At 42.7% G+C, this 72,089-nt stretch overlaps 2 protein-coding genes across 2 annotated transcripts; one reads left to right on the forward strand and one right to left on the reverse strand.

Moving 5' to 3' along the window:
• The first annotated feature begins 16,143 nt into the window (after positions 1-16,143).
• klf11a (Kruppel like factor 11a) lies at positions 16,144-21,090 on the forward strand. The gene is made up of 4 exons (XM_067984262.1): positions 16,144-16,334; positions 17,803-18,060; positions 18,324-19,323; positions 20,379-21,090. Exons 1-4 carry the CDS (start codon positions 16,284-16,286, stop codon positions 20,681-20,683), a joined length of 1,614 nt encoding a protein of 537 aa, XP_067840363.1. The 5' UTR covers positions 16,144-16,283; the 3' UTR covers positions 20,684-21,090.
• Positions 21,091-31,085: 9,995 nt separating this feature from the next.
• LOC137321703 (uncharacterized) lies at positions 31,086-53,529 on the reverse strand. Its single transcript, XM_067984263.1, has 3 exons — positions 52,810-53,529; positions 33,788-33,840; positions 31,086-31,360 (listed from the first exon to the last, which is right to left on the reverse strand). The coding sequence occupies exons 1-3, from the start codon at positions 53,425-53,427 to the stop codon at positions 31,258-31,260; spliced, it is 774 nt and encodes a 257-aa protein (XP_067840364.1). The 5' UTR covers positions 53,428-53,529; the 3' UTR covers positions 31,086-31,257.
• Positions 53,530-72,089: the final 18,560 nt, after the last annotated feature.

Consider the following 72,089-nt stretch of genomic DNA (forward strand, 5'->3'; position numbering starts at 1 on the left):
TAAAAGAAGTTAGGGAAGAGATAGCAGAGGCACTATTACATAGATATAAAAATTCATTAGAAAACGGAATAGCGCCAGAGGATTGGCAGACAGCTAATGTTATTCCTATTTTTAAAAAGGGAGATAGAACAAGTTAAAGGAACCATAGACCAATTAGCATAACATCGGTGGTAGGAAAGATAATGGAATCTTTACTCTAAGATGTAATAGAAAAACATCTAGAAAATGAAAATATAATAAAGAATAGTCAGCACGGATTATAGAAGGGAAAGTCATGCTTGACCAACCTTATTGAATTCTTTGAAGTAACTGAAAGAGTAACAAGGGTAATGCAGTAGATGTAATATATTTGGATTTTCAAAAGGCTTTTGATAAGGTATTGCATATGTGGACTCATGAATAGGTCAGAGCATGTGGAATTAGGGGACAGGTAGCAGAATGAATAGCAAGCTGGCTGCAAAACAGAAAACAGAGAGTAGGGGGTTAAAGGTAGCTTCTCAGACTGGCAAAAGGTGGGGAGCGATGTTCCACAGGGATCGGTGCTGGGACCACTGTTGTTCACAATTTAGATTAACGATTTGGACTCGGGAATCAGAAGTACAATTTCAAAATTTGCAGATGATACCAAATTGGGGGGTGTAGTTAATACAAAGGAAAAATGTGTCAAAATGCAAGAAGACATTAATAAACTTGCAGAATGGGTAATTGGCAAATGAACTTCAATATAGATAAATGTGAGGTGGTGCATTTTGGTAGGAAGAATAAGGAGGCCACATATTCCTTAGAGGCTAAGTGGGGTAGAGGAACAAAGGGATCTTGGGGTACAATCACTAAAAGTAGCGACACAGGTTAATAAGGCCATAAAAAGGCAAATCAAACACAGGTTCATTTCTAGAGGGATAGAATTGAAAAGCAGAGGAGTTATGTTAAACTTGTATAGAACCCTGGTTAGACCACACTTGGAGTACTGTGAACAGTTCTGGTCTCCATATTATAAAAAGGATATAGAGGCATTGGAGAAGGTGCAAAAAAGATTCACAAGGATGATACCAGAACTGAAAGGATATACTTATCAAGAAAGGCTGAACACGCTGGGGCTCTTTTCTCTAGAAAAGAGATGTCTGAGGGGTGACCTGATAGAGGTCTTTAAGATAATGAAAGGATTTGAAGGGTACACGTGGAGACAATGTTTCCACTTGTGGGGGAGACCAAAACTAGAGGTCATCAATATAAGATAGTCACTAATAAATCCAATAGGGAATTCAAGACAAACTTCTTTACCTAAAGAGTGATTAGAATGTGGAACATGCTATCACAAGGAGTAGTTCAGGTAAATAGCATAGATGCATTTAAGGGGAAGCTAGATAAGCACGTGGGAGAGAAAGGAATAGAAGGATATCCTGATAAGGGTAGATGAAGTAGGGAGGGAGGAGGCTCATGTGGAGTCGGCATAGACCAGTTGTCCAAATGGCTTGTTTCTATGCTGTAGACTCAATGTAACTCGATTTGAATACTGTAACGCAGCGCCTGCCTTAAACAGACATGTGCCTGGGCTGCCCTTGTGACGGTCCCAACAAAATGAAGGAGGACACATCAGGAGCGGGAATAAGGCGGTAAATTCAATGCTGCAATTTTCAAAGTGCCATGAACCCACTGCCACCCAACAGAAGCTGTAAAACTCGGCCCCATTCTGTTGGATATTGTATAAAATTGACAGAAAAGGGAGGACATAAAACATAGGTAAAGAATTCACAATAAGGCAAATTATAAATAAAACCAGGTAGCAATCAGTGAAATTAGATACTAGCCAATGTTAAGTGTTCTTAACATAAATTATTTGAACTTTGCCCTTGTAGTTTATGCTCCAATCTAAACCCTTCGATTAGATTCCAATCTTATGATTTACTAAGAGGTAACTTTTATTATTTCAATATATCCACTATCCTCTTTCTAAACACTATTGTACTGTAATGAAGGTCCTCTAAAGTCCATGGCCACCTCTTATCACGATCCTTCAGACAATTTTGACATCTGTAATGCTCCTGCCGGGGTGTGGAGAGGGAATATTGGAAATTCCAGCATGTGCTGCGTCGGAGTTTGCCAGAACGTGCTAAAATTTCCAATACATGGTCCTGGTAGCCAAGGTTTCCCACCGGGAACACAAAGTCGGAAAATTACACCCTTAATGGCAGGATCTGTAGCTTGGAATGGAATGTAGATGACAGTCAGGTTTTGGATATAGGAATTTATACTGGAAAAAGTTGATAGGGAGTGCCAGCAGATGTAAGAATTTTAATATATTATAGATAGACAGATACATTAGCAAGGTAAGGATGTCAATAGTGGGAAATGAAACATTACACCTGTTCTCCGGTGACTCTGCTTTCCTTTCTGTTGAGCTTTATACCACCTGCTTTTGGACTACAGATGAAGCCCATCCTTCCTGGAATGACATCTTTGTGATGTCTGATGGGTGATTGACCAAAAGTACTTTTTCCTATAGTTTCTAACATACAAAAAATATATGAACAGTCTAGCCAGTCCATTGAGGCTGTCCCATCCTGTCATGGTACAACTTCCACACACCATGACCCATCTCCCCCAACTCTACTCTTGTACAGCTGTAAAATCTCCCAGGGGAGGAAAAAAAGCAATTTTGGAAAGAAAGTCTGGATGATTCCTCTCTGATCCCCAAAAGCAATCAAGCAAGCTCCGGGAGACCATGGTGGCTGGGTGACACAAGCCCCAATGACCTACCCACTTTATATATGTAGATATGTTTGTCACTCTCAGGAATTCGCCCAGCTTCCTTTTGAATTCTTGCAGTGAATCCACACTCACTGCAATGCCGGCAACTTGTTCCAGATCAATGACTCTCTGCACAAAGAAGTGCCTCCTAGCATCTAATCTAGTTCTAGGCTTTCGTAACTTATACTGAACTCCTCTGGTCCTCCCAAATCTATCTTGCTCAAATAGCATATCCACTTCGACCAAGTGAAATCCTTTCATATAAAGACCTCAAACATATCTCCTCAAAGTCTACAATTTACCAAAGTTTAAAGGCCCAACTCTCTCAGCCTGTCCTGTTCTGGTAACTGAGGGCCCTTAAACTAGGTACAGAAAGAGAACAAGGGCCTAGAAATTTGTCTGTGCAGCGCCCATTTTTCGGGTGCTAAGGTTCCAATATGGCGGGCAGGAAGCACGTGTGCATTTTCGCCTGGAAGTGTGCTGCCCGCCATATTGGTGAAGGTGGTTGCGCTGGCGTCAGGAGTGTGCATTTAAAGGGGGAAATCATTTATTCAAATTAGGATCCTGCGCTTCTTGCAGGACCCATTCTCCATTTTCAAACGCTCCAGCACTTAACTCGCCACATGCTGAATACGCACAGCACAACGTGCCACTAACTGGCAGGAAGGCCCTCTCACCAGCGATATTTAAAGGGATTATGCAGTACTTACACTTCAGTTGCTGGTTTCACATTTCAGGCTGCTGGTTAACTTCTGGACTTTTTTGGTGTGTTTTATAACTCTGGAAACTTCACTTTGTCTAAAGAGAGCACGGTTTTGCTGGTGTTATACTATTGTTGTCTGCCTCAGAAACTGTTTGACTGCTGTCAAGGGTGGTCTCAAAGTGATGCCAATGGAGCTGGAGGACGAGGAGAAGCAGCAAGGAAGACAGAAAAGAGCAGAAACAGCTGCCAGGAGAAGGAAGAGGAGGAGGGCATTGCGCAGGAGGCCATATCCACAGCCCGTATTCAGGGAGCACTTCTCCTACATTAACATTACTCAGGAGCTGTTGATGAGAGGGTGGGAAATTGGCCAGCACCTACGCTGAACTGACTGGTAGGTCGGGCCTGGTGCGGAAACCAGCAGTAGGCCGGAGTTTATTTTGCTGTTTTCAGAGGGGCCTCCGGTGGCCTCCACCCATTTGTACCTGAAAATTACAATCGCCCATTTACAGGCCTGTATGATTATTGCATCAATGGAGTGGCCGAGTTGCCCCCTCCCCCACTATTTTCAACTGCTGGCTGCCATTTTTCTGGCGAGAAAAAGATTGTGAAAATCATCCCCATGATGTCGGCCAGTCACTCTAGTGAGAATTGAAGAATATCAGTGACCTGCTGCAGCTACGTTATCATTATTGGGACATTGCTTTCAACCATCTTTATGTTTTTGGTATATATCGATGGGTTGAGTACGCAGATGATGCCCGACTTTGAAAAATCACACACAAAGGATTTGCCCAATGTTGGCATCTCTACCCCATCCACCATCCAATTTTATGTGCATACATTTCTACTTACTACAATGTACTTATGTAGTTGATCTCCCAAGGCAGACTTTGGCAGGAATAGATGAAACTTTATCGCTCCCAGAGTTACATGCCTGGGTAACCAAGCTCTCAGTGCCAAAAGTAACAGGATGACGCAGCATTTGACAAGAAACATGGCCTGCAATTAGTCTCAAATATGAAACCAATTTAGAGGTGTTTCAGAGGCATTCAACATCAAATGCCTAACCATCAACTATTGATGCTCGGCATTCCTCTGACTTTTAAATCAAATTAATGTTAATGGTGGAGCTTATCTTTAGCGTGCATGTTTACAACACATTTTGAGCCATTTTTAAGTTTTGCTTAGATCTGCAGCAAATGTGCCATATGACCTGCATACTTTATGATCAGTGACAGAAACTTGAACTGACAATGTCTGGAGCTGTTTCTGTGCAAAATGACATTACCAGCTCCACATTCAGGTAAGTATTTTTTAACAAACTTACCTTTTCGGTGGCGGACTCCAATGGTCCTGGTTAGGCCGCATGTAGACCACGTTCAGGGCAGATTAATTTTGCAAAGGGGGCCTCAAACAGGTGTCAAACCCCTTAGTTGCATATGCAAATGTCCTAATACCTGTTTCATAAAAACATAAGAAATAGGAGCAGGAGTAGGCCATACGGCCCCTTGAGCCTGCTCCGCCATTCAATAAGATCCAACTCCACTTTCCCGCTCTATCCCCATATCCCTTGATTCCCTTCGTGTCCAAAAATTTATCGATCTCAGTCTTGAATATACTCAAATGACGAATCCACAGCCCTCTGGGGTAGAGAATTCCAAAGATTCACAACCCTCTGAATGAAGAAATTTTTCCTCACCTCAGTCCTAAATGGCCGACCCCTTATCCTGAGACTATGACCCCTAGATCTAGATTCTCCAGCCAGGGGAAACGGCCTCTCAGCATCCACCCTATCAAGCCTTCCAAGAATTTTATACGTTTCAATGAGATCACCTCTCATTCTTCTAAATTCCAGAGAATATAGGCCCATTCTACTCAATCTCTCCTTATAGGACAATCCTCTCATCCCAGAAATCAATCTAATGAACCTTCATCACACCCCCTCTAAGGCAAGTATATCCTTCCTTAGGTAAGGAGACCAAAACTGTACACAGTACTCCAGATGTGGTCTCACCTCCTGTATAATTGCAGCAAGACCTCCTTACTCTTATATTCCAATCCCCTTGCAATAAAGGCTAACATACCATTTGCCTTCCTAATTGCTTGCTGTACCTGCATGTTAACTTTCTGTGATTCGTGTACAAGGAGACCCAAATCCCTCTGACTACCAACATTTCTTACTCTCTCACCTTTTAAAAAATATTCTGCTTTTCTATTCTTCCTGCCAAAGTGGATAATTTCACATTTCCCCACATTACACTCCATCTGCCACCTTCTCACCCATTCACTTAGCCAGTCTATATCCCTTTGCAGCCTCTTTGCGTCCTCCTCACAGCGTACTGTCCCATCTAGCTTTGTAACATCAGTAAACTTGAATATGTTACACCCAGTCCCCTCATCCAAGTCATTGATATATATTGAAAACAGCTGAGGCCCAAGCACTGATCCTTGCGGTACCCCATCAGTTACAACTTGACAACCCGAAAATGACCCATTTATTCCTACTCTCTGTTTTCTGACCATTAACCAATCCTCAATTCATGCTAATATATTGCCCCTAATCCCATGAGCCTTAATCTTGTGTAACAACCTCTTGTGTGGAACCTGATCGAATGCCTTTTGAAAATCCAAATATGTTACATCCACTGGTCCCCCCTTATCTACTCTCCTAGTTATACCCTTAAAAAAACTCTAATGGATTTGTCAAACATGATTTCCCTGTCATAAAACTGTGTTGACTCTGCCTAATCATATTATGATTTTCTAATTGCCCTGTTGCTACGTCCTTAATAATAGATTCTGGCATTTTCCCTACTACTGATGTCAGGCTAACTGGTCTATAGTTCCCTGATTTCTCTCTCCCTCCTTTCTTGAAAAGCAGGATTACATTTGCTACCTTCCAATCCACGGGGACCGTTCTAGAATCTAGGGAATTCTGGAAGATCAAAACCAATGCATCCACTATCTCTGCAGCCACCTCTTTTAAAACCCTAGAATGCAGGCCATAAGGCTTTTAGTCCCATTAATTTCTCCAGTACTTTTTCTTTACTAATCTTAATTATTTTAAGTTCCTCACTGTCTTTAGACCTTTGGTTCCCCACTATTTCTGGTATGTTTTTGTGTCTTCTACTGTGAAGACAGATACAAAATATTTGTTTAACGTCTCTGCCATTTCCTTATTCCCCATTATAATTTCTCCTGTCTCTGCCTCTAAGGGACCCACGTTTACTTTCGCTAATCTCTTCCTTTTTTACTTGTAGAACCTCTTACAATCTGTTCTTATACTTCTTGCTAGTTTACTCACATATTCGATTTTCTCCCTGTTTATCAATTTCTTGGTAAACCTTTGCTGATTTCTAAAACCCCTCAGGCTTATTATTCTTTATAGCAACAGTTGCGGGCCCTGCATGCCTCTTTTTCTGCCTTTACCAATATTGCAGGTGGAGCACTTCTAGCATGGCACATGAGCACGCACGCCACCAGCCATATTGGATGCTTGGGCACTAATTTTACGCCTATAAAACAGGCACGACGTCAACTAATTTCTAGGCCTTTGTCACTTAGTGGTAAAATGTGCTGCAAAAATTCTAGAAAAATGGTTAAAAGGTAGGTAAAGTAGGAATTAATAGGCAGAGAAAGTGCAGTCACAGAACAGTGGCCTAAAATTATTTTAAGTTGCTATTAGTCTGAAATTGGACAGATTATCATTTCTGGCTTATTACTCTTTGGGTTGTTGACAGACCTACTGTGTATATCCACCATTTTGGTTTTATCATTTATGGGTGTGGTATGCTTAAAAAAATAATCTTTATTTCGCGATTTTTTGAGCCCTTTTTTATTAAAGCAGGGAAATAAAAATTGAACTGATTAATTTATCCAGACTGAAACTTAGTTTGGAATCACCTATGGATACATATAAACTATGGCCTAAATTTTAACAGAACCAGGAAGAAGGCGGGGGCGGGTGGTGGTGGTAGGATTCCTGACGGGAAACCCGGAAGTAGGATTTTGACGTAAGGGCGACTTTTATTTTTTTGTTGGTTTCCCGCCCGACAGGCTGGCCTGAGCGACAGGCTGGCTGCCAGTCGGACAGGAGAAAAGGAAGGAAGTGGATGCAAGAAGGTGAGTCTTAGATTGGGGGGGGGGGGGGGGGTCATGGGGGGTCAGGGTCAGGGTTGGAGTCACCGAGGGTCATCGGGGCTTGAGGTCAGGAGTCAACAGGACGTCGGGAGTCATTGGGGGGTTCGGGGGTCATCGGGGGGGTCGGGCGTCATCAGTGATGGGGGGGTCGGAGATCGTGGGGAGGTTCAGAGATCATGGGGTGGGGGTTGCTGCAGGTAGGCTTGTTGGGCCTGGGGGAAACACTCCTGCTCCTCCAGGCCCACAACCTGTGCTATAAAGGCACTCACCTGCTGTTTCGGGCCTTCTCGCCGCCACTCAGGTGGCGTGAATTGGAAGGCCCGGGAATCCCGGCCCCCAGGGGTTAAAAATAAAAGAGCTGTAAAAATGGAAGCCCGCAGCCTCCTTGAAAGCTTTCATTGACTGACCCACCTCCAAAGAGTGGGTTAGTCGCCTGCCCCTCGTCCTGCTTCCGTTAAAACCGCAAGTTGGTGGGTTGGGGCTGTGATTTAGATTTTTAAAATTTTTACTGCCCCCCTGTCCCCAACCCACCTGTTCCTCCGGGTTAAAATTTAGGCCTTTAAGTTTAGAAAAATCGAGGTGTTGCTGGACCGGGAGCCAATGTAGGTCAGCGAGCGCGGAAGTGATGGGTGAACAGGACTTAGTGCGAGTTAGGATACGGGCAGCAGAGTTTTGGATGTGCTCAAGTTTATAGAGGGTGGAAGATGGGAGGCCGGCCAGGAGAGCATTGGAATAATCAAGTCTAGAGGTAACAAAGGCATGGATGAGGGTTTCAGCAGCAGATGAACTGAGGCAGGGGCAGGGATGGGCGATGTTACGGAGGTGGAAGTAGGCGATCTTGGTGATGGAGCGAATATGTGGTCGGAAGCTCATCTCAGGGTAAAATAGGACGCTAAGGTTGCGAACGGTCTGGTTCAGCCTCAGACAGTGGATGGGGGAGGGACGGAGTCAGTGGCAAGGGAACGGAGTTTGTGGCAGGGACCAAAGACAATGGCTTCGGTCTTCCCAATATTTAATTGGTGGAAATTTCTATCAAGCAGTACTGGATGCTGGACAAGTAGCGTGACAAATCAGAGACAGTGAAGGGGGTCTAGAGAGGTGATGGTGAGGTAGAACTGGGTGTCGTCAGTGTAGATGTGGAACCTGACCTTGTGTTTTCGGATGATGTCGTTGAGGAGCAGTTTGTAGATGAGAAATAGGAGAGGTCCAAGGCTAGATCCTTGGGGGACTCCAGAGGTAACGGTGTGGGAGCAGGAAGAGAGGCCATTGCAGGTGATTCTCACAGTATAATTGCAACCTATAAAGTGTTTAGATTTAATTTATTTTCTTAAGAGAAAAGTAGTGCGAAAGATTTGCGGGTTTTTCTGACCTTACCCAGCATCGCAAGAACCATTATTATTTCTAATCAAAAATCCTATCAAGGAGACTTGTAACTCATTGCGATTAACCCATTTCACTTCTCCCTCTTAATGTGACAATAATTTTAACTGCGACTGGGCTACTGCAGATAACCAAGCTAGAAAATGATTACCTGCAGCAAACAAATCCTCTTAAGGATGGTAGTCAAGGGGGAAAAAAAAACATTTTACATCATTTGTCAAAGGAGCAGATTGCATGGTACACTATCTGTGCCTTACATTGAGCAAATCCACCAACATCACACAATGGGAAAGGAGACTTTTTGCCAATTTTCAGACAGATCGGATTGTAAAGGGGGGGGGGGGGGGGCGGCGAGGTTCAAAATCCAATCTTAAACCTGTGGTATGTAATGGTGCTACCTGAAATGTTCATTGGCTCGGGGCAACCTAACGTTCAAGGTCACACACAACTTTCAGTGAATTGAACACAGTCACAGCCACTTCTGCATTCCTGCTGATCTGGAGTAATGCCTTCAATCTGCATGGAAGGCAAGCCAATTAGTTGGGAGACATGAGAACAAATTAATACTTGGATCGTTGCCCATCTAAATGCAGGACACACAAACAATATATTTGCTGACATGAAACAAACGTGGAGTGTAGTGGACCGTGCCTGCTCCTCATGTCTACAACTCAGATCTGCAAGACTTCTTAAGTGACCTGCAATCAATCAGTTGGACTGTGTATTGTACTATTAATAATGCATTTAAAATTAATTGCTACAAACCCTCTAGTCAGGGAAGTTTTGGTTCATTTATCCCCATTCTTTCTTTTCATTCCTCCTGTTAATTTTTCATTCCACCAAAAGAATTCATGTAATCATAGTGATGAAGGGTGGAAACAGAGGCATCTTTATCATTTTTACATAATACTCAGTTTTTCCTTTTCTCTCCGAATGGTGCTGACTCCTAAAGTTGCTGCCTTTCACCAAGTACAAAGTTAGAAGGGGAATCGCAAGAGGGGGCTTACTTTGTTGATTATGAAAATTCATAGAACATCTTAGTAAAATTAATGGCCCTGCAGCATTAGACACAGAAATAAATGGAAAAAACTCAGCATGGGTCTTTACCAAGTTAGGCTGTTCGATTCCGCTCTTGGGGGAAGGGTAGTCAGGCGGATGAAAGAAAAAGGCAGGAAACCACAATAACAACTTGCATTTATATAGCGCCTTTACTGTAGTTAAAATGTCCCAAGGCACTTCACAGGAGTGTTAACAAACAAAATTTGACACATAAGGAGATATTAGGACAGGTGACCAAAAGCTTGGTCAAAGAGGTAGGTTTTAAGGACCATCTTAAAGGAGGAGAGAGAGACGGAGAGGTGGAGAGGTTTAGGGAGGGAATTCCAGATCTTAGGCAGCTGAAGGCACGGCCGCCAATGGTGGAACAGAGAAAATCGGGGATGCGCAAGGGGACAGAATTGGAGCAGCGCAGAGATCTCGGAGGGTTGCAAGGCTGGAGGAGGTTACGGGAGATAGGGAGGGGCAAGGCCATGGAGGGATTTGAAAACAAGGATGAGAATTTTAAAATTGAGGCTTTGCTGGACTGGGAGCCAATGTAGGTCAGAGAGCAGGGAGAGGAAGCTCTGCCCTGGGCTGATGATAATAATGGTTCTTGTGATGCTGGTGCTTCTTCCTACTCTTGCTCTTAATTTGACAATATAATTAATTATCTTTCCCATTTTCACTCATCCTCACCATTACGTGTTTCATCTCTTCCCTTCCCTTCCCTCCCTGGCCTTATCTCTCTCCATTTCTGGCAATGGGCTTTCCACAGACATCTATTATAAGCCCATTTTCTCCCACAACTATCTGGATTATGTTTCTTTCCAGGCTCCATTTACTGAAGACACCATCCTTTTCTTACAGTTTTTCCAACTCCGTCCTATTTGATCTGATGACCTGAGTTTGCACAACTTCCAGGATCGTCATTGCCTGCTGCATGCTGCACAACTTTGCCATCCAAAGGGGAAAACCCATCAAGCCAACTGCAGAGGAAGATGTGGAGGTGCATGCGCGACAGGAAGATACTGAGGACGTTGAGGAAAAGCGAGGCCCACCTATCTTGCCATCTGCAAGAGCTCTTCAACAGCAGCTCATCCAGGAGCACTTCAGCTGAAAACTTACTATTCCCCTGCACCCCGACAACCCCTCCCAACATCAGTCCCAATCCTTCCACTATCCTTAGGACTGCAGTGAATCCAAACACAAGCATAGGGCTTTCAGAGAAAACATATTGCATGGTCATCAAATACTCACCAAACTCTGCACAAGAATTTGGAAAAAGAAAGTAATTTAAAGTGATCTTTACACCTGCCATTAACTACTCTTCACCCTGGTGCAAACCCCTAGTACCTGTCTTAAATACTCTTCTATCTACTCTCGTGCTCCTATGAGTTGTTCGCTGAGTGTATCAGCTTGGTATATGGAAGGCTGCTGGGCTTCCAATGAAGGAACTTGAGATGGCTGCGACCAGCGACCCCAAGGAGCTCGGGCCTGAGGCAGCCCGGCTGCAGACGGTGGCATTTCAGCTGCTGCTGTAACAGTCTGGCCCAGCTGGCTTTACGGCACCAGGACTGGTACATGGGGTGACAGGGGAGCAGATACACTGTCATCCTGAGAGAGGGCAAGGTGCACCTCTCCCATAGTGCCACTGCCACTCACGTGGGGTGGCACCTTAGCACTCCCACTGATCTGCGGGTGGGCAGACTGTAAGAAGTGCTTTGGCAGGCCCTATCCATGATTTGTTTCAAGCTTAATAAGCTGGAGGAAATGGTGGAGCCCAGAGCCTGCCTGGCCTCAGTATGTGCATCCCTGAGAGCCGCCGTCACTGCTGCCAGAGACTCCTGGAAAGCGGGCCTAACTGCAGTCTGCATAGAGATCACTATATGTTCTATGGTTGACTGCAGTGACTCGATGCCATGCGTGACTGCAATGCACAAGTTGGAAGTGGACTCCTCCAACATGTTGCATAGCCCTACCCCCCCCCCCCCCCCCACCCATCCTGACAGGCAGTCCATTGCACCTGACAATTCCTAGTACGCAGCCAATACTCATCCTTTGAGAGCTGGGTCCTGGAAGTCATTGTCTCTGCCCTCTACAGCAGGGCTAGGATGCGAGCTCGCCCACTGGTGTCCTGATCTGTCCTCTCCCCCTGCCCTTGCTTCTGCTCACTTGTGCTCGGTGCATCACCCAGTGCTGACCCCTCTAAGTCACTATCTAAAGGGTGCCAATTTCTGAGCAGGTGCGTACAAGCTTAAGAGTGAGTGATAGTGCATTTTTAGTTGCAGATTCTTCCTCCTCCTATTCTTCTACTGCCAATGGGCCTGGGACTTCACCAGGGCCTGGAAAGAGGGAATGGAGAAAATGGTCAGTAACTAGAGGCAATGGCATATTGTTGCAAAACATTCTCAATGAAGCCCCAAGCTGTGATGTAGATTGAGTGAGGGGGATAGTTAACTGATAAAAGAAATGGATGGTTGTAGGGCCAAGCACCCTGTGGCACGCTTCCTCCTCCCTTGCCTTCTGCAACAGCTCGGGCTCTCTCCCCACCCAGTGCAAGGAGACATGGATGAAAAAGGATTAAAATGCAGAATGCTCACTCCAGTAAAATCAAGAAACAGAGGATTCCAGTCTCTCCAAATCCCACTTTTGGTGATTCTGTGAGGAACGGCAGATCCCACCTGGCGTTCATCCTGTCTGTTACTTGTTGAAACTTAATTGGAGAATAGTCTGGCGACTTCAAAAGATGGGGAACTTAGTTATTTTAGTCAAGTTAAGAAAACTGACAACAGGATAACTGAATGATGAGTCATTTTGATCCATGTCAATAGAATCATTGTAAATCAGAAACTGATTGTGTACGCTATAATTCAGAAATGTAAAGTTGCATGTGACCGAGGCGTGATCAGGTCATGCTGAACATACCATTTAAGGACATTTTGATCAGAAACTTTTAAGCAATTAGGGTATATAAAGTAGTGTATTGTAATGGGGATTCGGATTTGGAAGGTTAATCAACCTGGAGACTGATCTCAGAACTGCAACATGTTTGATTCCCCAATCATCTGGTGGGTTTAAAAATACTATAATCTTAATAAATCTGTAAACGCTTGACATTAATGTTTCAAGAACCTCATTAATTATGAGGAATATCCTCATCCAATTATTAATAAATACATCCTCTAACACCAGGATATCCACAGTAGCCTCTTCAGCAAATGAGAACTTGTGAAACGATAGAGTTCCTCCTCCTGTGCGGCTCCTCGACCCTGACGTTGTGCACTAGTTCGTTCTGCAAGAGGAAAGGGAGTGTTTTAGTGAGTGTCGTGCTGACTAATTCTGAACATCTATGTTCGAGGATGGTATAGTTTGTCTGGTGTTATGAAGAAGCATCAGGTGTGTGCAAGAGAGGGCATTAACAGTGAGAGCAGTGGCAGAGTTTGGAAGTGGTAGCAGGAGGAGAGCCACTGAAGGGTGTTGCAGCGATTGGATGAGAGGAAAGTAAAGCAGGGAGGTCAAGATTTTCATTGGTGCTATCACAGTAAAGTAGTGCACGGCTGTATTGACAATGACAAAACTGTGAATGGAGTCTTACCTTAGCAGCCTGGGTCAGGTCATTGAACTTCTTTCTACACTGCTTCCAGGTCTAAGGAGCTAAACTTCCAGCATTTACATGCTCAGCCATCTCGGACCATCCTTCCCGTGCAGTGTAGTGGGGTACCCTTCTTCCATTTGATGGAAATAGGATATTCTTCCTTCTCCTTTTTTCCTCCAATAAGGCCTCTAGGGCATTATCAGAGAACCTTGGTGTTCTCCTGGTTGACATTTTTTGATTTCCAGCATAAAAGTAGCCTTCAGTTCAGCTCCACAATGAGCACTGCACCTCCCCTGTAAGAGGTACAGCCACCAGGAAATGATAACTGGCCCGCTCATAATCTCTCTCCCCACCCCTCCAATGGGTGGGCTATCCAATTACCAGTGCGATTTGCGCTGACAGCTCATCCATCAAATTTCCACGAGGCACACTCCTGAAAAGGGTTCATGCCTCATGCTGACATCATGGGGCAAGCGATATAGTTGTCCCACCAACTTCGAGCCTGTTTTGGGCACAAGTTGAAAGCCTCCCATATCCTCAGCCATGGTTTCCTCTTGTCTTTTCCATCCTGGGGAGAATTTGTTATTTCTATTTTTTTTTATTCGTTTATGGGATGTGGGCATCGCTGGCGAGGCCAGCATTTATTGCCCATCCCTAATTGCCCTTGAGAAGGTGGTGGTGAGCCGCCTTCTTGAACCGCTGCAGTCCGTGTGGTGAAGGTTCTCCCACAGTGCTGTTGGGAAGTGAGCTACCATTTTAGAGTTTTCTACCATGTTTCTTGTTTTGTAATATTATGTTTTGATTGGGATTATCTAAAAATAAGCTATGATGTTAATTCTGTGTCAAGCTGCAGAAATGGAAGAATCGTGAAATTTAAGCATCATTCTTAACACAGGATGATTGACCGCATCCACCCCATTACCTTTGCCTCTGTTCTCACTCCTTCTCCCTCCTCTTACAACGGTGACAGGATCCCTCTTCTTCTCACATTCCACCCCACTAGCCTTCACATCCATCAGATCATCTTTTGCTACTAAAACATGATCACATTATGAAGTACACTTTCTCCCCCCCCCCCCCCCTTACCTCTCTCTATTCCCTGGACCATCGTCCCTTCGATGCCCTTGTTCATTCCTCCATCAGTCTCACTTCTCAGCGGCCCTTCGATGTCACCAAGCAACCATAGAAGATGAAACCTGTCGATTTGCTTCCTTCCACATCATTGTTCAAGATCCTAAACACTGCTTCCATGTCAGACAGCAACTTAAACATACCTCCTTCAATCCCAGTATACTATAGTCAGTGCTCACACTGCAGTCTCCTCCACAAAGGAGAGAAGAAATGCAAGTGGGCAACTGCTTTGCTGAACTTTTCTGTTCTCACTGCAAGTACAATTCTGACCCCTTTGTGGATCACCATTTCACTATTGATATTTACATCTTTGGCCTCCCACACTACTCAATGTAAACTTCAGGAACAATATTTCACCTTTCCTCTTGGCACTCTGTAGCCCTTTACTTTAACAATTTCAGGCCTTAACTACCTCCCCCATTTTTCTGTCAGTTTCTCCCACCTTCCACTTAATTTGTCTCAATTTTGGAGCTTTGTTTTAACATTAGATTTTGTTACAAAGTGACTTGTGTACCTATCAGTTCCAATGTTTACAAGCCTGCTGTGTACACAATATTATTTACTCTTACTTCAAATTGCCAGCATTTGCATTTTTTCTTTCTAAGATATTGTGCCATGGAATGAAAGGGTGCAGGTGGGCTTTCTGCTCTCACCTAGGTTGCAAGAGGGAGATATGTACTAGGTTGTAAGAGGGAGATATGTACTACACGGAGAAGGGGGCAGCGGTGAGGAGAAAGAAAATCTCAGGGAAAATAATCCTCGAACATTCACAGAGCAGCAACTGGCATTCATCCAAACTTGGAGGCATATGTGTAGTTTCCCAAAAGGAACATAATGCATCCGATGAGAATTTATTAAAACTAAAAACAGTTGAATTGGAAATTAAATATTTCTAGTTTCTTAAAACAAATGTACAGTCCAGCTCCTTTAAGCAACTGTGAGGAAGTGGCATTTTTTTAAAAAAAAAAGCCAATGCGAAACAAACTTGCTTACTTCAGCCTTTTAAAAAGAAAAACAGTTTCCAGATGGTCGGCATCTTCACTGCCCTCCCCTCCCAGCTCTCTTGGTGTTTACTCAGCCGCTGACACGGTTAAAGCCAGCAGCAATGGTTTAACCCAGCCCGACGCGACGTAACCTTTCCCCCAGTTTCCAGCGCCGAGTTCAGCAGGTTCTCACTGACACGAGTGACTCTGCGTGTGGGCGGACGTGGGTGAGGACAGGGTGAGGGCGGGGTGGGCGTGGCCACCCGCAGCGTTCCCGCCAATCACGCCGATGACGGAGCGGGGCCACGCCAGCGATCAGCCCCTGATCACGCGCTCACGGCGCTCCCATTGGCCGCCGCTTGCTACACCTTTGTCTACCATTGGTGGGAGCTGCCCAGCCGCCAGCTGTAATGTAATTTTTTTGTTGTTCTCTGTGTGTGTTGTAACTGAGTCGCTCGCATTTGTGAGGTCTCTTCCCTTCTTGCCCCCAGTGTTATATTGTTTCGATTGCAGATTTTTTTTTCCTTTTCTCTTTATTATTATTATTATTATTAATAAAATTAAAATGCGCTGTAATTCTCCATGCCAAGTTGCAGAAATGGAAGATCCACGTAACGTAAGTATACTGATGTTCAGCAATGTATAATTTATAAAATAATGACATTTAAATAAACAGTGCAGGCTGGTGGTTATAAGAATTGTGTTCCTTTCACCTAATGCTTACTGTACTCCTGAGACTGCGTTTTAAGAAAGCTGTTAAACTGGTAGGAAAAATTAGGAATGGCTTTGAATGCAACAATGGTAAAGGATCGCTGTTTTTTTTTGATGGGGGGGGGGGGGGGTATTAGATGTACATTGTGTAACGTAGAGTGGTAACGACAAATCCGTTAGTTGCAATCAGTCCTCCTCAAGTGTGGTGCAAATGTTATTCATCTTATTCCCTAAAATAAGACCTTTTGCAGATTTGAATATACAACGTATAATGAAGTAGTGATATGAATTCAAATAAATATAGTATCACGTAGCATTTTAACAGATAAAACACTTTCAGTCTTCCATTCAAACGAGAGTGTGGTGCAATGGCATCGACTGGAAGGAATGTGAACAAAGTTGAATTTCATACTAAGCTAGATCAATCTTTGAGTTTGTTTTCTTGGACAAAGAGATGTTGTAGGAGGGGACTTCCTGGTAGAAACTCAGTAGACATGCAGACTTCACATGGCTGCTTAATCAATGACGTGAGCATGATTCTATATTTGGAGTGGGAGGCTATCAGGGTCATTGAATCTAGACTGCACCCAATGCTCCTCATTGAATGTTGCCCATTCAGCCAGACCCCACTAACATAGCAATTAAACTTAGCGTGGAGTGGTACTTTAAATGTCTATTAGCTGAGAATTTGAAATAATCAATTAATGTGACCAAATGTTATGGTTTGTTTTTGGTTAGGTCTGAAAAGAAATCAAAACTTCTATTTTACTCTCTTCTAAAGTTGTGTACCTAATTTTCCTATATTGCAATTTGAGATTATACTGATATTTATAAATGCAATTTACATTTAAAATGATAAACCTTTTCTCATTTCTGCCAATTTTCTGGCAATTTAGGGGAAAAAACTAAATTACGTTTCTCTGAAGCACCTTGAGATGTTCTTCTACGTTAAAGGCCTTGTATAAATGCATGTTGTTGTTGTAATCGCACAACCGATGGCAACAGATGGAGACCATGATGTGGAGATGCCGGTGATGGACTGGGGTTGACAATTGTAAACAATTTTACAACACCAAGTTATAGTCCAACGATTTTATTTGAAATCTACAAGCTTTTGGTGGCTTCCTCCTTCCTCAGGTAAATGTCAGGAATTCCTCGAAGTCAGGCTTCGAGGAATTCCTGACATTTACCTGAGGAAGGAGGAAGCCTCCGAAAGCTTGTAGATTTCAAATAAAATCGTTGGACTATAACTTGGTGTGGAAACAGTGATACTTTATTCCCTCAATGTAAGGTGCATCAAAATAGACTGCAGGTTCAAGGACCTATATACAATTGATTTTTATTTTAAAACTGAGATGCTTTTTTGCCTCCAGGTTGAAATCATGGGCATTTATGAATCGATATTGGAAAGGAAACGTCATGACAGTGAAAGGTCCTCTGGCAGTACATTGGAACAGAATGATATTGAAGCTGTGGAGGCTCTTGTTTGTATGAGTTCGTGGGGTCAAAGGACACAAAAAGGGGATCTCTTAAAAATCCGACCACTTACACCTGCTTCTGACACTGATTCTGTGCACTGTGAATCTGTTCCCCCAATGTTGCAGAGGGATTACCACTCATTTTCTTTACTTGTAAGTATACAATTGTTCTAAATTATGCCTATTTGTAACCATGGAGTTAAAAGCAAACATATTAACCTTGGCAATTATTTAAATTTGAGCTTTTAAACCTGGTATGTAACAGTAATTGTAATTGTAGGTGTTGATCTAATATATTTAGAAGCTAAGGTAATAAAAGAATAAGAACAGATTTGTGTGCATTGTAGATGAGGAAGAAACATCATCGAGCTTGTTCCCACTTCAAATTAAGCTTAATGTTTCCTTTGTCTTTACAGTGTATGACACCACCACACAGTCCTGGTGTTGTTGAATCAGGTAATGCTGCCCCAGTACCACAACTTACTTACACAAAGCCAACAACAGTCACTGCAAACACTGGAGTCTACTCAGTCAGCAGCATGACTGCAAAGCCAGCTTTAGTGAACATTCAGGAGTTTTCATGTCAGAAGCCTCCTTCAGCTGAACAAACTGTTGCTCATCACTGCAGATCGGTGGCCACTAGTGTCATCCGTCACACTGCTGATAATTCTCCTTGCAACCGCATTCCTTCATCATCAGTGATTGAAAGACTAGACTCAAGTAACCAAGATCTTAGGACAGAGGTGAAAGGAAAAGTATTGAACCAATGTAAGCACACTAAGGACACATGCACCTCCAGAGATTTTGAGAGTAAATGCCGTTTGAAGCCGAATTTCACCAGTCCAGTTACCAAGGACCAACAGCGAGCAGTGCCCTCCTTAGCACTGCCTTGTGCACCAAACAAAGTTGAAACTGAAAATCAGAACCTAGTCAAGTCTTTACCAGCACGCTTACCACCTGTACCAGTGGCAAACACTCCAGTTATCTGTCAGATGTTTCCAGTGAATGGAGGAGGGGGAGGAGGAGGAGGGGGTGGAGGAGGAGGAGGAGGGGGGAGGGGTGTCATTTCGGCATTCATCCAAACTCAGACCAACTGTGTAAAACCTGCATTTACCCAGACAGCTCCGGTTCCTCAGCCTCTTCTGGTGGGAACATCCATGCCACAAGGGACTGTGATGTTTGTGCTACCCCAGCCATCTCTCACACCACCATCTCCAGGTCAACAGACGGTAATGACAGTTGGCAACACAAAGTTACTGCCACTTGCTCCTGCTCCAGTCTTTGTCTCGTCAGGCCAAAACTGTGTACCACAGATGGACTTCTCTAGAAGACGTAATTATATTTGCAGCTTTACTGGGTGCAGGAAGACCTACTTCAAGAGTTCACACTTAAAAGCACATCTCCGAACTCACACAGGTATACTTTAATTTGAGCATAATAATATATTCCAATGTCAAAATCCTCCACTGTAATGTCTGAATCTTGTAACGTAAATTATACATTTTTTTAACCTGAAAGATTTTATTTTTATTACAATTTCTTTTCATATGCAGTTCTTACTTCTGTTGCATTAACTGATTTTTGAAGCAAATTAGATCATTTTTTAGTGATAATATTCATGCACATCTATCTATAATTAAAAGTCTTGCATATTGCACATCGCATATTGAATGTGTAAAGTAGCACCTAAATCTGCCTGTAGCAAACAAAAAACAAGTGGTTCAAATAAACTACGAAACCATATCGATTTTCTGATAAGTACCACAGAAAAACAAAAAGCAACTGCCTGAAAGGCTACAATATTAAACTTCCCTGCATTTAAGTTTTCATTGGTTTCAGTCACCATTTTTATTTCTGACCAAGTTAAACTGTATAAATAACAGGTATAAGATAACAAGCAAATAAACATTTTATAATTTCCTCCTAAAATCATGAAAATTACCCATACACTTGCCTCTTTTAATATTCCACATTCCTATGTTATTGTTTATTTCCAGAGGCCTATCTGGGTCTAGAGGAACTGAGACTCATTTTCCTCCTCGCCTGCAGTGTTGTTTATTCCCCTTTCCTTTGTTTCCCATTTCTTTACTTTATGTTAGGCATTTTCATGCACTGGAGTTTTTAAAAATCCCTTTTTTTTCCCCTTGCCTCCTTTTTCTGCTGTTGAACTATGGCAATTAACATTTCCCTGTAAAATTTTCAGGTCTTTTTTTGTCCTGCCTATTTGATTGGGTCTGACCTTTGCCACCTACCAGCAATACATGGTCACCTACTCCTGTTATATTTCTTTTGAAACCTGTGAGCATCGTCACGGGAGATGAACCAATTTTAAATACATTGCAGCAAAAGAAAGTTAAGTTTCCCAATCTAAACTATGGTTTACTTTTAATAGATGGCGTGGTAGAATTCTTTTTAAGAAACTTAGGTGAAGGACTGGAATTACGAACTAATGATGGGTTTTATCTTTACAGGCGAAAAACCTTTTAACTGTAACTGGGAAGGGTGTGACAAAAAGTTTGCACGCTCAGATGAGCTTTCGCGACACCGCAGGACTCACACGGGAGAGAAGAAGTTCATGTGCCCTGTTTGTGATCGACGCTTCATGCGCAGTGACCACCTCACAAAACACGCTCGTCGTCATATGACTACAAAGAAAGTACCCAACTGGCAGGCTGAAGTTAACAAACTGAATAAAATAGCCACCTCAGCACCTTCTGTCAGGAATCCTGTCATCCCTATGACAAGTGTATTGATTCCTCCACCAACTTCCTCCTAAATGAGATGACTTACAGACAAAATTTGCACTATGTCTTCAGAAAATTAAAACCGAGTAAATTGTCAGCAGGAACTGAACAAGCAGCTGTTGTCTGATGGACTTTTAAAGCAATTCTAAATGCTGCATGTTTTACTGAATTCTCAAGAATGAGTTCATTTTTTCTTTCCTATGTATGTGAGTAGTAATAAGATACATTTGTAAACAGGTTGAACTTGAAAATCTGGCAAGCATAAGGGTGGAATTTTCCTTTTATTTGTAATGTACAGGGAGAAAATTCCATCAATGTTCAGCATGGAAAATTATCATCATATTGTAAACAGTTAAGTGTAGTGTAAATAGTATTTGCTATGCACATTGTATACTTCCTCTATTTAATAAAACAATTTTCATGTATAACAAATTAATAACATTGGACATTTTATTGAGTTTTCTCCCAATAGAGGAAGAACATTGAATTGTTTTGTTGCCAGAAGTGGCTTTTTAAGCAAAAGGTTTGAGCAATCTCCTTTTAGTCTCCAGCTTACTGAAATCAACAATTAACATGGCTCAAGTAATTGAAATTACTAAATTATACCCTTTTTTAAAAAAAAAGTGCACAGTTTTGTAAATGCATTATATATTTAATGCCACTTAGACTGTGGAATTATGCACCTTATTTTAGATTTCTAGATTTAAAAAGAAAAAAAATCGCTGGTTTACAGCTGTAATCGGGCCAAGAAGAGTTCAGTGAAAATCTGATAGCTGTCTAAAACATCTAATTTCTAGACATAATGGGGGTAATTTTGAGTTTAGCCGATGGTGTATCATCAATGGAAATGAAAATCAGGAGGTGTTTATCGAGCAGCCGAGCCGATATTGCCCGTTTTACATTATCGTCTAAAGTCAAAATTACCCCCAGTGTATGTGAATGCTTGGTAAACAGTATAATTTTTTCAGTGTAGGTACATACTGCCGTTGGCTGATAGTATACTTATGTACAGAATGATTATACAATAACACTGATTTTTTTTTTGCCCGATAGAAAGTCCTTTCTGTTGGCCTGCATAAAATAATTATTTTGACAAGAAGTTAGATAGTAAAAGTTGTTGCTGTCTGGTACCATGTTCAAAGACCCCTTGCCAGGTTTATTAATGATGAATGGATGGTCAGTGACATAACATAATTACACTGATAAGCACCTATTCCATTATAAGCTTTTGAAGTTTGAGGTAAAATGAATTGATGCCTTGCAAAAAGTTTATGTTGCGGCAGACACTGCACCTGCTTAAATATAAATTTCCCCAAAAGCTAAGGGCGTCATCAGACCAGGCTGTGGCTGGTTTTATAGTATACTAACCGTACTGCAGTTTGAATAACTGGAAGAGTAGTGTTTAACTGATACGTATTCAGATGGAATTTTGAGGGATTGTTCAGAGCCTGAGCTGGTTGGTACAAGTGCTTAGGCACCCAACACTATGGATTCTATACAGAAAGATGGAAACAAAATGACAGATCAAGTTTTCAAAAATAAAGCTTTAGAATTACTAGAGAATGCCTCAGCATCAGGGATACTAAAGGTAATTTCATTTTTTTTGTATAAAATCATCAAAACAACATAAAGCGTGAACTTCAGAATTTTATCTGAGGTAAGTTTCAGGGAACCTTGATGAAAATTACTTACTATATTGAAGCGAATAGATGGAACAAAACAAAATTTTGTACTTTGAAATTTTGCAAGGTTATTTTTGTATATTTTGTAATGTATATTGTAAATGGCAGTACACAGTTTTATTTTTAAAATTTCTTTCTGAGATAAAATGGTAGAAACAATAATTTGCAGGGATGTCCTGAATTTAAATGCTGGGGTAAAAATTCCGGTGGCACCATTACACTGGTGTGTGGCAGTGCAGAATTTCCACCCACTGCCTTGGGCCTGTCACAACCCCTTCCAAAACCCTGAGGAAGGGACCATTAATGGGGTCAGGTGCTCAAATTGGGAGCGTGTATTAGGGGCACCCACCCAGTGGAGCAGGTGGAACCACAGAGCAGCCCCATGTCGCTTTGAGAGGGGAGCCACAGGTCAGTCGGGCCGAAGAAAAGGAGCTGCCCAAATGCTCCCTTGCCTGGTATGCACGGAATTGCACAGAAGTTCACAGAAAAGCAATCATTTTAAAGGTGATCGGTTGAAATTATAACCAGTAAAGTGGTTGGATTTCTGTGGGATCTACAGGTCACTGAATTGGTAGGTTAAATTGCATATTCGAGCCAATGAGAAAAGCATTAACTCCATTTCTTCTGCGAGAGACAGATGTAAGGTGCCACCCCACGCACAAAATTTGTGATGCGCTGCATGTAAGACTTAATCACGTAGATAGACATGTTTATGAGTAAGAACGATTCCTTCATGACACGAATGGCAAGTTACAATTAATTTTAATAAACTTGTGTATATTCAGAGCTTATACTTCAGTGTTTAAAAAGCAAAAAAAATTATGAACAGAACAGAATAACAATGAAAATATTGAATATATTATCCATTCCAAATTTCGGGGTGAATTTTCTTCTTGCGGTTCCAAGTGAGGTGTGATTGGGGAATGGAATGTTTTCTTGATTTTGAATCCAGAAGAGGTGTTGAGCAGGCAGATCTGGCGTGTAGCTTGCTGAACACCAGTAATACGCAAGTGAGCTAAGTATAACTTGCCAAAGCACTTCCAAATGTGTGAGCTACTGGTTCTGTAGACTGTTTTTTCCTCACAGGCAGCCTATTTTACTGGCTTTATATATAGTATATATATATATATGTCAAGATTGCCCACAAAGCATGCAGCTACTTAAACTTCTGCCCAAGAACATGCTTTGAGGTGGTTATTGGGTTTGCAACTGAAGTTTGCTCTGTGGCTAATGCTTCTGCTGTAAGGAGATCACATCCTATGAATGTATCAGGAACAATCTGGATGACTTACATCAGTAAACTAGAAAATCAGTAAAAGTTGACACAGTGGTTAAAAAAAAAGCATGCAATTCAGAAACAGCCTATGACACATAAATACGTTAAAAGTACAATGGGTCATAGATTTGTCATAAGTTAGGCTCCAGGTACACCTAACATTTCGTCACCTTTGTATGGACGGATTGTGGCAAAAACTTTGTGGATTGTTCCTCTGGCAGAAATATTCCATGCCATTGTGGTTATGTATTGATACTTTCAGGTGCTAAATCCAATTATTGAATTGGATTAAAATTGCTTATACAATGTCATAGTGACATAGAGGGACTTTTCTTCCCTCTTCCCCCACCCCCAGCTCATGCCAGCACCCTACTTCCCTCCTCCCCCTCAGCTCATTCTCGCCTCTCCCCCCATTTCATGGAGGCACTCTTCTCCGATTCTTCCCCTTCCACTCAAGGTACACTGCCAATTTTCTGCCAGAATTCTCCCTTTATCCCTACCTGGAGCTGTTGCTCCGAGTGATCAAAACACTGCTGCATGCTATGGGTGAGAATCCTTGATCTCGTGAACATGTTGTGAGAATTCCTGCCTATATATTGTGTAGCAGAGTTTCAATCCTTCAGAGCAGTAACTTCAGATAGGGGTGAGAGGTGGAACTGAGAGTAGTACTGACTTTCATTCATAAATGCAAACAAGCACATAGTCGCATGAATTTCCTACTGCTGCTCCATTGGTGTCCATCTTCGGCTGCCTCAGAAATCCACTCCTGACTCCAGCCAATCTTTCAGCCTTGAGGTCATTAACATTTTGGAGGCAGGGAATTGCACTGTAGTTTTGCTGGAGAAGATCTTAGCGGTCTCTGCCATGCCTGCAGAAGTGCCCAAATATTTTTAATAAATAATTTTCAGGTCTTCTCTTTGGCCTGCACAATTGTTCGCTCTGCAAAGTACTGTAATAAAAATTATGGGCCTATCCACTCCCATGACAACCCTGGATGCCTGAGACTAGTAGGTGCCCCTTGCATCCAACAATACCTCCTTTATGACCCACCTTGAAATCAGTTAAAGGTCAGCACAGAACAGAGATTGAATATAGAATGGCACATTTAATACTGAGACATTAGGGGGGAGTTGCAAATGTATTTAATTCAATACTTGAGCCAATGTTCTAAAATCTCAGGTCTCCACTTAGGCAGCATTCATGCAATAGGCTGACATTATGGGAAACGGCCTAGCATTGAACTTAAGTACCAATTTTGGTTTAAATTCCTAAGATTTCTTAATTGTTCATTGACAAACAAATAAATACCCAGTTTAGAAATCTCTTCCTCCATTCCTCAGGTATGAGATGAGATTTTAGAACATTGGCTCAAGTATTGAATTAAATACATTTGCAGTAAGAAACACAATGTAAATACATTGGGCCAGGAATTGCTTTCAAAATAACGTTGAGCCCAACAGCGCTCATCGTTATTAGTGACGAAATCTAAGAGCAAGTTCTGGCGACTGCACATGCACAGTCAAACGCAAAAATCCAAAACTTTCTCTTCCTGGTTCGCAGGTGATCTGACAGTTTCACCTTAAAGGGATATCGCTGGCTGCAATCAATAGAATCAACGGACCAGCACCAACTTGCTCTCTTGCCCAGCTGGAAACAAATTAAAATTCGCCACAAAACAGGTAAGCTCAGTTTCAACAACATGGTAAGTCTTAATGACTGCCAAACAACCTCTCTGACACTAAAAATTAGCTTTTAAAAACGTGGAGTCTCATTATTCCTGATTTTAATAGTTCTTGAATATTTAAAAAAAATATTTTTTAAAATTAAATAATTTAGAAATTTAAAAAAAACTTTTGCCTTCTGTCTCTTTTATCTAAGTCTTTTAATCTTATATTCTTTTTATTTTGCTTTCTCTATGTCATTTTACAATACTTTACCGAGATTTTAGTCTACACTGTATGTCTATGAACTGTACTCCCTGGTTCTCACAGCGTGGCTTGTTCAAGCTGATTGGCTGAGGGGCCTTAGTGATCCTTTCACCACTCACACAGCCTGGGAGAGAACGCTGATGTTATTTGAACTCGCAGCTCAAGGAAGTTGCCGCCAAAAAGAACGCGGTAACTTAGTGCGTGAATTTAAATCTAATGAGCGGCAACCACCGCTGGTTTGCGGCTCGGAGCAATTTACAGACCATAAGTTATTTTATGTAATCTTAAGTTTGTGACAAGGTTAAATTAGTAAAATGTGTGTTTTGAAAGAGATGATAATGTAGTTGTATACTAGTAAATCTTCAGTGGCATTGGATAGGCTGGGAGACCGATTGGATCGGTGCTTCAGTCCGATCACTGGCAAATCATGTTTAACTTGGAAAAATGCAGTGTTACACATGTGGGCAGGGTGAATGCTGAACATACATACACCCTCCAGGAAAATGCATTAAAGCAGGTAGAGAAAGAAAGAGATCTCTAAAGGTTCATGAGCAATGCCGTGAAGCAATAACTAAAGTGAACAGGGTGTTGGGGACAATTGACTACAAGACAAAGCATACTGTTTTGTCCTTGTTAAAGGCCTTGGTCAGGCCTCAGTTAGAATACTGTGTCCAGTTTTGGTCTCCTCACATAGTGGGTAATATTGAAGCTTTGGAAAGGGTGTAGAGGAGGGCCACCAGATTAATTCCCAGTTTGAAGCATCTTATCAAGATAGGCTAAAAGAACTGGGTCTTTACACTTTAGAGAAGCGGTGACCTAGGGGTGATTTGATCGAGGTTTATAGGAACAGGAGTAGGCCATCCAGCCCCTCAAGCCTGTTCCACCATTCAATGAGATCATGGCTGATTTATACCCTAACTCCATTTATCCACTTTGGCTCCATATCCCTTAATATTCTTGGCTAGCAAAAATCTATCGATCTCAGATTTAAAATTGTTACTTGAGCTAGCATTTACTGCTTTTTGTGGGAGAGAGTTCCACATTTCTACCACCCTTTGCGTGAAGAAATGTTTCCTAACTTCACTCCTGAACTCTGATTTTAAGGTTATGTCCCCTTGTCCCAGATTCCCCCACCAGCGGAAAAAGTTTCTATCTACCCTATAAATTCCTTTCAAAATCCTAAAATCCTCAAATCACCCCTTGACCTTCTATATTCCAGGGAATACAAGCCTAGTTTTTGTAATCTCTCCTCATAATTTAACCCTTAGAGCCCTGGTAACATTCTGGTGAATATATGCTGCATTCCTTCCAAGGCAAATATATCCTCTCTAAGGTGCAGTGCACAGAACTGTACACAATACTCCAGATGTGGTCTAACCAGGACTTTGTATAGCTGTAGCAAAACTTCCTCCCCTTTATATTCTAGCCCTCCAGATATAAAGGCTAACATTCCAATAGCCTTTTTGATTATTTTCTGCACCTGACCACTATATTTTAGTGATCTGTGTACATGGACCAATAAATCTCTTTGGGCCTCCAATGTTCCTAGCTTCTCACCATTTAAAAAATACTCGGATCTATCCTATTTTGGTCCAAAATGGATGACCTCACACTTACCTGTGTTGCAATCCATCGGCTACAATTTTGCCCACTCACTTAATCCATAAATGTCTCTGTAATTTTATCCTCTCGTCTACACTACTTACTATGCTATCAAACTTTTTGTCATTGGCAAACTTGAATATATGGCTCTCTATTGTGTTATCTAATTCATTAATAAATATAGTGAATAGGCTCCAGCACAGATCCTTGTGGGACACCACTAGTCACTTCTTTCCAATCCGAGTACATACCCATTATCCCTACTCTCTGTCTTCTACCACCTAACCAATCTCCAAACCAGCCCTCAATTCTATGAGTTTTAATTTTAACTAACAGTCTGTTATGTGGAACCTTAATGAATACCTTATAAGATGATGAAGGGAATAGATTGTGTTCGAATTGACAATTTGTTCCAATTAAAAAGATTAGGGAGGACCAATGGGCCACAATTATAGGTTGTATAAGGCCAGATTTAGGCGAGATGTCAGGAGGTGGTTCTTTTCCGAGAGAATAGTGGACCTCTGGAACAGGCTGCCGGCTCGCTGAATTCCTTTAAGCGAGAGCTGGAGCTGTTTCTGGCAGGGGTGGAGATCACCTTGTACAAAAGGCAGGTAATGTAATGCATAGACTTATCAGGGCCAGAGTGACCCCTTGGACTAGTTTTGATTGCCTGAGAGGCTCGGAGAAGGATTTCCCAGATTTTTTTTTCTTCCCAAATTGGCTTGGGTTTCCTATCTGGTTTTTCGCCTCTCCCAGGAGATCACATGGTTTTGGGTGGGGTAAGGAGTATATACATTGGGATGCACAAGGTATCACATTGTGTTCAACAGGCTGGATGGACCAGAGGGTTTTATCCTGTCCGTCATTGTTCGTATGTATCATGGATCTCCCACAGTCTGGTCTCCCACAGATCAGTGGAACGCTGAACCACAGGCCGATAGCAAGGGCAGTTGTGGGATTGGAACCTGTTGCCGTCTCGCAGGATGGCAGCATGTTTGGACCCTCGCCACCCCCTCAACCTGGTGCCAGAAAGTCAGCCGAGCCCGGCAGCCACCAACTTGCTCCAGTCTGAAATCGGGCCCTTCCATGCCTGAGCTCCTAGAGGTCGCTGATCATAAGGATCTTGTCTGAGCTGCAGCAGCCTTCCACCTTCCATGCTGAAGCCACTGAGGGAGCACCTTACAGGAGCTGTAGAGTTTTGAAATCTTTGTATCCTGCAGCATCTGGTAACCCTACAATGTCGGGTGATCTGAATATCAATGTTGGTCTTTTACATAGAACTACATAGAATTTTACAGTACAGAAACAGGCCATTTGGCCCAATAGATCTATGCTAGTGTATATGCTCCATACAAGCCTCTCCCATCTTACCATCTCACTCTATCAACATATCTCTCAACCTATCAACATATTACTATTTATCTGACTTTGGGCAGATGTAGTTTATCAGAGGGTAGTAGGACTGGGACAGATGTTGGATATGACTCTTAAAGCATAGGAGCAGGGATTGTTGCGCTGAAATGCTCTTCAATTAGGTACTGCCGAAGAGCTCTGGCTGCAGGTTGGTATTCTCCATCTCATCAACCTCATTTTGTCGGAGGTCCTTGTCCAGTGGTGACTCCATGTGTTGTCCCTATTGCAGAGCAAAATTATGCAACATACATCGAACCAGTATCATACGAGACACTCTTTCTGGGGTATATCAGAGGAAGCCACCAGACCAGTCCAGGCCACGGAGTCGTTGCTTGAGAGCTCCAAAGGTCTGCTCGATGAGGGCTCTAGTTGATCCCTAGATCTGATTGTAATGCATTTCAGCCACTGAGTGTGGGCTCTTGAGAGGGGTCATGAGCCAAGTGTGCAGGGGAAGCCCTTGTTTCCAGTCAGCCAGCCTCTCACTTGCTGTGCGCTGGCAAAGAGTGGATGATGGAGGCATAATATAAATCCATTATAGCACCTGTCAGGATGGTGAGCACAGATCTGCCTGATGCACTGCTGTTGGTCAGTTGCACATTAATGGAGTGGAAGTGAAAGCTCTTGTGATTCATGAGAGCAGTGGGCTCATCTGAAGGAGCCTGCAGAGGGATGTGAGTGCAGTTAATGAGGTCCTGCACTTGGGGGAAGCCTACCATTCGTGCAAACTTCATAGATCTATCCTACTGTTTTTAGAGAACGTGATGAAAGTGTTTGCTTTGGCAAACATGACATCGATCACCTGCTTAATGCGAGCAGGGACTGCAGTCTCTGATATTACCAACATCCCCTGTTGCAACCTGGAAAAAGCCGGAGGCAAGAAATTCAGGGCTGCAGTGACTTTTGACTGCAACAGGCAATGCTGTACCAGCTGTGGCAGTGGGTTGCAGGCCTTGTTGCAGGAGGCGAGACAACTCTGTAACAGCCTCCCCAGGGAAGCACAGCCTCCTTATCCACAGCTCCTCAGATGTGCGGGTATATTGTTCTCCTACGAACCTTGTGTGCTTAGTAATCTAGGATAGTGTGCCCAGAGCTAACAATAGACCAATTTATTCTCCTTGGACATGTGTAGGATTTCCACTACATGTCCATGTCACTTTAGAAGGTGATTAATAAAAGTCACTTTCACAACAGACTAAACTTCTGTGATTTATTTACAGAAATAAGAGTAACATTCAATTATTCAAGTCTGTTCAACTAACACAGCAGCTTTGAACCACTTCCTGAAAGGGTTAAATAGATAACCTAACTAGTTGAGCTATTTGAAATGTCTTTCTTTCCAGATCTTTCACATAAACAGACAAATATTCCTCAAAGGGAATAGCTTCCCAGGCCCTACTAGTCTTTCTTGAAATGACATTCAGTTTTAAGTTAAACAGGGTACAGAGAACCTATAGGCTGATTTTAACTCCCAGATGATCACCGGTGGGTGCGGACGGCATTCCCACATGGAAGTCTTCATTGGAGGCCTGGCATCATTTGAATACTGCCCAAACAGGTGAGCAGCTAACTGGCAGTGGGGGGCGGCGGAGGTAGAATTGAAGCTTGGGCAGCCCAGAGGCTGCCTAATGAATATATTTAAATAGGAGGTCAAACAATGCTGTTAAGATCTCAATGCAATTTTCACATTAACCTGCCTAAAAGTCATGGGCAGTGACGGTCGGAAGGTGGCCATTTCCCTCACGAAAGCTGCTAGGTCCCTGACGGCTGCTTAAAACAGGAATTAGTGGTATTTGCGTATGTTAATGAGGGGCCCGTCCATCCAAGGGTAGATTTGCTTCCACATCAAATTTACGATTTCCTGCATGTTAATATTTGTAGCTGACAAATGTTCACCATCTGTTGACAGAAAAAGATTTGTTTTTGAGCGATATGTATGGTATATTTCATACAAAAGGACCATATTTTATATATTTGAGAAAAAGTAATGAGTTACTAGATCTTTTTGTAAATGGACTTTCCACAAAAAAAAACCCACTGAGCTGAGTGCTGTGTGCCTGGTATATAACTATGTGCATGTTTAGGTGTGGTGGGAGGGGTAGGATTTTGTATTTCATCACATGCTGCAGCCTAGTTACTGATTAGATGTCAGCCAAAGTGGATGCATATTGTGGCCTAATTGTGAATTATTCTGAAGTAAACATTAAACATATTTATTGATTAAATTGGTACTTTACCAATAGTTCACATCACATTTTGAATGCAATATCCTGCAGCATTCACCCGGCAGTAGAGAACTTGCCTTTTACATTTAAAAGATCCAATTGTTGTCCTTTTTAATGCTGTTTGGTTGTATGTACAAATCTTAGTCACTTACTGTGATCACATGTCCCTTGCAGGGTATTATGGGTATCTGCCTCTTGCCATTGCTAATTGTCAATACACCCACTACAGGTAATAGTAACTTATTGAAAATCTAGCTTCAGAAAAACAATAATTTATACTCAGTAATTGTTAACATCGGACACAGAATGTGTATTCCTTATACAAATCATTTATTCTTAAAAAATTATATACAAAACAATGTTAGAGGCATTTTGCAACATTGCAAAAGCATTGAATACATTTAAAAGTTATTCCTTTTCACTTTGGTAAAGTGTATGGATTCCGTTTAATGGACCAGATTTCATTCCTGATTTAACTCCTGGTCAGCTGTATTCGTTTTCAATACTGGCCATTAGTTCCTGTTCGGAGTAATCGTACAGAATTGGAGCCGAGTTTGGAGACATATTTTTTGCATTGATATGGAATCTGAAAGAGAAGGGGAGAACACATTTCTAAATGCACTTGTAGATGTCTCTATCCATTTTTCAGCTAGGAAGGTTTTTTTTAAAAAAAATCATGAAATTTCAGGAAGCGAAGAAAGATGAATAATTTAAAGATATGCCTGGAATGGCACAAGCTTTTTTTTATTATGGTCCAACTTGCTCATGAGTAGCTTCACCCATCTATCAAATTTTGTCGCCTTAGTCCCACATTCACAATCAAAATTATTTTGTCCTTCTGCTTTTCTGGGTTACCTTTCTAAAGCCAGTAGCAATCTCAATATGGCAATCTCAATATGGTAAAATCCTATCATATTTGAGATCAATATTACTATGTGAACACCCCAGTTTTCATACTTAGATAAAGAAATTCTCCTTCAATCCAAGATCTTGGGATATCTAAACGTCTGAAGATCAAAATAAACATTTGCTATCATGACAAGGAGGATCTCCGTAAAAGAATGAATTGTATTCACCATCTGAATGCCAAGATTGAATTATTGAGTTATCCAGTTTAGAGGATGGTGGGGTTTTGCTGCTGCTGACAGCAGGCAGTTCATTTGATTAAGCTAAAAGAAAAGGCTCACACAAATGCAAGGAAAAAAAAGTAGAAATCCAGCAGACCAGGGAGCTATAAAAAGCAATAAAGGGATGCAAAGAAAGTAATAAGAAAGGGAAAATGAAAAAACATGCAAAGGATACTGCAATCTATCATCAGAGACAGAGTGAGTACTTGGTTTTGAATCAGTTGGTCAAAGAGAGTCAGCATGGATTTGTGAAGAGTAGGTCATGTCTGACTAATCTAATTTTCTGAGGGTGTCACTAGCATGGTGGGCAGGGGATTGATTGTCTATGGATGAAGGCATTTGATATGGTTCCGCACAAGAGATTATTAGAAAAAATGAGCACGCATGGAATTGGTGGTAACCTTGTGACATGGGTTAGTAACTGGTTGGGAGGTAAGAAATGGAAAGTAGGGATAAAGGGTTCATTCTTGGAAGGCAGGATGTGACAGAAGATGTTCTGCAGTGATTTGAACTGTGGCCTCAGTTTTTCACCATAATATATTAATGACTCGAATGAAGGAATAGAGTTGTAGATCCAAGTTTGTAGATGATACTAGGTTAGGAGGCACAGTCAGTTGTGTGGATGGGAGGAGAAAGTTACAAAGGGATATAGACAGAGTAAGTGAGTGGGCAAAACTATGGCAGATGGAGTTCAATGTGGGGAGGTGTGAGGTCATCCACTCTGGATCTGTGAATGACAATCAGATATATTTTCTTAATGGTGAGAGACTAGGAGCTGTGGAGGAGCAAAGGGATTTAGGTGTCCATGAACACAAATCACTAAAACCTAGTGCACAGGTACAGAACATAATCAAAATGGCTGATGGAATGTTGGCCTTTATCTTAAGGGGCTGACAAAAAGGAGGAAGTGATGCTTCACTTGTACAGGGCCTTGGTCAGGCCCCATCTGGAGTGCTGCATTTAGTTTTGTGCACTGAACCTTAAGATATATTGTCCTTAGAAGGGCTGAGGGGTGATCTAATAGAGGTATTTAAAATGATTAAGGGATCCTCAAGGGTAAATAAAGAGAAACTATTTCCTCTGGTGGGGGAAATCCAGAACAAGAGGGTAAAATCTTAAAATTAGAGCTAGGCCATTTAGGAGTGAAATTTGAAAGCATTTTTTCACATAAAGGGTAGTGGAAATCTGGAACTCGCTCCCCCAAAAGGCTGTGGGTGCTGGGTCATTTAAAAATTTCAAGACCAAGATCGATAGATTTTTTTTTATTAGGTATGGGTATCAAGGGATTATGGAAGAAAAGTGGGAAAATGGAGTTGACTTAACTGAACGGTGGAACAGGCTAAAGAGGGTTGAATGGCCTATTCCTGTTCCTATGATGCAATGTTGCTTAATGAAGTACCTCATACAGCATGAAAACTAATTTTCATTGTGAATTATACAAAATGTTACAACATGCTAGAGGAATCGTTATATTCCACAGCTTGTTATTAAGTATTCTATTAATACTACATAATCGACCATTAGATTGTTATTACAATATCAATTCCAAGAGGATACTTTAATGCATCACATGATCTTTGTGTGAAGTGATTTCCAGAAGACTGTGCTCCACCTTGAAAATATCATTCGGTTTTAAAGTAAGAAATTAGAAGAAACAGCCCAAACAAGACTACGTGCTAAACTCTTGTCAGTGAGCTACTTAAAATTTCAGTTCCTTAACTGACTTGCACTTAATTAATTTGTATTTTTGTTCAGAGGACAATGTGGAGTGAGACTGAGCCCCAATCTCCATATTTAAATAAGGTGTTAATAAAAGGCAATTGAACAACAACATATTTTGCTTTACAAACCAGTGTTACAGGCTGGCATGTTTATACAGAACTTACCCATTTGCCAAGTTGTTATTTTCTATGTCCTGTGTACTTATAGTGAGTAAATCCTGCAACATTAAAATAAAAATTACACACAAATTAAATGAAGCTTCTAAATATCCACTTACTCAACAATAACTTGCATTTATATAGTGCCTTTAACATAGCAAAAATGTCCCAAGGCGCTTCATGGAGGCATAAGGAAAAAATGGATTCTGAGCTTAAGGAGAAGATATTGTGAGGGGTGACCAAAAACTTGGTTAAAGACATGGGTTTTAAGCAGGGTTTTAGAGAAGGAGTTGAAAAGGTGAAGTGGTTTGGGGAGGAAATTCCCAAATATAGGGCCTGAATGGCTGAAAGCACAGTTGCTAATGGTGGGGCAAATGGAGGGGGGTAAGCACAAGAGGACAGAGAGTCAGAGTAACGGAGAGTTTGTGGAGGGGGGGGGGGATTTCAGGGCTGGAAGAGGTTAGAGATAGGAATGGGTGAAGCTGTGAAGGGATTTAAACACGATAAGAATTTTAAATTTGAGACATTTGGGGACCGGGAGCCAATGTATTATAAATAACATATGAATGCAACAACCTAGAAAATATTTTCATGCGTGAAAGATTGGCTTATAGAGGATATCATTCATCGTATCCCAGAATTTATCAGCTATTGGTTATAAGAAGAATGTAAGCATAGAACAACAAAAAGCCAGTCAACTATGAAACACGCTTCTTCCACACACCATGTACAACCATGGACTCTATCCCACCCATTTAAACTTTTGAAAGAAAGTTCTAAATTAGTAAACTGTGATCCCAGAGATAATCTAGCAACACTCCACAATATGTATCCATCCTCACTATTCAAACCTGACTTAGTGCTCTGAACATTTTTTCCTTCCATCCCCTCCCCAACAGCAGAGGAACTATTTTGTCTCCTTGCAATCAACTCAGTGGTTGTTCTCATAGTCTTCAATATTAACTCAGTGGTTGTTCGCATAGCCTTCAATATTAAATAAAAACAGAAAATGCTGGAAAAGCTCAGCAAGTCAGACAGCATCTGTGAGAAACAGAGTTAACGTTTCAGGTCAAAGACCTTTCGTCAGAACTGGAAGAAGTTAAAGTTAAAGTTTTTAAGCAAGTATAGGGAAAGGGGGAGGGGAGGAAAGAACATAAGGAAATGTCTGTGATAGGGTAGATGACACGAGTGATTAAATGACAAAAGGGATGATGGTGCAAGGCAAGGAAGGTGATAATGGGACAGGTTAAGAAACAAAAAGATCAGACCAGAGGAGTTATAAATGGCAACAGCAGAACCATAACCAGCAACTGCAGTCCAACAAAAAGAAAAATGGGAGCAGTGGTTATGATCTGAAGTTAATGAAATTAATTTTGAATTCAGAAGGTTGTAAATTGCCTAAATGAAAGATGAGATGCTGTTCCTTGAGCTTCATTAGAACAGTGTAAGAGGCCAAGAACAGAGAGGTCAGAGTGGGAGTGGGACGGGGAGAAATGGAAAGCGAATGGCAGGTTGGGGTTACGCTCGAAGACAGAACGGAGGTGTTCAGCAAAGCGATCACCCAGTCTGCGTTTAGTCTCCCCATTGTAGAGGAGACCGCATTGTGAGCAGCAGATACAGTATACTAAATTGTAAGAAGTACAAGTAAACCGCTGTTTCACCTGGAAGGAGTGTTTGGGGCCTTGGACGGTGGGAAGGGAGGAGGTGAAAGGGCAGATGTTGCATCTCCTGTGCTCACACGGGAAGGAGAGCGGGTGTTGGAAGAGTGGACCAGGGTATCGCGGAGGGAGCGGTCCCTTCAGAATGCTGAAGGGGGGCGGGGGGGGGGAAAAGATGTGTTTGGTGGCGAGGTCGCGTTGGAGGTGGCAGAGAATGTGGAGGCTGGTGGGGTGGGAGGTGAGGACAAGGGGGACCCTATCATGGTTCTGGGAGGGAAGGGGTGAGGGCAAAAGTGCAGAAAATAGGGCGGACACGTTTGAGGGCCTTGTCAACTATAGTAGAGGGGAATCCTCGGTTGAGGAAAAAGGAAGACAAATCGGAAGCACTGGTGTGGAAGGTGGCATCGTCAGAACAGATGCGATGGAGTCGGAGAAATTAGGAGAAGGGAATAGAGTCCTTATAGGAAGCGGGTTGGGAGGAAGTGTAATCAAGGTAGCTGTGGGAGTCTGTGGGCTTATAGTAGATATTGGTAGACAGCCTATCCCCAGAAATGGAGATAGAGAAGTCGAGGAAGGGAAGGGAAGAGTCAGAAATGAACCATGTGAAGGGCGAGGGAAGGGTGGAAATTGGAACCAAAGCCTTCAATATTAACTCAGTAGTTGTTCTCATAGCCTTCAATATTAACTCAGTTTGAGAAAACTCATTACAAAGAAACAATTTAATTTGAGCTGACATTTTATACATGTCACACATGGTAAATTTTCTTGCAAAACCATGATACTGTTTCACATCTGCAATTCCTTATGCAGTGAGGTTTGAATTTGAGTCATTCCATAGGAAGGCGACAAACAGGAGCCAAGAACTTTTCTCGCAGGAGGGAAAGAAAATGGAAGCTGTCACTCTTAGAGTTGCTTTTATGCATATTGTAGCAGTTAGTTGCCTTGGCAAAGGCCTGGAAGCAGATCACAGACCCGGCCTTTCAGCTGGGGTGTAGTGTGTGATGTCGGAAAAAGAACAAAAACAAACGTTGTAAACATTTGTTGCAAAATATCATAATTCACATAGTTGAAGCATGAAGTAAAAAAGACTGGTAAAACTCTAGTCTTATTCAGGAAATTCACATCTGGAAGGGAAGAGACTATCTAAAGGGATTAAGGTCAAATCTCTACAATTGCCCTTTTTCATATTGTATTTTGTTTGTTGGCTTTTCCTATTTAGTAAATGGGCCGGATTTTGCCATTTGTTGGACTTGCACTTGCCCATTGACTTTCTATGAGGCTTTGCACAGGAAGTTGCTGTCAGCGGGATATCTAAACAGCACGGTGCCCTCCAGAGGGCATCTGGGATCTGTGTGAACAGGGCAAGCAACTGTGTATCTCCTTAACCAATCAGATCGAAGCATCAATAATAACAATGCAAAATCAGCACCAGGAAGTGTAAGTTAGAATAGTGAATTCAATGTCAAATCAGGTACAGAAAGAGAAATAAAGAGAGGGAAATAAAGATTGAATTAAGAGACAGAGATAAAAGAGACAGAAAGAAAGTTAAAAAAAATTAATTTAATAAAAAACTCTAATAATTAAAATCTGAAGGAATGAGACTCCACACTTGTAAAAGTTAATTTTCAGTGCCAGGGAGGTTGTTTGGCAGTAATCAAGACTTACTACGCCGTTAAAAGGATACTTAGACTGGGATGGATAAGCCCTAACATTTTGTGGCGAGTTTAGTCCATTTCTATGACGTCAATACAGGAACTTAATGTCGTTGGATACATTTGAATGGGGAGCCAGAAGGCGAAATGCCGTTTTCGTGCAGTTTATGGAGAGGCAGCTCATCTCGGACAGCAGCTTCCCAATTTTCGCATTTAACTGCGCATGTGTGCTCGCAGGAAGTTAATATCCGATTTGCGCAGAAATAACGGTGAGCGTGTTAACCTCACCATTATTTTCAAAGCAAAATCCAGCTTAATATATATTTTTTGTGTATTTCCTTTTATTCTGACATTCTTTTCATTTAGATTTTTTTTCTAATATAGGGTCACCTTGGTTGAGTTGGTAAGTGCTCTTCCTCGAGTTTAAGGTCATGGGTTCAAGTCCCACTGCAGGATTTGCACGCAAAATCTAAACTGACACTTCAACGCAGTACAGAGATGTTGGAAGTATAGCCTTTCAGTCTGAAGGATTCAGCCTGAATCTAGCTGTTCGGGTGGATGTAAAAAATTCTGTGGCACTTCTTGAAGAAAAGCAGGGAGATTTCCAGGTGCCTAGGTCAACATTCACCCTTAACCAACATCACCAAAAAGCAGATTAAGCCTCCATTTTCCCTTCCTCATTTGCTATTTGTGAGACCGCTCTGCTCACAAATTGGCTGCTTCGTTCGCCTACATAACAGTGACTACACTTCCAAAGTAATTCATTGGCTAAGAAATACTTCGGGATACCCCAAGGACATGATAAGGCCCTATATAAGTGCAAGGTGTTTCTGAATATAAAATATAATCCATGTTCTGTTTTGTTATTGTTTTCCTTCTCCCCACTTTGTTTTTACTATTTTTAATTTGTAGGCTATTAGGGTTGTGAGTGCCTATTTCTAGAAAATGGCCTTCAGTTCTCCCCAGTTACAAATACTGCTCCTCTGTGGAGGGAACTTATAACTTCAGGACATTTCCTTTATACCCACTGGTTTCCGATAAGCATCAGAACACTCAAAGATTAAACACTATATTAGCAGTCCCTGTGTGTTGACAGCCTAAGAAAAGGCTGGCTGGGACTGCAGGAATAGCAATCGTCTGAAGCCTCAACAGTATATTAACCAGAGGTTCAAGAAAACAGCAAGCATCATTGACCAGACTAATTCCATCTTAAAAACAAGTGGGGCTGGCCTGAGATTCAGTAAAATTTAGGAGATTACATAATTCATAAATTATCAGCACTTAACCACGGAAGCATAATCCAAATACCTATGTGAACCTGGGTTTAAATGCAATAATGAAGAAAAATGAAAAACTCGGTATTAAAGGTCAGAGAATTCAATAGCAGTTTGTATTCCCATTTGAAATATTCACTTTCTATAAAACTGTTTTGCACACTAATTATCCAAAGATTACAGTGCACGACCGAAATGCTTGTGAATCATTGATCTTCACACTCCTTCATACATGCCAACCTAGAGTACGAGCAAAAGATATGCAACAACTTCAACAAAAAAAGGCTGTCATAGCCTCCCTAAACTGCTATCAACTCAAGAGCAGCCATGAGATGTGAAAACAAGGCGTTACACGGGCTACCTTGTTGGTATACACAACATTTTTTCATTTGTTTTGGAAGAAATTGAACACAAGAACATGAAAGCCTGGAGGTGAAATATAAATATTGATAGCAAGGAATAATGGTGTATTTCTAGGAGGGGATCTCGCGGCAGGCCTCTCTGGAAAATTTTGAATTTTTATATTCCCTATTCTATAGGGGAGTGGGACTAATTAGATAGAGCTTTCAAAGTGCCGGCACAGACACAATGGGCCGAATGGCTTCCTTCTGTGCTCTAAGATTCCACGATTAAAATGATTAATTCAGTTTAATTGTAACCAATATTATACTTTGCAATTAATAGATGTTTAGTCTAAAAAGAAAAAATGGGTGACTATTGGATTGTCAGGTACTCAACTGTAACTCTCCCACATCCAACTCCCCAGCATCCGAGTTCCCAAAGGTACTGTACTCCGTCCAGATCCAGTTCACAGAAACACTGCACCCCACCCAACTCCTCACTCTTTCACAGAGACCATGGTCTAGAAATTCGATCACGCTGCGCCCGTTTTTCAGACGCTAAACGGGCGCATATGCATCCAATATGGTGGGCAGGATGGCACGCTCATTACGAGCCAAAAGTGCGCTGCCCACCATGTTGGATCGGGCTTCTCCATAAGTGTCCATGGCACACGCCAGAACTATTTAAAGCATTGAATAAAATATTTAAATAAGAGTCCTATGCTTGTTGTAGGACACTTTTGTGATATTGGACTGCGCTAGTGCCTGATTCGCCTCGTGATAAACTTGCCCAGAAACTTACTAACAAACAGAAAAAAAGGACCCTTCACTAGTGCTATTTAAAGGGCTCATCCATTACTTATAGGTTAGTTGCTGGTTTGTCAGTTCAGGCTGCTGGTTAACTTATGGGCGATTTTTGGTCTGTTATCGGACACTGGAAAATTAATTTGACTGCTGAGAAGATTTTGCTGGTGTTGCACTGTTTTTCGCTGCCTTTTAAACAATTTGACCACAGTCTCGGGTGATCTGGTAGGACTCCCTTTGGGGCTGAAGGATGAGGGGGAGCAGCAAGGAAGATGGAGGAGGAGGGCATTGTGCATTGAGGAGGCCATACCCACAGCAGGTAGTCAGGGAGCACTTCTCCTATATGAACTTTACTGAGGAGCAATGCCTGAGGCATCTTTGCTTCACAAAAAGAGGCCGTCACCGAGCTATGTCACCCGCTGCAGCCACAACCCGAGCCTCGCACCAGGGCATGGACAGCACTGTCTGTGGCCATCAAGGTCACCGTGACTCTTAACGTTTATGCCACGTGCTCGTTTCAGGCTGGAGCAGGTGACACCATCGACATATCACACTTCACAGTCCACGGCTGTATCGGAGGTCACTGAGGCTCTCTACACCAGGAGGAACACCAACATCTCGTTCCCTCTGGACAGAGCAAAGCAGGACGGGAGAACACTCGGGTTTATCTGCATTGCAGGCTTCTCCTGGGTGCAAGGTGCTACAGGCTGCATCCACATTGCCTTGTGTGCTCCCCATAACCAGCCTGACATTTTTTCTGAATAGAAAGTGATTCCACTCCCTTAACGTACAGCTGGTTTGTGACCACAGGCAGCACATTATGCAGATCTGTGCCTGCTATCCAGGCAGCAGTCATGACTCACTCATCCTGCACCTGTCTTCTGTGTCACTTTTATTCCAGCCAGACCATCATGTTACAGGCTGGCTACTGGGGGACAAGGGAAATCCCCTCCAGACATAGCTCACGACTCCTGTCAGGAACTCGGGCACAGCTACAGAGCTGGCCTACAACGAATGCCATGCTGCCACCAGAAACATTATCGAACAAACAATTGGCATGCTCAGCCAATGCTTCCGCTGCCTGGACCGTTAGGGGAGCGTTTCAGTAGAGCCCTGAGCAGGTATCCAGATTTGTGGTAGTCTACTGCACGCTCCATAACTTTGCTATTATGAGCGACCAGCCCTTACCACCACCACCTGAGCGGCAGGAAATGCAGAAGGAGGAGGAGAAGGAGGCAGCGTAGGCGAGGCATCGATCACTAGTGCCCCTAGATGCCAGAGCGCTCACAAAGCAGCTCATCGAAGAGTGCTTCACCTAAACCATCCCTCCCATCTTGACTTAACAGCTGCGTTTCCTAAAGAGGGATTACCATCTTAACCTTAGAATTACATTACAGCCAGTAGTCTAGAGGCAACTCTAGGAGTAAGTATACTTCATGTGTAGGATTTATTTTCTGGGGGGAGGGGTCCAGGGACTGGGGGCACGGTCTCCAAGAAAATTTAGATTTTTGGCAATTTATTTGGTGCATTTTGGAGTAAACTTTTAAACAAATTTATAAAGTTTTGAATATAATGCGCACTTCCTCTGTACATTTATCCTTACCTCCTGTTGTCCTAATTTTTCTGTCATGCTTTTTATGTCAATGCTTATAATGGAACAACAATAAATCAGTTTGTTGCAATGGGAAACATCTTTGGTAAAATTCTATTCCTCGGTCACATTGCAGTTGCTGGCCTCTTGCCACTAGATGCTAGTGGCCTGACTTATCCAGATCCATACACCATTTTATTTTTTCTCTTTCCCAACTTTTACATTTTAAATTTAATGACATTTCTTTCTCTCCCTGCTGCCCCCAGTCTCTTCAGCTGCTGCTACACTCTCCTGCCCTTGGGTGCCCTTCTTCTACAGGGCCTCCAATGAAGTGGCCTCTTTGAAAGGTAAAGTTGTGCTGCAGGTAGCACACCACCACTATTCTGGAGATGCTAGACTGACTATATCGCAGAGTACCCAAAGACTGATCTAGGCACCTGCAGCATGCCATCTGCATTCCAACGTGCTCTATAATAACTCTGGTGGCGGAATGGACCTTGTTATAGCAATGCTCAGATGGTTACATCAAAACTACAGCACAGAAACAGGCCATTTGGCCCAACTGGTCTATCCCAGCATTATGCTCCATACGAGCATCCTCCCTCCTTACTTCATCTAACCCTTTCAGCATGCCCTTCTATTCCTTTCTCCCCCCATGTGCTTATCTAGCTTTCCCCTTAAATGCAACTGTGCTATTTGTTTCAACTACTCCTTGTGGTAGCGCATTCCACATTCTTACCACTCTTTGGGTAAAGAAGTTTCTCCTGAATTCCCCATTAGATTTTTATTAACGACTATTTTATATTTATGACCTCTAGTTTTGGATTCCCCCACATTTGGAAACATTTTCTCTACGTCTATCCTATCAAATCCTATCATTATCTTAAAGATCTCTATCAGGTCACCCCTCAGCCTTCTCTGTTCTAGAGAAAAAAAAAAGCCCCAGCCTGATCAGCCTTTTCTGATAAGTATATCCTCTCAGCTCTGGTATCATCCTTGTGAATCTTTTTTGCACCCTCTCCAATGCCTTTATATCCCTTTTATAATATGGAGACCAGAACTGTGCACACTACTCCAAGTGTGGTCGAACCAAGATTTTATGCAAGCTTAACATAACTTCTTTGCTTTTCAATTCTATCCCTCTAGAAATGAACCCCAGTTCTTGATTTGCCTTTTTTATGGCCTTGTTAACCTGTGTCGCTACTTTTAGTGATTTGTGTATCTGTTCCCCGAGATCCCTTTACTCCTCTATCCCATTTAGACTCTTGGGGGTAAATTTTAACATTCGTGGGATCTCAGCAGGTTGGGGGGGGGGGGGGGGGGGTCAATACATCAGTGGGAAACTGGGAAAAGTTTTTTATGCATTTTCTCGAGCGATCGCGACTCAGTTGAAGGCCCTGAACGTAACTTCCGGGTTTCCCGTCTCCAAGCTGCGCAGCGGGCATACTGCACACCCGAATGGCATGCTGGGACCTGGATTATTTAAAAAGGACATTGCAACCTTGGGTTTTGAGGGAGAAAGGAGAAATCCACAAACATGGAGCAGCAGAGGACGAGGCCAGCACCCCGGTTCACTGACTCTTTACTGGAGTTGCTGTTAGCCAGTGTGAGGAGCAGGAGGGAAACATTGTACCCGGCAGATGGGAGGAAGCGCCCTGCCTCTGCCACCAAGGCCTGGCTTGAGGTGGCAGAGGAGGTGACCAGCAGGAGCACAGTCTCAAGGACTTGAGTGTAGTTCAGGAAGCGCTTCAATAACCTAACCAGGTCAGGAAAAGTGAGTCCAGTTACTGATTCACCTGGATTCTGTGGTGAACATTACCCCCCCTCACACTCTGCCCTGCGAAGCCTACTCCATCACCTCACTCCTCACACCCACTTAAGGCTCAGTGTCAAGTTACCTTCACTTCCTGTGCAATTCCTCACCTCCCCATTTGTGACCCCACCACTACCACTCACCCCAATCCTGATGCAATGTGATGAATCGGTTTGATACTCACCCTCTGATGCATCGTTTCATCGTCAGCCTGAGCCAGAGCAATGCATCCATCGGCCAGCACTCACGCACACGTCTGTGCTTTCTCCACTTGTAGGAGAAGAAAGCACAAAATGCACGGGAGTGGAGTCGGACTGAAGGGGGCCCACCACAAATAATGGCCCTGACAGAGGTGGTGGGGAAGGCCTTGGAGCTCAGCCATATGGTTGAATGCCTGGCTGTTGGAGATGCAGAGACTGGCACCCCGCTAACATTGGGTAACAGAACTTTAACATCCCTCACGCACAACATGAATTGGTTATCAATGATTGATCTGTTTCACACTTCAGTATGCTCATCGCAACATCACTTAGTCAATGATTCTTAATATTGTTGTATGTTCCCTTCCAGGGCCTTCAAGGATTGCTGTAGCAACACACATGAATGAGAGTGATTCCTGAAAGGGGCTCCATGCCTCGGAGGGCGCACCGTCACATCATATCGAGCCATACACCAGCGCAGATACTCAAACCTCGGCGGGTCCTGTTAGTCAGTTAGTTAGGTTGTCACCTGGTGAGTCACCACTCACAAGTGAGCACGAGCAGACACTGGTGGCAGGGGCAGCTGTGGAGAGTGTGCGTCGGTGGGAGCACTCTTCTCCAGGCTCTGCTCAGCTGGACACAGATGCTGAACCCCGGGGGCCATCCTTGAGAAGGAGAATGATTGAGGTAGAGAAGCACCTTTGCGACGTACTGGAAAACGTGCCATGCACACTCACCACAATAACGGAGAGGATGGAGGAGTCCACCTCCATCATTAGTGGAATGTCTGTGATGGAGAGAGTGACAGCCTCCAGTGAGCTTCAAGCACGGCTCTCAAATGAGTCCGTTCAGGCCCTGACAACGGCCGTGCGGATTCTGGATGCCAACATGTCTGCCGCCTTAAACAGGCAGACAGATAGTGTAGCCGTGGCCTTTGAACGCATCACAGATCTGCTCCAAGCTGTTGTCCAGCAGAGTGGTAGGAACGATGTGGCCCTGGCCCAGGAGAGGGATAATGGCAAAAGGGGACATGGAAGTGGGGACTCCACTCAAAGCGTTCCCACCTCTCATCCATTGCCCCCACCCCCCCCCCAACTAGTACCCGCAATGCTGCCTCCTCTCCAAATGGCCAAGTCTGCACTTGGAGAAACCTCTTCCGACTGTCGCAAACCAACTGCGCATTGATGGAGTGAAATCCCTTTCGGTTTTTGAACATTCCTGGCTCATGTGGAGGTGCTTGGATTGCAACATGTGTGCAATCAATTGCACCCAATACCTATGGAAAGCCAGCCAGCCAGAAAGTGGAAACCCACTGCCCTCTTAGTCTGGCTGATGTCGTCGACGGGGAAGTTGATGTAGTCGGATACCCTGGCAAACAAGCCATCCGTGACCTGTCGTATACACTTATGTGCAGACAACAGAGATCCTGGTGATGTCACCGGTGGCGCACTGGAAGGATCCAGAAGCAAACAAATTGAGGGCAGTGGTGACTTTAACTGCGACGGGCAATGCGTGGCCGCCAGATCAAGCCGGGAGGAGCTCTGCATGAAGGAGTCTGCGACCACCTGCCAACTCAATCTCAGCCTTCGTAGGCACTGCTCCTCAGAGGTCCAGGAAGTTCAGCCTCTGTCTGTAATCCCTCTCACGTAAGTAATGCCTCCTGTGAACTCGGCCCCTCCGTTGGTCCCCTCTCTCCAGGTCCCTGTGGTGCACCTCTGTCTTGTGGAGCTGCAACTCCCAGAACTGCACGCTGTGCCTGCCACGGATGGTGATGTGCCTCCTCCTCAGATGTGCTGCTGAATAAATTCATTGTGCCCCCCCATCCTGATGTTGTCAGTTTGAGGGGGTCCAAAATGTTGGTAAATATGTGTGAACACAAGAACTGTGAACCAAGCAATCTCAGTCTAAACACAAAGAACTCCCAGCCAAAAGTTTTGTCTGAAAGAACTGACTGCCCTGCTGCAAAAACTCACCTTTATTCACATGTCAATCACTGTTCAAAGGTTCAAATGGGTGCCGGCTGCAACTCGCCTCTGTTTCCATGCTGTCTTTCAGAGGCCACGGGAGACAGTTTAGAAGCAGTTAAAATGGCTTGTGTGGTTCAAATATTTAACATCTTTAAGTATTTTATGTACCTCAATTGGTCCTTTAAATATTTCCGGGTTACAGAAGCGTGCGCTCACTCAGATGGGTCAAACCCGCAAGTCAGTGGGTTGGAAGCGGGATGTAGTCCCACTCCCAAAACCGACAATTTTCACTGCCCACCTGCCCCCAACCCACCTGTTCTTCGGGGTCAAAATTTACCCCTTATTACCCAAGCAGTATGTGGCCTCCTTGTTCTTCCTACCAAAATGCACCACCTCACATTTATCTATATTGAAATTCATTTGCCAATTACACACCCATTCTGCAAGTTTATTAATGTCCTCTTGCATTTTGGCACATTCTTCCTTTGTATTAACTACACCCCCTAATTTGATGTCATCCACAAATTTTGAAATTGTACTTCCGATTCCCGAATCCAAATCGTTAATGTAAATTGTGAACAACAGTGGTCCCAGCACCAATCCGTGTGGAACACCACTTCCCACCTTTTGCCAGTCTGAGTAGCTACCCTTAACCCCTACTCTCTGTTTTCTGTTTTGTAGCCAGCTTGCTATCCATTCTGCTACCTGTCCCCTGACTCCACAAGTTCTGACCTAGGCCTTTTGAAAATCCAAATATATTACATCTACTGCATTACCCTTGTCTACTCTTTCGGTTACTTCTTCAAAGAATTCAATAAGGTTGGTCAAGCATGACTTTCCCTTCTGTAATCCGTGCTGACTATTCTTTACTTTATATTTTCATTCTCTTGATGTCTTTCTATTAAATCTTTGAGTAAGGATTCCATTATCATTCCTACCAACGATGTTAAGCTAATTGGTTTATAGTTCCCTGGACTTGATCTATCTCCCTTTTTAAATATAGGAACAACAGTAGCTATCTGCCAGTCCTCTGGCACTATTTCCTTTTCTAGTGAATTTTTATATCTATGTAATAGTGCCTCTGCTATCTCCTCCCTAACTTCTTTTAATATTCGTGGAAGCAATCCATTTGGACCAGGGGTCTTATCCTTCCTAAGTATGATTAGTTTATCAATTGTCTCCCTCCTTTCTATCTTAAATGTTTTAAATATCTTTTTTGATCTCTTCTTCTAATGTCCTGCCCACCTTGTTAGTCTCCCTGGTAAATACTGAGGCAAAGTAACTATTCAGTATTTCTGCCATTTTGCTGTCGTTACCAGTGAGTTTATCTTGTGCATCCCATAGTAGCCCTATTCCTGTCCTAATTTTTCTTTTGTTATTTATGTGTCTGTAGAACACTACTATTTCTTTTTATATTCCATAGTTGGAAACTTAACTGGACCAGCCACATAAATATTGTGGCTACAAAAGCAGGTCAGAGGCTGGGTATTCTGCGGCGAGTGACTCACCTCCTGACTCCCCAAAGCCTTTCCACCATCTACAAGGCACAAGTCAGGAGTGTGATGGAATACTCTCCACTTGCCTGGATGAGTGCAGCTCCAACAACGCTCGAGAAGTTCGACGCCATCCAGAAAAAAGCAGCCCGCTTGATTGGCACCCCATCCACCACCCTAAACATTCACTCCCTTCACCACTGGCGCACTGTGGCTGCAGTGTGTACCATCTACAAGATGCACTGCAGCAACTCGCCAAGGCTTCTTCGACAGCACCTCCCGAATCCACGACCTCTACCACCTAAAAGGACAAGGGCAGCAGGCACATGGGAACAACACCACCTGCACGTTCCCCTCCAAGTCACACACCATCCCGACTTGGAAATATATCGCCGTTCCTTCATAGTCACTGGGTCATCACACGGACTGCAGCGGTTCAAGAAGGCAGCTCACCACCACCTTCTCAAGGGCAATAAATGCTGGTTTCACCAGCGACGCCCACATCCCATGAATGAATAAAAAAACAATAATTTAATCTCGTAGTTCCTCTTTGCTTTTCTAATTGTTTTTTTGACTTCTTTCCTAACCTCTTCGTATTCCCTTTTGTCATCCTCTTTATTGTCTTTACTTTTAATTTTACTCATATCTCTTTATTCATCCATGGTGTTTCATTATTGACTAGTTTGTTCTTACTTTTTAAGAGGAATATATTTCTCCTGAACTCTATTGATCACTGTTTTAAATATTATCCACTGCGGTTCTATTCCTTTATCTGTCAAAATGTTTTTCCAATTTACCTGCCCTATTTCCATTCTCACTCTCTCAAAATTAGCTTTTTTCTAATCTGTTACTTTGGTCTTTGTCTTACTTATGTCTTTCTCAATCATTATTTTAAACTTTACTACGTTGTGATCACTATTGCCTGGATGTCTCCCAACGCTTACTTCTCTTATCTGTTCTTATTCATTTCCCTTTACTAGATCCAGCAATGAGTCCTCTTTTGTTGGGCTTCTCACATACTGGGTAAGAAAGGAGTCCTGTACACACTGTAAAAACTCCATTCCCTTTTCTCCTTTCCCTACCTCCTCTTGCCAGTTTATTTGGGGGTAGTTGAAATCTCCCATGATTATTATTCGATGTTTTCTTTACTCATTTCATAGATTTGTCTACATATTTCTTCCTCTACTTCCCTTCCACTATTAGGTGATTTGTAGAATATACCTATTAATGTGATTGATCCCTTCTTATCCTTTGTCTCAATCCATACGGATTCAGTTTCTATCTTAATGTTATTTAAGTCCCTTTTTTCTGTGGTGTCACGGGAAAGTGCACAGGGCTCATTGACCATGCTGTACAGGGTAGCCTTAATCTCCCAGCTTCCACGTAGATACTTGCTTTTCTGGGTGAAAAACAATCAGCCAGTGGACTGCCTTAAAATGAAGGCATTGTGGCAGCTATCCAGAAAAGGGCATTCACTTAAATTGATGCAGTGCTTCTGGTTAGAAACAAGCTGGACATTGAGAGAGCGAATCCTTTCCTGTAGATGTTAAGTCATGGCAGTGATGAAGGTGGCACTTATGGCCGCATGGGTGCTATCTTGGAGCTTTGCATCTGGGGTAACCCAGTCACTGTGAAAATTGCAGTGTCCTGTATTGTTAATGCTGGTAGTGCATAGGGAAGAACCGGCTTGCTCTAGCATGAAGGAGAATTATATCCTCAGTGGCAGCTTGGAAGACCCCCGTGGTGTAAACATTCAAGGATGTCCTTTACAGCCACTGGCTGTGTACTGCCTGTGGTGGAGGTGGGCTGTAGGTTGGGTTAAAGCATGTGTCATAACCTTTCTTTTTGAAGCGCAGCCTCCGCAAACACTAAGTAGAGGCAGGAACACCTTGGTCTATATGTTCTAGTGTGGGGGTACTGGTGGGTGGATATCATGCACCTCCTACGGTGCTTGACCAGTCTGTTTTTCCTCCAACAAAAAAAAAACAGAATACTGGCACATTCCCAGTGAGACACCATTGTGCCCTCTTTAGAACAGAGTTTGGGGGAAGGAGATGAAACCCCACAGCAGAAGGCACAAGGGTAGACGACAAAGCAATAGTCATCAGCAAAAAACAGTTCAGGTTTTTACAAGACTTCACTTGCTGTGCCCTTTACATAGAATGATACAGCGCAGGAGGAGGCCATTCAGCCCATCGTGCCACTTTGAAAGAGCTATCCAATTAGTCCCACTCTCCTGCTCTTTCCCCATAGCCCTGTAAATTTCCCCCCTTCAATTATGTATCCAATTCCCTTTTGAAAAAGTTATTATTGAATCTGCTTCCACCACCCTTTCAGGCAGTGCATTCCAGATGTACTTCTGCTTTTTCTGTAGCACTTAGCACAGACTGGACAGCCACTATAAGTGAGCATGATTTACATCCAACATTGAGGAGGTGATGACAGAAAATGTCATTATATCATTATTTAAATATGTTCACCTATTTTAAGGCAGGTGCTTCCCCCAGTGAGCGAAAGTGATGTTGGAAGATTGGATGGTTGACAAAGTGCATAGCAATTGAGCATAACTGATCCCCACCTCACTTCTCACCCCCCAAACTACCTGAAATATCGGGCAGTAAATAGCAGAAAATCTTGCCCTTTTGTTTAATCCTAATTAATAACTTAACCTCCAAAAAAAATGGAAAGTGCTTATACTCACTAAGCTCACTTACATGCTGTCAAAAAAGTGAGCTCACTCTTGCCTCCAAAAGATTACAAAGTGGGTGTACAAAAGGTACACTGGGGTAAATGTTAAGTACATCCCAGCCGCGAGGTACGTCACCCACTGCCAGCAAGTGTCGGAAAACCTCGGGGAGTGGGTGCGAGCGTGCACTTTTCTGGCGGCAGGTGAGGTATCTCGCTGCTGGTGCTGGTGTGTACTCAACATTAGGGATAAACAATATACCCTCGATAGTGAGCATAACCCTGCTTCCAGAAATAAAAATAAGTGGGTATACTCTGCACCACACACTCCCTTACTATATTTTTCTGGTTTGTTGATGCGTTGTTTGAACTTTATATTTTTGGTCAATGTTGTGCCAGCAGCAGCCGGGCAGATGCTATGTTGTAGTTTGCTTCATGGCCTGGATGCCAAATAACATTCACTCAATAGTTGTGATGATATTGCAGCAAGTTTATTGAGAGAATTCTGGGATGAATAATGGCAAAATTCAGTGCCCATTGTATGTGTAACTGTCATCAGTTAATGTTTCTATCATCCATGCCTTTGTTACCTCCAGACTTGAATATTCCAATGCTCTCCTGGCTGGCCTCGCACCCTCCATAAACTTGAGCGCCTCCAAAGCTCTGCTGCCTGTATCCTAACCCACACCAAGTCCCGTTCACCCATCACCCCTGTGCTCGCTGCCCTACACTGGCTCCCGGTGCAACAATGCCTCAATTTTAAAATTCTCATATCCTTGTTTTGAAATCCCTCTATGGCTTCGCCCCTCCATATCTCAGAAACGTCCTCCATCCCCACAAACCGCCGAGATCTCTGCGCTCCTCCAATTCTGGCCTCTTGCGCATCCCCGATTTTCTTTGCTTCACCATTGTGATGGTGCATTCGGCTGCCTAGGCCCTAAACTCTGGAATTCCCTCCCTAAACCTCTCCGCCTCTCTTTCCTCCCTTAAGATGCTCCTTAAAACCTACCTCTTTGACCAAACTTTTGGTTGCATGTCCTAATATCTCCTTATGTGGCTATGTGCCAAATTGTGTTTGATAACACTCTGGTGAATCACCTCAGGACGTTTTATTACATTAAATGCGCTATATAAATGCAAGTTGTTGTCCTAACCAGGTTGTCTAATACACTATTATAGACAAATAGTTTCGAAGGGAAAAGTAAGAAAATACAAGGAAAGACTGCACAAAAAACAAGTTTAGGGAACGCGGGACTTCATATTTTAGTTACTTAACCTGTTCCTGACCAGGTAAATGAGAACCAAAATCAGAACCAATCAAGATACTTGAGTAAATTATAAACAATTTTACAACACCAAGTTATAGTCCAGCAATTTTATTTTAAATTCACAAGCTTTCGGAGATTTTCTCCTTCCTCAGGTAAATGTTTCAAGATCTCCTTGAAGCCTACGCATTTATACATAATTGAATAATACATGGTGTTTACAGACTGCCCCTGCAACTGCCCGTTGCCAAGGCAATCACCGTGTTCAGACAGAGAGGTGTCAGCTGCAGAACCCCCGAATACACATTCAACAAAAAAACAAACAGGGAAAAAAAACAGAGAAAAAAAAACACAGAGAGAGGCAGAAACATCCGGAAGGCAGAGAGAGCCAGCAAATGACCCATTATATTAAAAACAGATAACATTTGTTCGCTGGTGGGGTAACGTGTAGCGTGACATGAACCCAAGATCCCGGTTGAGGCCGTCCTCATGGGTGCGGAACTTGGCTATCAATTTCTGCTCGACGATTTTGCGTTGTCGTGTGTCTCGAAGGCCGCCTTGGAGTACGCTTACCCGAAGGTCGGTGGATGAATGTCCATGACTGCTGAAGTGTTCCCCGACTGGGAGGGAACCCTCCTGTTTGGCGATTGTTGCGCGGTGTCCGTTCATCCGTTGTCGCAGCGTCTGCATGGTCTCGCCAATGTACCATGCTCTGGGGCATCCTTTCCTGCAACGTATGAGGTAGACAACGTTGGCCGAGTCACAGGAGTATGAACCATGCACCTGGTGGGTGGTGTCATCTCGTGTGATGGTGGTATCTGTGTCGATGATCTGGCATGTCTTGCAGAGGTTACCGTGGCAGGGTTGTGTGGCGTCGTGGACGCTGTTCTCTTTCAAGAGAACAGCGTCCACGACGCCACACAACCCTGCCACGGTAACCTCTGCAAGACATGCCAGATCATCGACACAGATACCACCATCACACGAGATGACACCACCCACCAGGTGCATGGTTCATACTCCTGTGACTCGGCCAACGTTGTCTACCTCATACGTTGCAGGAAAGGATGCCCCAGAGCATGGTACATTGGCGAGACCATGCAGACGCTGCGACAACGGATGAACGGACACCGCGCAACAATCGCCAAACAGGAGGGTTCCCTCCCAGTCGGGGAACACTTCAGCAGTCATGGACATTCATCCACCGACCTTCGGGTAAGCGTACTCCAAGGCGGCCTTCGAGACACACGACAACGCAAAATCGTCGAGCAGAAATTGATAGCCAAGTTCCGCACCCATGAGGACGGCCTCAACCGGGATCTTGGGTTCATGTCACGCTACACGTTACCCCACCAGCGAACAAATGTTATCTGTTTTTAATATAATGGGTCATTTGCTGGCTCTCTCTGCCTTCCGGATGTTTCTGCCTCTCTCTGTTTTTTTTTCTCTGTTTTTTTTCCCTGTTTGTTTTTTTGTTGAATGTGTATTCGGGGGTTCTGCAGCTGACACCTCTCTGTCTGAACACGGTGATTGCCTTGGCAACGGGCAGTTGCAGGGGCAGTCTGTAAACACCATGTATTATTCAATTATGTATAAATGCGTAGGCTTCAAGGAGATCTTGAAACATTTACCTGAGGAAGGAGAAAATCTCCGAAAGCTTGTGAATTTAAAATAAAATTGCTGGACTATAACTTGGTGTTGTAAAATTGTTTACAATTGTCAACCCCAGTCCATCACCGGCATCTCCACATCTTGAGTAAATTAAGCAGATATTTGCTGCTACAGTTGTGTTTTAAAACTTGAAACATGCTTATTCGCCCCATTTTACCGGTTACGGATGAAGCGATCTGATAAATGAAGTCTTCCAGTTTGCTGTTCAAATAAAACGGAGCACAGCAAATAAAGACATTTTATACGGAGCATTTTCCTGTTTCACCTTTCGTTAATTTTGAGTTCGAATTTGACTTTTTGCTGGAGAATCGATTTAGCTGTTTTAATGTAATCAAATCGTTATAAACAATTAAGTTATTAATATCCTAACTGTCGAATTGTGATGTTTCTTTCTGAAATAAAAGCAATCCGTTCAAGTATCTTAAGAACATTTTTTTTCACTAAATTTAGAATTCCACTGTCTGTTCCTGTTGACCGGTCTTGAAGTGAAATGTGAGGCAGGGAAAATCACTGGGTTTACTCTTTTGTAAAAAAAAAAGATAAAAGCCACTGATTTGGATTAAAATATTTATAATCCGCAACCAGGCTCTTCAATGAAGGAAATGGAAACTTACGTGTTGTTGGTTCCAGTGGTTGATGTTAAGGTTGGAGTTGGTCAGCGCCGTTGCCCAGCACTGAGCTGCCGGATCCCGCTCACCCCGTTGACTTGGACCCAGTGGAAGCTGAACTTTGACGGAACCAAGCAGCGGCTCGGCTTTCTCACGACTGGCAGCGGCGGCCGTGTCACCCCGTCCGGCCAGACTCTGGATATAAGGAGCGGAGTTAAAGCCCGGCTCACTGCAGGGGGCTCTCGAGTTACTCCACGTGTAAGTGTTGGATCGCGGACAGGAGCCGGGCTCCAGTTTTCTGCTGGAGTTCACCCACCAGTCCTCGCACTCCGCCAGTGCCCTGTCCAGCTCTCGCTCCATGTCCTCTTCTTCACCGTCCGGAGAGTCCGACCCGTCCCCTTTGAGCCGGTGCCCACTCGTGGTCCCCGCGTTATCCTGCGAATTGCTAACCTCTTTCCTCCCCGTCTTGACCGGTCTCTGCTGACCTCCTCCTCCTCCGCTGCTCTTCCCCACCTCCCCTGGGCGCTGGCCATCTCCCTTCTCCGCTGAGCTCGCCTTGCTGTACTCACCTGGCTCCGGGGGTCCCGCAGAAATCTTTTTCCATTTGCTGCTGCCGCCACCCATCGTAGCCTCTTCCCTCACGGTATTTTCTGGACACGTTGCATCACCGACTGCCCCTTCAGCAAATCAACCGCCTCCTGCCTCCCTCCCCCTCTCTATATATATTTTACTTTTTAAGGGTTTTTTTCTGCTTTTGGGATAAATATTTAACACAGCAGCAACACGTCAGACTCTGCTCACCAATCCAGCCCATGGGCGGGACAGACGGAATAATAACCCACCCTGCAAATACATTTCACATGTCCATTTTCAACTCCAGCCAAAGTATGAAGGAAATGAGCCTGATGTTTAATAGTATCCTGACCCGAATAAATGAGGGCTCTATATTTTCCATGTCTCAACCTTTTACTTTCAGTCTAGAATCCAGATTTATAGTGAATTTCTTTTTACTATTGAGATTTAGATGAAGTTTCAGAGACTTTTTTTTGATCCAGCCTCTGAAGTTTCTTATCAAACCTAACGGATTGTAAGTGCACACATGTGCTCTCGGCAATAACAAATGGGGTAAGTCCATTTTGTGGTAGATGGGCAAAACGTTTCATGCTTAACCATTCAGTCCAGGTGAGATTTTTTTATTAGCTTTCTTTAGTCAAATTGAGCTCATTTAGAGAACCACAATGATTAAAATATCTCCCGTGGTGTTGCTCACCATAAGTTTAAAATATGCTGCTTAATAACGACTTGAGCGTTAATCAAAGTTAACACAGCGTGTATTACCATGCGTCAGGGCAAATAATTTGTTGAGGTGCATATCCCCTGACAGATCCCAAGTTTTTCACTCCAGAGCAACTTCCCTGTCATTTCTCCACTCACTGGCCCTTTAACTTTAATCAGCATTATGGTTTAAAGTACTACTGCACTGCCTCTCTCAAACTGCTTAGCTGGTTCCAATAACAACTGCGCACAGCTGGCATATACTTGGTTTACCAACAATTTAATCGCAACTCTAATTTTAAACATTGCTGGTGAGCCCAACGCTTGCCAATGTAACTAGTTGGAAACTGCTTTCAATGTTAGGTGGATAAACAGAAGTAGAACATGGATACTTTAAAACATGCTTCTCTTAAAAATTAAAGTGTAATGAGAGTAAAAATTCACCGAATTATCAGAAGGAATTTCCCACAACTGCCTGTGATTTTAGTCTTATTCCCATAACTGGCCTGAATTTTGCCACAGTATATCATTTGCCCTAATTATATTGATCTCCACTATTTGTGGACAACAACTGGAAACAAATTTTCTGTCCTGGTAACTGTCTTTCTATTTGTCTCCCACTCTAAGTCTTTCACTCTCCCACTCCCTGTTTACCGTCTACTCTTTCTGTCTTCCTTTTTTCTCTGTTCATGTCACACACTTTTATTGTTTGTGTATTGTTAGATTTACTTCTGACTCCCTCTGTGTAAATTCTCCTCATGACCTGACCAACATTAATCCCTCAACCTGCATAAACAAAAACAGATTATCTGGTCATTTATCTCATTGCTGTTTATGGAACCTTGCTGCGCACAAATTGGCTGCAGTGTTTCCTACATTACAACAGTGACTACATGTCAAAACTAATTCATTGGCTGTGAAATGCTTTGGGATGTCCTGAGGTCATGAAAGGTATTTATAAATACAAGTTAATTCGTTTGATCTTTCATTCTAAATCTATCTTATCACGGAGTTGCTGTCTTGCTTTCTCTCTTGTCAATCATGCTCTTTGTATGTCTCTCTCCCTGACACAAGTCTCTTTCTCATGTGTTATCTCTCTTACACATAATCTCTCATGCAACACCTGGATCTTTCTCTGTCTAACTTTCTCTATCTCACACTGATTCTCTCCCCCTCACACAGACTGTTACTCTCTCTCACTCCCATTCCCTCACACACTGTTGCTCTCTTTCTCTCCCTTGGCCTCTTTCCCTCATACATTGTCTTTCTGTAAATAAACAACTCTTTGAAATTAGCTTTCCTGTCAAAACTTACCACAAATAAGTTCCAAGGTGCATGATTTACCTTCTTTTGATATCTTCAGGAAAAACACACTGACACTCCTCAGGCTTGGAGTAGCACAGAGATTGTCTGCAGATACTCCTGCTGATGCAAGCTGGGAATTGTGGCCATAGCTGTATGCTGGAGTTGTTGACACTTTTGAGCTGGCATCGAGGTTTCTGGGTACCATATAAACTCAAGCCCTAGGCTTCTCAGAGATAAATGGGCCTCTGACAGAAAACGTTGTTAAGACTTACCTTAAATAGAGAAAATGCCATTGTACAGATAAGTTTAATCATTTTCTTGCAAATCTTGTACTGTTTTATGTCTTTATTATGCTGCAAACCTTATTTCTAGTTGTAAGTCCTCTGCTTAGTGGAGGCACCAAAATAGCAGCCAAGATAATTAAAAAAAAATATTTGGAGGTATTTTATTGGCCCCCTGCTGCTTTTTTATTATCAGCAGATTTGAATGACTGCTCATGTCTGCGTTGCTGCTTTCATACATAGTCGTTCTTCATTGTGTTCCTCATATTTGATTCATACATTCACTAGCTTTTCAGTTACCATTTGTTGCAATTCTCCAAGTAGTAGTCTGTGCTGTCCATGTATAAATAGATTTCACAGGTTCTTTGTGTTTCCAAATCATTCCAGAGAATGAATTATAAACACTGTTTTCAGGTAATATTTCACAGAAAGAGAGGGCAAGGAAGAAATAAAAGCTGAGAAAGAGAAGCTGTGCTAGCGCAGTTTTAATCATAGAATTGTGAAATCTCTATGTCTTCTGTGTTTCCTTGGCTAGAAAGCTTATTTTTTGAGTGTATTTTGCTTTAAAAGACACATTGAATTTTGAAAGCTACTTACAATCGTCTGTGCTTTGTTTAAATCTGATAAATGATCCACAGTTATAAAGTCTAATTACATCATCTGTCCTTTGTTGACGTTGGGGTAGATTTTACAAATTAGTGTTCTAAGCGCAGAGTTTCAGACATTGGGAATGGGTATCAGGAATCTGGGCATGGAAGGCAGCATAGCATGCATGATTTTCCATCCATTAAATTTAATGGCACTGTCTGAGCATGTGCAGAATTTCCTATCATGCATCGGTATGATTCTATCAGAATAAATGACAGTCTGATTTATAACTGGAACAACATATCTCCTAATGGTGCAAAGGGATTTTTTTGAGTTTTTCCAGACAAGCTACAGAATACATTTTTCTGGCAAAGTTTTATGTTATCAACTGTTTAATTCTTAGCTCAGAGAGACAACGCTGTGATGCCTAAACAGAAAGGAACAGGTAGAGACTGACTGACAGTATCTTTCCTGATCCTAATTTTAATTCTTTTTTCTTTTTCCTTACAAAATGCTAATTAATTGAATTTTGAAAGCCTTTCAGGTTAACACAGAGGCCTTGATTATCATTACCTGTGTTTTGTTCAAAATTAGAAAATGTGAACATTCTAATTAATCAGAGTTATCTTAGCTATGCATCTAGGTGCAGTATGTGAACAAACACTTTCCGCACCTTGCCCTCTCCAGTATCCACTACCCCCACTGCCCCTCCAATGTCATTGTCCAGCTCCTAAATGATCAAATTCCATCAGGAACCTGGGTCTTGTGTGTATGTGTTTGTGTGTGTGAGAGCGGTACATTATGGGAGTTGTATTTTTCACACTGTTCCTGTGTAACTACTATAGGCAGAGCGTAATGTCCACAACATTCACCTGAGGAAGGAGGAAGCCTCCGAAAGCTTGTGAATTTCAAATAAAATTGCTGGACTATAACTTGGTGTTGTAAAATTGTTTACAATTGTCAACCCCAGTCCATCACCGGCATCTCCACATCATAGGCAGAGCGCACAAGGACAATACCTATTTTATAACAACCAGTGGGAAAAAACTAGGGAGTTCTGGTTCTTCTTGACAAATTCTGTATAAATGTGTGAAATAGATGAATCATGGGAGCTTAGGTTTTCACTATGGAACTACAATACCCAGAATGTACATTGGGAAACAACAACAACAACAACTTGCATTTATATAGCGCCTTAAAATATCCCAAGGCTTCACAGCAGCGTTATCAAACATAATTTGACACTGAGCCACATAGAGATATTAGGACAGGTGATCTTGTTCAAAGAGATAGGTTTTAAGGAGCATCTTAAAGGTGGAGATAGAGGTAGAGAGGCGGTGAGGTTTAGGGAGGGAATTCCAGAGCTCAGGGCCTAGGCAGCTGAAGGCACGGCCGCCAATGGTGGAGCGATTAAAATCACAGATGCACAAGAGGCAAGAATTGGAGGAGCGCAGAGATCTCGGAGGGTTGTAGGGCTGGAGGAGGTTACAGAGATATGGAGAGATTTGAAAACAAGGACGAGAATTTTAAAATTGAGGCGTTCCCGGACCGGGAGCCAATGTAGGTCAGCGAGCACAGGGGTGATGGGAGAACGGAACTTGGTGCGAGTTAGAATACGGGCAGCAAAGTTTTGGATGAGTTCAAGCTTATGGAGGGTGGAAGATGGGAGGCCGGCCAGGAGACCATTGGAATAGTCGAGTCTAGAGGTAACAAAGGCATGGATGAGGATTTCAGCAGCAGATGAGCTGAGGCAGGGGTGGAGATGGACAGTGTTATAGAGGTGGAAGTAGGCGGTCTTGATGATAGAGCGAATGTGTGGTCAGGGTCAAACAGGATGCCAAGGTTGCGAACGGTCTGGTTCAGCCTCAGGCAGTGGCCAGGGAGAGGGATGGAGTTGGTGGCTAGGGAATGGAGTTTGCAGCGGAGACCAAAAACAATGGCTTTGGTCTTCCCGATATTTAGTTGGAAGATATTTTTGCTCATCCAGCACTGGATGTCGGACAAGCAGTGTGACAAATGAGAGACAGTGGGGGGTCTAGAGTGGAGGTAGAGCTGGGTGTCATCAGTGTACATGTGGAATCTGATGTTGTGCTTTCAGATGATGTCGCCGAGGGGCAGCATGTAGATGAGAAATAGGAGGGGGCCAAGGATAGATCGTTGGGGGGACTCCAGAGGTAATGGTGCTGGAGCAGGAAGAGAAGCCATTGCAGGTGATTCTCTGGCTATGACTGGATAGATAAGAATGGAACCAGGTGAGTGAAGTCGGAGGAGAGGCATTGGAGGAGGGTGGTGTGTTCAACTGAGTCAAAGGCTGCAGACAGGCCACGAAGGATGAGAAGGGATAGTTTAACCATGGGCAGTCACATAGGATGTCATTTGTGACTTTAATAAGGGCCATTTCAGTACTGTGGCAGGGGCAGAAACCTGATTGGAGGGATTCAAACATGGAGTTGGGGGAAAGATGGGCACGGATTTGGGAGGCGACAACACGTTCAATAAAATACTTACATCTAAAGCAACTTCAAAACCTGCAGATAATTTACAAATAACAAATCTTAAGGCAGCAATGGGTTGGGTAATGTTTCAGCATTTAATCAATTTATGCTAGTTCCAAGCTAACAATGCTTTTTGGGATGAGTTTTTTTTATTGCCAAGTGGGACTGACATTTGTGCTGTGGGTCAGAGGGCAATGTTTATGAGGCACTTTAATGCTAACCTCCAATGTTGTTGAACAGTCAGCTAACCAGTTAGGTGTAAACCATGGACAATAACTGCCTTTTCAAAATAAATAAAATACTTGCATCTAAAGCAACTTCAAATCCAATGTGGGGGGTAGACCAAAAATATTATAAAGGGAAGAAAGTAGATGTTTCGAATTTTCACTCCAGCCACAGAGCTTAATGCATTGGAAGCAGATATTTGGGTTTGTGAAATCTACCCGTGAGAAGTTTTGGAGAAGGAATAATAAAGTTACTTACATCTTAAGCAAATTTTGTAAAGTGGTAGGCAAACAATAGGCAGGTGTGTACCTTTCAGTACCAGTAAGATGTATAATTCTTTTTATACCTGGAGTCAGTCATGCGAGATACTGTATTATGGATGGGTGATTTGCATTCACCTTTAAATTGCACCTTTAAATTTCCAGGACACATCAAATACCCCACTCCAGGCCTGGACTACCTGTAAGCAATGCCACAGGACATCTGCCAGTTTTATGTCATTTTCCCAGCAATAAAACAGATATGGTAGACAGACAGAGCACTTGTAATGTAGCTACCAATAGATCATTCTGTTAGTGAGCACAACACCTATGCTTCAGAATGGAATGGTTGAGTTATCAAATGGGATAATTAGAATTCATTTGTTTCTGAAGAATTACAATGAATGTATGGAACATAGGAACAGGAGTAGGCCATTCAGCCCCTCGTGCCTGCTCCGCCATTTGATAAGATCATGGCTGATCTGTGATCTAACTCCATATACCTGCCTTTGGTTGCCAAAAAGCTATTTTACTTTATATGTCCATAGTTGTGTGTGTGATCTTACAACCGTTTAAACTTTTATAACTGTAATCCGAAACCTTCGGGTTTTTTCTGGAAATCACTCCTTATTAACCCCGGATAACCTCAGCCAGTAACACTTGCTGGGATACTTAGTGTAATCGTTCTCTTTTATTGGCCTGATTTAAAGAGCGCTGTGCTCTCTTAGTTTTTGTAATTGTTGCTTGGGATCCCGATGGTAAATGATTGAATTTTCTCTTTGTGAAGAGTTGTACATTCCTTCTTGGGATGAAGAGCATCCCAGAGATCAGTGACAAAGCCATTCATTCATTCATTCAGTTTGTTTTTACAACGCTAAGGCAACAGAACCGGTAGATAAATTCCACCCCTGCTTCATCTTTTCAAGTTGGTTAGAGTCGTACGTCAATGGATTGCTGCTGTTTGCCGACTTTCACAACCTTTCTGCATGTTTTTATTAAACACAAACGTTTGGAGCAAACGAACGTTTATACTGATAACGTTGACCTTCCCAAATAATATTTATATAGTAAAGATGCACTTATGGCTCCATTTAAAGTGCAGTGTATTGCCCTTTGAGCAACTTATTTAACGAACGCCGCTTGAGAACGTGTACACAGATAACTTAAATGACTTTTAGTACGGTGTTTACTAGACCGCCGTAGCTGAACGATTAAGGATTAACATTTGAAATGGAGACAATGGGAGTATGGCTGCAAGAGTAGACACATCCCAAAATTATGTTTATATTGAAACTTCCATATATGTAACGGGGGGGGGGGGGGAATTCTGGTGTATATATTTTTTAAGAAATGTAAATACTTAAAGCTGCAATATCCCAAAGTTCCCACCACCCCATGTATAGTTAGAATAAATGTAGTTCGGTAACGAGAGGTTTTGCGACCGAGGTCAATTTCAACAAATGCAGTTAACTTGCTTGGCTGAGTGACTTCTGCTCTTCAACCCTGGGAGGTAACTTTGTGATTGGCAGGAGCCCAGGGAACGGAGCATAGTATTAGATGTATTCAAGAAGGAGATAGATATATTTCTTAATGCTAAAGGGATCAAGGGATAAGGGGAAAAAGCGGGAACAGGGTACTGAGTTAGACGATCAGCCATGATCATTTTGAATGGCGGAGCAGGCCCGAAGGGCTGAATGGCCTATTCTTGCTCCTATTTTCTATGTTTCTATAAAAATCATACAAACTGCACACTCCTAAAATTGACATGAGCTGCAAAAAACTTGGAAAAATAACGTTCATAGGGTTATTGAGGGACGTGTTCACTAGTTATCCATTAGCTTCTATCTGTATGTGAAGAGCATGCACCCGAGAAGATCAGTCGCATTCTCACCACATCTGCCTACTGGAAGGGCAATGCACCATTCGAATTTATTTAAAAACGTTACCCTGTGAAATGGATGGTACGGTGCTTGTTATAATAGGGTTGGCCCATTTTGGGACCTTTTTTGATATTTCTTCCACAGGAAGGATTTGGAAAAATAAGTTACTTTTAAATATTGAATTTTTAAAGCAAACAGCATTCACATAAGTTTTTTTTAAAAAAGGGTAGAGATTACAGGTGGTTAAAATAGGAATGAACTAAGCTTTGATGTTGCTTCCCCATCTTATTCTGGTTGGTCAGCAGGGATGGTCTGTCCAGCAGGCCTTCCCTTCTGGCTGTGAACAGAGGGACAGGCAGTCAGACAAGTCTGCCTACAGAAAGCTGTGTGAGTGCAAGTTTTGGCCAGGCTCAGAAGGAGAATGTAGGAGGTTAATGAGGAGTCACTCTGTTTACGTCATGTAAGAGGACCCACTGAAGTGGGGAACCGTGGTATTTCATTATTTTATATTACATAAAAGACAAATTGTATTGATTGAATGGAGTCCAAGCATAACAGTTGCTCTGTATGTGCACTTGCTATTTGTATCTTGCCTCAAGTGTTTTCTTGGTCCACTACTGAAGAGATTGAAGAAGCACATGTGTGAAAGACATGAACATCCAGTTCAGATCACAACGGGATATATTGTTACACCCTGGCTTACACTATTGTATAGTTAGATATCGAGCAGTTTAGGCTCAGGCTACTTATGGGAGTGACTAGCAACTGTACCAAGAGAATATTTAAGGCAAGACCTGAATTCATAGCAGCTGCCCTTTCATTTCTGAGTGAATCCAACTCCGTTCTCAACAGTCAAATATCAATAACATAAAACTGCAATTGTGCAGTACAAATTAGTAGTCCCTTTCAGAGATGCACAGGCCAGAGTAAGAAAGATATGAACTACACTGTTTTGATGGAAGAGTCCAATTCTGACATTAATGCACATGTCTGGCAGCCCTATGCTATAATTGAGCTTCAAGTACTGGGTATAAATTGTGGAAGAATGTTCTACTGCCCCTCTCAGGGAAGAGAGAAAATATGTGATGAAATTCTCACCTGAAATTTCTGCAGAGGTTTTCTCCACCATAACTTTGGCAGGAGAAGTTCCAGAGAAATGGTGAATGGCTAAAAACAGGCATTTGCATAATTTCTCTGGGGTGGGGTTCTGCTAAAGATGCAGTGTGAGATTAGGAGAATCCTGCTGTGAAGTTCTCTCCCGTTAAGTTTTTTCAATGAACTGCTGGCATCAAACAAATGATACAGCAAGGACAGGTGGTGATAGAATCATAGAATGTTTGCAGCATTGGAGGTGGCCATTCGGCCCATCGAGCCTGTGCCGGCTCTTTGTAAGAGTAATCCAGTTAGTCCCATTCCCCCGCTATTTCCCCAAAGCCCTGAAAACTTTTTCTCTTCAAATATTTATCCAATTCCTTTTTGAAAACCATGATTGAATCTGCCTCCACCACTCTTTCAGGCAGCAGGTTCCAGATCATAATTCCTCATGTAGCCTTTGATTCTTTAGCCAATCACCTTAAATTTGTGTCCTCTGGTTCTCGACCATTCCGCCAATGGGAACAGTTTCTCTTTACTTACTTTATCTAATCCCGTCATGATTTTGAACACTTTTATCAAATCTCCTCTCAGCCTTCTCTGCTCTAAGGAGAACAACCCCAGCTTCTACAGTCTATCCACGTAACTGAAGTCCCTCATCCCTGGAACCATTCTAGTAAATCTTTTCTGCATCCCTTCTAAGGCCTTCACATCGTTCCTAAAGTGCGGTGCCCAGAATTGGACACAATACTCCAGTTGTGGCCGAACCAGTGTTTTATAAAGTTTCAACGTAACTTCCTTACTTTTGTACTCTATGCCTCTATTTATAAAGCCCAGAACCCCGTATGCTTTTTTAACTGCTTTCTCAACCTGTCCTGCCAACTTCAAAGACTTGTGCACATATACCCCCAGGTCTCTCTGTTCCTGCACCCCCTTTAGAATTGCACCATTTAGTTTATATTGCCTCTCCTCATTCTTCCTGCCAAAATATATCACTTCGTACTTCTCTGCATTACATTTCATCTGCCATGTGTCCGCCCATTCCACCAGTCCTCTTGAGTCTATTACTAGCCTCCTCACTGTATACTACACTTCCAAGTTTTATGTCATCTGCAAATTTTGAAATTGTGCCCTGTACACCCAAGTCCAAGTCATTAATATATATCAAGAAAAGTCGTGGTCCTAGTACTGACCCAGTTTGGTGATTTTTGTAGAAGTAGCATGCACACCATATGCATCGCATTGTGGTACAGACTTCTTTACACACCAATGTTAAAGAACTCAGAAACTTTAAAATGGAGTAAAATTGAGAATTACGCAGTGGTATGTAGTCAGTTGATATATGTGGTCATTGACTTACTTCAAAAAATTAAGCATGTTTTGTAGAATCCATGATAGTAGTGTAATGAAAGGACAAGCTTAATGGGTTGTAAGATGTGTTCTTCCATATGTGACCTAGAAGACTGGGGAGAATGAGTTCTACAGAGAAATTATTAGGTCAATTATCCCACTCCATAAACAAATAGTTACAAGACTCATGGTCATGGTAACCCCACTATTCGCAGACTACATCTAAATTATAAAGACTTTTGTGGAGGGAACCAGCTTTAAAATGTACAGAGATTGCCTCAGTGTTGGGCTATTTACTTTGTTAAACATTGAAATAATTATACAAACATATTCATACTACTGATAGAAGTCAGATAGAATTTACAACAGTGAAACAGGCTGTTCGGCCCAATCAATCAGTGTTGGGTGTTTATCACTGTAGTCTTAATATGCCAACCCTGTTCTCATATCCTTTGATTTCCTTTTCCTTCAACCATCCATCTTTCTAACCAATTCTTAAAATGTTGACACGGTCTCTGCTTCAATCATTAACTCTGGTGGTGCATTCCACAGCTTCACAACCCTCTGTGTAAAAATAGTTTTTGCAGCTCTCTATCCTAAATCTTTTTTATTTGATCTTGTATCTATGTCCCCTGGTTCTAGCCCATTCAATCACAGAAAACAGTCTGTTTCTATCTACATTGTACCATCCCTCCATAATTTTAAACACCTCTATCAAATCTCCCGGCAATTTCCTCTGTACTAACGAAAATAGGCCCAATTTTTCCATGTCTTTCTTTGTATTTCTATTTCCTCATACCAGCCAGCATCCTAGTGAACAAAAGGCAAACTACTGTAGATGCTGGAAATCTGAACAAAGAGAAACTGCTGGAAATGCTCAGGAGGTCAAGCAGCCTCTGTGGAGAAAACAAACAAGTTAACGTTTTGCGTGTGCCGACTCTTCGTCAGGACTGGAAGATATTACAGATGAATAACATTTAGAAAGGAACAGGGCAAGGGGTGGGGGTGGGGGGGAAATAAATAGAATGGCTTGCAAAGTGCTTAAGTAGAAAATGTGAAATGGTTAAATGGCAGAAGTGATATAAGCATGAGACATTAGGAGGCATAATGTGAGAAATGGAAGAAATAAGACATGTGAGACAGAGAGAGTGTATGAATAGCTAAAAGGATGTGTGATAGACAGGTGAAAAGGAACCAGGAAAAACTGGCAAAGCAGAGCAGGATCCAGTGGCCCGGGAAACTGGTAGAAAAAAAATGCAGATCTACATCAATGATGCTGAGTACTCTGCCAGCACAAGCATCATTCCACTCTTTTTCCCTATCCCCGGAAGCATTGGCAGACCCATCACACTTGCCGCCAGAGAGAAAATGGGTAAGAGTTTTGAAAGAATGGAACTCCACCACTTTAGCACCCACCCCATTCTTTGGCACCATGGCTGAAAATCCACAGCTGTTCTGGCGCACTCCCTTTGCAATTCTGACGGGAATTAGGACACAACCCAGATAGACTGCATCAAGGCTTTTTCTGCAAGTTTCCATGAGGCATTCGAAACAAGGTCACCTGCACCAGAGGTAACATGGTCAGGGGGAGGGGAACTCACAGGCTGGGAGTTTCCTGTCCCCAGCCTGGTGGTACAATAGTGGACCAGTAATAGAATAAAAGAAGGCTGCTGCGGGGGCACCAATGGAACCCACTTGGGGTATGGTCTGGAGTATGATCTGGACCCTCAAAGAATTTTTTTTTCTTCTGTGATTTCTTTTCAGCCCCCTCCTGAAGGAGAATAATAGGCAACTATGTGACATGTTTTCAGGGGCAAATCAGCATCCCTCCATGATTTTGCAGCCTCCCCTGTCTGATGGGCAGGTTTCCCCTCCAGACGTCAACCAATCTTTCTCTATGAGCCACTGACTCACCTGCTGTGCACTTTCAGCATTTTCTGGTTGAATTTTATGATTCATAGTACATTAGGTATAGGTTGTTTATTAATCCAAGATCTCAGAGTACACACTATGGGCACCACAAGTAAATGCAATTATGACCAGGAAGAATATGTTAATGATCAACTCTGTGTTTACTGAAGTGTAAAATCAGTTTTGAGTGCCTTTGTTTATCCCTCCAGGAGATTTCTTTCAGTAGTCCTGGTGTAAAGTTGCTGTGATTCTTTTGAGTACCCAAGTGGGAACATACATCAGATTATATGGTCCAAGACTGCCAGAATAGACCAGGAAAATGATCACTATACTCATTATGTGTAATGAAGGTTCCGATACTTACCTCCTTAGCTAGTAATATAGGATATAGGAATAGAAGTAGGAGTAGGCTATTTAGCCCCTCGAGCCTGTTCTGCCATTCACTGAGATCATGGCTGATCTGTGACCTAACTCCAAATACCCTCCTTAGCCCCATATCCCTTAATACCTTTGGTTAACATAAATCTATCAATCTCAGATTTAAAATCAACAATTGAGCAAGCATCAACTGCCATTTGCGGAAGAGAGTTCCAAACTTCTACCACTCTTTGTGTGTAGAAGTGTTTCCTAACTTCACTCCTGAAAGTCCTGGCTCTAATTTTTAGGCTATGTCCCCTAGTCCTAGACTCCCCAACCCGTGGAAATAGTTTCTCTCTATCTACCCCATCAGTCCCCCTTAATATCTTGAAAACTTCAATCAAATCACCCTTTAATCTTCTAAACTCCAGGGAATACAACCCTAGTTTGTGTAAGCTCTCCTCATAATTTAACCCTTGGAATCCAGGTATCATTCTAGTAAATCTACGCTGCACTCCTCCAAGGCCAATATATCCTTCCTCGGGTGCGGTGCCCAGAACTGAACACAGTACTCCAGGTGTGGTCTAACCAAGACTTTGTATGGCTGTTGCATAATTTCTACCCCCTAATCCTCTAAATATAAAGGCCAGCATTCCATTAGCCTTTCTGATTAATTTCTGTACCTGCCCATGACATTTTAATGATCTATGTACACGGACCCTTAAGTCTCTTTGGACCTCCACTGTTTCGAGCTTTTCATCATTTAGAAAGTACTCTGATCTATCCTTTTTAGGTCCAAAGTGGATGAACTCACACTCTCCTACATTGAAATCCATTTGCCACGGTTTTGCCCATTCACTTAATCTATTACTATCTCCCTGTAATTTTATACTTCCACCTACACTGCTTACAGTGTTGCCTATCTGTGTGTCATTGGCAAACTTGGATATGTGGTTCTCTATCCCGTCATCTAAGTCGTTAATAAATACAGTGACTAGTTGCAGCCCCAACACCAATCCCTGCGGGACACCACTAGTCATAGCCCGCCAATTTGAGTACCTGCCCATTATCCCTACTCTCAGTCTCTTGCCGCTCAGCCAATTTCCTAATTAGGTCAATAATTTGCCCTCAATTCCATGACCTTCAACTTTAGCTAACAGTCTCTTATGAGAGACTTCATTGAATGCCTTCTGGAAGTCCATATAAACAATATCCATGGACATTCCCCTGTCCACTACTTTAGTCACCTCTTCAAAAAATTCAATCAGGTTCATCAGGCGTGACCTAGCCTTTACAAATCCATGGTGGCTCTCTCTGATTAGCTGAAAATTTTCACGATGTTCAGTCACTCTATCCTTAATTATAGACTCCAGTAATTTCCCAACAACACATATTAGACTAACTGGTCTATAATTCCTTGGTTCCCCTCTCCAACCTTTCTTAAATAGCAGAGTGACATGTGCAATTTTCCAATCTAAAAGAACGGTTCCTGAATTGAGAGAACTTTGGAAGATTATAGTTAGAGCTTCTGCAATGTTCCCACCTACTTCCTTTAAAACCCTGGGATGGAGACCATCCGGTCCTGGGGATTTGTCACTCTTTAGTGCCATTATTTTCTTCATTACTGTGAATTTGCTTACGTTAATTATGGTGAATCACCGTCCCTAATTCAAAATTAGTTTCCTTGCAGTGTCCGGCATGCTACCCTCTTCCTCTACTATAAATACTGATGCAAATTAATTATTTAACATGGCCGCCATTTCCTTATTTCCATTTACAATATCACCATTATAAGTTTTTAAGGGACCCACATTGCTCTTGACCACCCTCTTTTTCACTTTCACAATGGTGTTAGGTAGGGTGATGAACCTGTGGAATTCTCTACCACAGAAGGCAGTGGAGGCCAAGTCATTAGATGTATTCAAGAAGGAGATAGATATATTTCTTAATGCTAAAGGGATCAAGGGATATGGGGAAAAAGCGGGAACAGGGTACTGAGTTAGACGATCAGCCATGATCATTTTGAATGGCGGAGCAGGCCCGAAGGGCCGAATGGCCTACTCTTGCTCCTATTTTCTATGTTTCCTAATATAATTGTAAATTTTTTTTGTGTTGATTTTGATATCCCTTGCAAGTTTCTTTTCATACTCCCTTTTTATAGCTCTTACTATCTGTTTTGTCACCCTTTGCTGATCTTTGTATCTCTCCCAGTCGCCAGGATCTGTGCTATTTTTTACATTTTTGTATGCTTTTTCTTTTAGTTTTATGTTATCCCTTACCTCTTTTGTCGTTCATGGCTTTTTTTTGGCAAGTAGAGCTCTTGCCCCTTAGGGGTGTAAACTGGTTCTGTATCACTTTAAATTCTTTTTTGAACACCTCCCACTGATCTCCTGTTGTTTTACCCATTAACAGATTTGCCCAGTTTGCTGTGGACATTCTCTGTCTCATCTCGTTGAAGTCGGCCTTACCTAAACTTAGAATCTTAGTAGCTGCCTTTCTTGTGTTAGAGGAGGTGCAATGAAGGTTCACTGGATTGATTCCTGGGATGAGAGGGTTGTCCTATCAGGAGAGATTGAGTAGATTGGGCCTATATTCTCTGGAGTTTAGAAGAATGAGAGGTGATCTCATTGAAACGTATAAAATTCTTAGAGGGCTTGACAGGGTAGATGCTGAGAGGCTGTTTCCCCTGGCTGGAGAATCCAGAACTAGGGGTCATAGTCTTAAGGTAAGCGGTTGGCCATTTAGGACCGAGATGAGGAAAAATGTCTTCGCTCAGACGGTTGTGAATGTTTGGAATTCTCTACCCCAGAGGGTTGTGGATGCTCAGTCGTTGAGTATAATCAAGACTGAGATTGATAGTTTTTTGGACACTAAGGGAATCAAGGGATATGGGGATAGGGCGGGAAAGTGGAGTTGAGATCGAAGATCAGCCATGATCTGATTGAATGGTGGAGCAGGCTCGAGGGGCCATATTTCTTTTGTTCTTATATTACCAGTTACACAAAAACAAACATTGTTCACCTAGATTTTATCTACACCAAGGGCTCCATCTAAGCCCAGGCATTAACCATTTCTGTCACTCTTTTAACCAATTTTCTCTTTTCCTACCCAGAAGGCATTACTCCTTACTTATTTTTTCTTATTCATTCTCGGGACATGGGCATCACTAGCAATGCTGGCATTTATTGCCCATCCCTAGTTGACCTTGAGGATGTAGTGGTGGGCCACCTTCTTGAACCGCTGCAATCTGTGTGGTGAAGACACTCTCACAACGGTACTAGGTAGAGAATCACAGGATTTTGACCCAGCGACGATGAAGGAACAACGATATATGCCCAAGTCGGCATGGTGTGTGTCATGAAGGGGAACTTGAAGGTGATGGTGTTCCCATGTACCTGTTGCCCTTGTCCTTCTAGGTGGATAAGGTTCCACATAAGAAAACGTCTGTTACCTCACTTAAGTGGCCATTATTGATGATGTGAGCCTTGCAATGAGTGTTAGCGGGTTAGTTGACCACAGAGGGCATCACAGGCCTGATCAGGTCTCAGCTGATAATCACACTCACGCACTTCCAGCAGGGATCACAAGATGGCGATCAGGAGTAGGAATCCTGGTTTATTTTCTCCTCTGTAACCTCGGGATGTTGAGAATTATGCCACTGCCACCCTGACTGAGATCAGCACAGGTCAGAGGTCAAACCTGGGACCTTTCTGGCCTGTATGCTTCAGCCACACACTAGTATTGGCTTAACCTAATGTAGATTTGGACTTTGCGATAGTATAAAACGGGTGATAGTGAATCAGCAGCCCGTTTTACATCTCTCCCAATTAGCTATCTCCCATTTTACACTATCGCACAGAATCAAAATCTACCAGAATGAGTCAGTTGGCAGCTTACATGTATACTTAAACAATGAAGACAAACTACATAAAAGGAAGATTTAAGTATGCACACATGCATGCAGAGCAGGCTTCCTCCTAGTCTGTTAACTACTTAAGTTTTAGAGTTTGCAGGCCCAATCTTCCACATATTTTGGGATAGAATTCCCATTGGCGGGGGGGGGGTTCCCGGATCTCTCACCGTAACTTCGGCAGAAGATCAGTGGAAACCCTGGAGAAACGGCATAGATGGCCATATGTGCTGTTTCTCCAGGGTTTCCACTGAAGTTCCAGCAGATGGTCAGGAGAACCCCGGCAGAAATGACTGGCATTTGTGTCAATGCAAAGCTTTGTTTTCCCTGGCACAAGAACAATATGGAGCTGGCTGTATAACTTGGACCTTTGGGTTCTGCATCAATCTAAACAAGTACAAATCTTAAATTGGTGCCCGTAATTCCATTTGAAGAACGAGGCTTTAACAAAAGTTGAGGGGTTTTGGTACTTCATATATTCTAGTAACCCTTCTGTTTATATTATACTCCTATTTAATTCTGGCAAAGACATATGACTTACAATAATTTATCTATCTCTGGGAGCCTTCTATTATGATTCAGGCTCTCTGCCACATTCATGAGTAAGTTCTCCTTACTCATGCTTACTACAGCAAACAGCTTCCATAGCCAAGCCAGTGTTTCCCATAAACTGAAACCTAACCTCAATGTATTAATAGTATGGGATGTAGTGAATCATCAGATGAGCAATTTACCCTTTTACTGTAAACTCACCATTGCATTGTATGTAGGAGTCCATGCATCTTATTTCACTTCAGAAGATGGATGATTTCAACGATGCAAGATGTTTTTTGTAGCAGGCTAATCTACTACTCAGAATTATTTACAAAATAGATTTATTTACAGACAAGGCATTGAACGAGTGAATACAGTACTATAATCTGGAGATAATTTACAAAGCGTTAATAAAATGTCCCCAGCTGCTACACATATGAGACAAAGGAACAAGAAGTAAAATAATTAAGACAGTTGGCCGAAAGCATGGTTGTAAAGATTTTGAACTGACCTTTTGGAAGTGGGGAGGGAAGTAGCAAGGCCTTGAGGTTTAGGGAGAGACTTTGAGAGTAGAACGAAGATCACAAGATCCTTATGGATGAGGAAGACCGTTTGGCCCATCTTACTACATCCATCCAGAAGAACCCGATATTCCCTTCATCCATCCATTGCTGCATCCAATTGTTTCTTAAATGATTCCAGGGTTTTTGCCTCCATCACACTGCCTAGAAGTTCATTCCAAGTGTTGATCATACTTTGTGTGAAGAAGAACCTCCTGACATTAGCCCTAAAGTTATCTTTTACTAGCTTGAACCGTACTTGCTTATCCTTCTCCCGCTGTTATAGTTATAGTTGTAATTTAAAATAGTATTCAGGATTAACCTTTCTTAAACCATTTATTATTTTATATACATATAAAATCAACTCTCAGACACTTCCTTTCCAGGATGAAAAGCACAGACTCTCCAGTATTTCCTCATTATTCAAAACTCCTGACTCTCGGGATGTGCCTCATGGCCCTTCTCTGCATTTCCTCCATTACCTGAATGTCTCCCTTGTTTCTTGGCAACCAGAATTGAACACAGTGGGGTAAATTTTAACCCCACGAACAGGTGGGTTGGGGGGCGGTGGGAAGGTAATAATCATAAAAAAGTAAATCCCAACCCCAACCCGCCTCTAACCTGTCCACTTCCGGTTTTAACGGAGGCAGGTCGGGAGTCGGGCGACCAATCTGCACTCAGGAGGCGGGTTAGTCAGTAAAATCATTTAAGGAGGCTGCGGGCCTCCATTCTAGTAGGTATTTTATTTTTAACTCCTGGGGGCTGGGATTCCCGGGCCTTCTGATTCACGTCACGTGAGAGGAGGCGTGAAGGGCCAGGTCAACAGGTGAGTGCCTTTATTGTACTGCTTGTGGGCCAGGAGGAGCAGGAATAAGATGAAAGAACAGTAATATTGTCCAAATGTTCTTTTTTATATTTGTTCATGGGATGTGGGCGTCGCTGGCAAGGCCAGCATTTATTGCCCATCCCTAATTACCCTTGAGAAGATGGTGGTGAGCCGCCTTCTTGAACCGCTGCAGTCCGTGTGGTGAAGATTCTCCCACAGTGCTGTTAGGAAGGGAGTTCCAGGATTTTGACCCAGCGACGTTGAAGGAATGGTGATATATTTCCAAGTCAGGATGGTGTGTGACTTGGAGGGGAATGTGCAGGTGGTGTTGTTCCCATGTGCCTGCTGCCCTTATCCTTCTAGGTGGTAGACATCGCGGGTTTGAGAGGTGCTGTCGAAGAAGCCTTGGTGAGTTGCTGCAGTGCATCCTGTAGATG

The sequence above is a fragment of the Heptranchias perlo genome, chromosome 5 (assembly GCF_035084215.1).
Source record: "Heptranchias perlo isolate sHepPer1 chromosome 5, sHepPer1.hap1, whole genome shotgun sequence".
NCBI lineage: Eukaryota > Metazoa > Chordata > Chondrichthyes > Hexanchiformes > Hexanchidae > Heptranchias > Heptranchias perlo.

Excerpts from the sequence above, each read along its gene's own strand:
- klf11a (XM_067984262.1), top strand. The coding sequence starts at position 16,284 with ATGCGCTGTAATTCTCCATGCCAAGTTGCAGAAATGGAAGATCCACGT. Across the intron at positions 16,335-17,802 it reads AAATGGAAGATCCACGTAAC|GTTGAAATCATGGGCATTTA; the intron begins GTAAGTATACTG and ends TTTTGCCTCCAG. Across the intron at positions 18,061-18,323 it reads ACCACTCATTTTCTTTACTT|TGTATGACACCACCACACAG; the intron begins GTAAGTATACAA and ends TTGTCTTTACAG.
- LOC137321703 (XM_067984263.1), bottom strand. The coding sequence starts at position 53,427 with ATGGGTGGCGGCAGCAGCAAATGGAAAAAGATTTCTGCGGGACCCCCG. Across the intron at positions 33,841-52,809 it reads ACCACTGGAACCAACAACAC|GATTTACTCACTATAAGTAC; the intron begins GTAAGTTTCCAT and ends TTAATGTTGCAG. Across the intron at positions 31,361-33,787 it reads AATAACAACTTGGCAAATGG|ATTCCATATCAATGCAAAAA; the intron begins GTAAGTTCTGTA and ends CTTCTCTTTCAG.